Below are 72,089 nucleotides of genomic sequence, written 5' to 3'. Positions count from 1 at the left end.
GAACGGCCACACTCGGCCTAAAACACTACACGAAATCTTGAGATAAAGGCAAAGGGAAAAAAATCCCGACGACCTTCAGAGATCAAGGTCAAGATACCCGGAAATCAAGGCTCCAAATGGGTCCGCGGGCTGATCCACTTCTCCTCCCTCGTCCGCAGCATCGGCTCCCGCTTCCGTCGTGTCCTCCGAAACCTCGATGGGTTCCCAAAGCTCTCGGATCTTCCCCTCGATTGGAGGAACCATCGACTCGGTCTGGGCGCACCCATCCATGAGGCCCGACATCTCAGCAACCTCGGAGAGAAAAGAGAAATCAGCGTTCTACAACTTCCAAAGGGTACAAACCGAACCGCGGCATTCGCAGAGAATGAGAGCTCGGGAATGGGACTCAGCCTGTTTGCGCTCTCTTTCCGCAACCTCGTTCTGAAAACGGATGAACTTCCTCTCAATCTCTTCGGCCTTGAAGTGCGAAAGACGCGCCTCTATGAAACTACCGTCAAGCGTTGAGTTAAAGACCCGCATTCCCTACACGAATCAAGGGTCAAACATGGAAGCGACAAACGAAGATTCGCCAAAAAAATAATTTTTCAGAGACTAAACCTCATGATCAACCGAGAACCTTTCGCGACCACTTCTCTCCTCGACGCTTCATCCAGTGACGCTGGAGTAGTAAAACCAGGAGGAAGGTTGGCAAAGAAGTCGTTCGGAAGGGGAGCCTCGCTGGTTCCACTCCCATCACCCGGGGTGAAACTCGGGTTCCATCCGGGTAGCGGAAGATCTTCTGAGACAAAGTTTCTGTCTTCGAGAGCGATTCCCTTATCCTTTCAGGGCCTAACTCTCTCCCTCTGGTCGGGAACAGCGTCGGGGTGTGGCTCGTCCATATCTGATGCACGTAAAGGTCGGAAGATGCCTCACGATCGGTAGAGAGCCACTGCATTCCGGATCCTATCTAGGGTGAAGGAATCCCAAAAGAACGGACCGTTGCGGAGAAGATCGCGCTTAGAAAACAGGTCCCTGGGGGTCGCGGGGAGGATACTGTTCGCTGCAAAAAGAAATATAATAAATAAAATGCGTTAGATAACTCCGAGTATCTATACGAACCAAATTTCCAACCATCGTACCACGATGAAAGTTCCATTTGCCACGGAACAAGGGGAGACAGTTCTCCTCGACGGAGACGCCATCAATTCGAACATAGAAAAAACGCTCGAACCATCCCTTGGCATTTGAAGTATGCCCCTGGATTATCGACATATGTCTCTTAGGAGCCATACGGTATGAGTAGTCAATCGAGGTCTTTCGTGTCGACCATAGCCCTTCAAAGTCGTCGGGGCTGAGGTCCATTCCGAGCTCGTAGCTCAGGATCAACACACCAAGAATGTTCTGCAACGCTGCAACGTTTAGCTGACTGATCGACAGCTCAAAATGGTCGAGTGCACAGACGATGGCCTCATGAATCGGGAACCACATGCGGCAACGTGTCAGGAAAGCTTCCTGGCATGTGAAGAATCCCTCCGGGGGATCCTCCGCACTCTCCCCATGCACCAGGACTCGAAACACAACCCCACTCGAGACTCTGTAAAACTCCCGAAGGGTCTTAGGATAGGCGGGAGAGGTCCTGCTCGGAAGGGTAAGATCAAGCTGCGTCGGGGGTCTTGTGGGATAGAAGACTTCGGGTGGAGGAGTTATCGAACAGCACAAAGCGTCCTAGTATGCTTCCTTCTCTTCTTGCTCGACCTCGGATTCCTCTTTGGGAACAATCTCTTCATTGGTACAAGGATTGCCAGAAGATGATTGAGGGGAAGTCTTTTTCATAGAGGATCTCTTTCTTGAAGTCATTTTTTGAAAGACAAAAAACTTTGACACAAAGGTAAAGAGAGAGAGGATAAGAAAATTTCTACCTTGGAGAAATTTTATTGTGAAGAGAAGTAATTGAAGACTTTGAAAAAACTTACTCCACCTATATATAGAAAAAAAGGTTACTATTCATTCTCAGACTTTCGGCAAACGATTACGTCTAATTCCATCAAAACAAGTCATACCGCAAGCTAGGACCTCACACCCAGGTCCACGGATCTTAGCTAGCTGGGGGGCTAACTGTTGGGATCAAAACCGATCACGACGGAATCAATACCTGAAAGTTCCCGGAAAACCAACTCTCGGTCGATCCTTTGAAAATTAGACCATCCCGGAAAATGGTTAATCAAGTAAAAGACAGTTTTTCGCGGATGCGAACCGAGGAACGTCGAGAAGAGGATCACTCTGGATGGTTCTCAATCGTAAGCAAGGACCGACCACCTACCCCTAGGGCGAGGACCGTCTCAACACGGGTCACCTTGCCCATAGGCGAGGACGACCCGCACCGAGGTCACCTCCCCCATGGTCGAGGACGACCTGCGCCGAGGTCACCTCGCCCATGGGGAAGGATGACCCCCGCCGAGGTCACCTCGCCCATGGGAGAGGACGACATGCGCCGAGGTCACCTCGCCCAAGGGCGAGGACGACCCGCAACGAGGTCACCTCGCCCATGGGCGAGGCCGACCCGCACCGAGGTCACCTCGCCCATGGGCGAGGACCGACCTCCTGTCCCGAAATCGTGCATCCTCGTCTAAGTTCCCGTAACACAATCCTCGAGCCCTTGGACGTAATACCCATGTCTCGTCTCGCTTAGGATTATCAAAGAAAGACTTCGGGAAAAGTTATAAAAACTTAGTCGTCGAAACGGGTTCCTGCCTGCCGTATAAAACGGCTATGGTTAGCTTGAACACCAGTTGCCTTAACTATACGGGGAATTGGAATCTTTACGGAAAAACAAACAGCCGTTTCTTAGGAAAAATCGTAAAAAACGTCTAAGTCCCAAAACGGCCCAAAAGGGGGCTGAACCGTGGCTAAATTGCCCACTTACGATTTAAGAACAAGATTGAGTCCAAGGCTGATATGACGGTCTGTTTTTTATTCGCAGGAAAAGATAAATGTCAAGTTTCCGAAGATAATCATGAAGGGTGACGAAAAATGGAAAAGCCCATCTCGCGACGAATCTGGCCCAGGAAAAGGTGCAAACCGACCAAGAGAAAGTATATAAGGAGGGCTTAAGGCGAGGAGCAAGGAGGAGCTTTCTCAGAGCAAACTTAATACTTAGAGCAATTTAGGCATTTTTTCTGTTTTTACTACCGAGCTGCGACTCGACTAGGTTAGAACTTAGGTTGCTAGACTAGCGAACGTACCGACAGCTCTCGTTTCCTAGGATCTTACCTGTTGTTCACGCTCAAATGCGAATTCGGAAATAAGACCTCTTTGTTCTCTTTTCGCTCTTTTACGATTTATTACTTTCGACTCTTTCATATTGATTGTGTTGTGTGTGACCCAACAGATAACTGGGACCTTCAGGGAAGGCTATGTTAGCTTGGCTTTCCTCCAATTAATAAATCTCGACGGTGTGAATTCTGGTTCTCACACTTACTTTTACATGCAGGTCTAGATACTTTTTTGAACATCCTTGCATCATGTGATCGATACTCCCAAGGTAAAGCCTACACTTTTATTTATGCAAGAAATGAGGTTAATGGAGGAGATTATCAGACAGGATTTGAGAAGTTGTTGGCTAGGTGAATTTGGTTGCTAGACTAGGATTTCATGGATGTGGTTTGCAACATTATAGAAGTAATGATTCTAAGTTTAAAATTGTGTGAGTCTCTACTGTTTTCAAACATCTCTCAGAGAGACTACCTGTCTGGTTTGCCTGAGGACAAGCAAAAGGGTAAGTGTGGAGGAGTTGATATGTCATGGATTTTACCCACTTTCAACCATGATTTATATATGTTTTCAAAGTCTTTTATATGCATTCGGAGTCTTTTTAGAGTAATTACAGGTTCAAGTACTTGCTTGAGGAAAATGATGTTTTGGGACGTTTTGGAGACGTTATGAGAGCTTTGCTGGAAACAGAGATGGAGTCGACTATTAAAGTAGAATATCGACCGACGTTTACCAAGAATAATCGATCGATGGCCATTTCTTACCATCGATCGACGGTGAAGCCATCCGCGAGTTAATGACAAAATTAGAAGATTGCGAGTTTCACCAAAGTTCCAATAATTACATCATAAGTCTCTGGCCGCCTGTTAGGCTATATTTTTAGGGTTTTGTATCACTTTAGAGGCAGACTTGCCTAGAGACCCTTTTAGACCTATTTTTGGAGAGAAGCAAGCTTGCCACCTTGGAGAGAGAGCTTGGGATTGGAGAGAGAGAGCTTGGGATTTGAGAGAGTGATCTGAACTTCATAAACAGAGAAGATTTTGAACTCCCTTATTTTCTTATTATATTACTTGTTTCTCATGCTTATCATTTATTTAAGTATTATTCACACCATCATAACCATGTTTCTTAGGAATATGTATGAGTAGTCTTGATGTTAGATTTAAGTTTCTCATAAGGGTGATATATGAATTGCTAACATGAACTGTTGTTAGGGTGTTTTAAAATAAGTTATTCATCTAGTTTCTCTTAATGCTAAGTTTAGGATTGAACACCCTTAACTCAGATCTTAGGATTAATTGAGATAAGTGATAGCTAGACCCAATACCTGAAACTAAACTAGTATGATCTAACTGACTAGATATACACGAGAGTTGGTCTAGTAAGTTAGAGAACATTATCAAACCCATTCGTAAAGCTTGCTAGAAGAAGCATCGATCGACGCGACAACTATTTTGTTGATTGATATTTTGAAAGGTGTATCGATTAATATTCATATAAAATCATCGATCTCGTGATCAATAGACAAAAGTTGAGATCCGAGATCTAGACATATATAATCTAATTGATTATACCCAAGTTTGAGTTCGAGAACAATTAATATTTATAATCCCTAATACCACAAATAAGTTGCATACTTATCATATCTGAGATAATACATGAATCTAGCTATTTCCCCAATTGTTAACAACCTCAAATCAAACTAACCGAACAACTGCCTTGTTTACCTCTTCATTTAGTGCTTAAAACCTATTTTTCTAGCTTTATTTCGAAGACTATAAATCTAATGTGTAATCCTAGAGTCTCTGGGGATTTGATCCCTAAGTACTACATTTGAACCTCTTATTTGAGAGAGTAATTCACTCCTTAGGGTAATTTGAGTGATATCAATCAGAATCATGACCCATGACGAGTTCGCACCTAGATACCCTCATCCACCCAAACCTCTACATGTAGACATCGATCGGCAAAGTGAGCAAGTAACCAATCGACAGAGAGATTCAACCAGCGATCGACAATCGACCTCAGTCCTCGCTCGACGAGCACCTCTCTGCTACCGAGTACAACTACCCAAGATATATTTAGCACGACTGAATGCACTCAGAAATCCTTCTCAACCTTCAGAGACACCAATAGATAACATCAGTAAGCAATCTGAGGATGCAGCAGAGCCAATGCAAGTTGATCAGGCTACTTTGTAAAGAACCTTAAGGAAGAGGAAGGAAAAGGTTCCCAAACACCTGAAGAGAGGAGCTAATGATGAAGAGATGGAGAGTTTGAGAAAAAGGGTTCTAAGGATCCCATTGGATAAGCCATTTGAGGAGGCTTACTTTACCCACAAGTTGTGGATGTTCTTCAGAAAGACCAAGGAAACTGAAGAGGACATTAGGAGAATGCTCCAACAAATCAGATAGAAGATGAAACAGAGGATTACACTGAAGAAGAAGAGTGATACTGGAAAATTTGTAGTACGATGTTTGATAGGAGGCATTGATTACCCTAGTGCGCTCTGCGACACAGGAGCTTTAGTCAGCATTCTACCTAAGGTCATGGCAGACCATCTAGGTCTGAAGATAGAGCCTTCAGAGGATTCATTCACTTTTGTGGATTGTTCTCAGAGGAACTCATGAGGATTCATCAGAAACCTTGAGGTGCAGATTGGTAATGCCCTAGTTCCAGTAGACTTACACGTCCTTGACATCAAACTCAACTGGAATTCTTCTCTACTACTTAGAAGAGCCATCATGGCTACTGTAGGAGCAGTATGCGACATGCAGACCAACAAGCTGTGCCTGACACTCATAGACCCTACCGTCTATCCGGTGAGATTTGTCAAGAAACCGACAGGCTACATGGAGATTGGAGACAATCATGGATTCATTGCAGCTTTCCAGTGCGATCATGAAGCTGATGAGGAATCTGAGATATCGATCGACGATAAGCTTGTAGCAACGATCGACAATGAGTTGGAAACACTTATCGACAGTGACCATGGGAATGAGATAGACAATTTTCCAGAAGGATCTGTCAACAGTTGGGAGAATGATTACTACCAACCTAGCTTCGCTGTTCACACTTCTACACCTTCAAAGAAGAAGATGAGCGCAATGGAACATGATGAGTATGATGAGGACAACAAAGAAGAAGCAAGTATTGAGTACCGTGGTCTTGCCATGGAAGAAGCAGGAGTTCTCAGGCGTTCACATGAAACAGGAGGGGGAACATCGACCGACAGAGATATCAGAATATCGATTGATACTCATCACGGAATATAGCCAGACGCTAGAGCAAAAAATTTGGCATCGATCGACAGCAGAGGAAATCCATCGATCGACAAATGGTATGAGTTTGGACAGAGAGCCTACGACTCTGAATATGGTGTATACAGAGACGAGCTTGGATTTGCAAAAGCACCTGATGGAAGAATCATTCATGTGTCAAGGGAAGACATCCGAGATATTATGAAGAGAGCTACAATGTATGAGGAGGCTAGTATTTGTCTCCCAGAGCATGCAGAGAAATTCAACAGAATATTGCCTAGTCAGAGAAGCTACAGCAGAGCAGATATTGATGATATGGTACACGGTATCTGCAGATCCCAGGAGATGTCATTAGATGATACCTACAGGAGGCTCGATGATGTCTACTACACACTTAATGACAGCATTGACAGGCTTACTACACGCATGGATGAGCTGAAAGAGGAGATGGACATGATCTGGAGACAGAATGCAATCTAATCTGAAGTATCGATCGACAATCTTACTCGACCATCGATCGACTGTGGATACGAATATCTAAAGAAAAGGCTGGTCACAGTGAAGTTGTTAGAAGACAAGCTGTCTCAACCATTTTATCCCGAAGAGAGGGTTATTACATCACCTCTACAATGTTGCAAGCCACATCAAATCAAATCTAACTTCAGAGGTATCTTATATACCATATCCTAGCTTAGCAACCAAATCCATCTAACCAGCAACTTAGCTAATATTATCTGGCTCGCCCCTCTACTGATCTCATTTAGTACATATATAAAAGGTGTAGGCTTTACCTTGGGAGTGTTGAAATGAGTTGAGTATATGTGTGAAGCAAGTGAGGAGTTGAGGCTAAGGAGATGAGTTGAAGCATGGGAATGTTTGGGTGAGGTTCTACATCAGCCAGTCCGTACATGGCCGTACCATCCGTACACATATGGATGGGTAAAACCTTGACAAGGGTAAAGGAGTTACCCGGGTAACTCATGAGAAGGGAAGAAGCTTTACCTTGATGGATCAGACCGTTGGGAGATAAGGAAGAGCGCGGCTTGACAGGCTGGAACAGCTGGAAAGGCAAGAGCATCTTGGTCCAAGATGCTAGATGCTCCGCGCATGTGGAGAAGCTAATTGGCCGGTCCAAATGAGCTTATCCTTCCCATATTGATTTCACATGCTTTAGCTTCCCTTTGAATCCGAAAACCCTTATGTTCTCACACTATATATTGTAACTCATGTCCTTAATGAAAGATTACACAGTTCTGAGTTTATCTCTCTAAGTTCATACTCTCTTAATCATGATTCTAGTCTAATCTCTTCATAATCTCTCATTATGTTCCTTAATCTTCTCTAAATCATTTCATTCTCTTAATCTTATATGGTATCAGAGCCAGGTTGCTCATTTCCTGGTTTCTAATCTCAGTAATCTTCAGCTTCATTTCATTTACGGTTGTTCTTAAGCATTTGGAATGGAAGAAAGCAAGAGCAAGGCTCTCTCGGTGGCTGTTACGTTGAAGGGTGGTACTAACTACCTGTTGTGGTCTCGCTTGGTGAAAGCGGCAGTTGGGAGCAAGGGTTTATATGAGCCATATCTCTGATGGAGCTCCGAGACCAGTTGCTAAAGAAGGAGATGGCGGTCAAGAGCTGATGGTGGTAGATCAAGAGAAGTGGGATCAAGATGACTTGAAAGTGCTTACGGTACTACATGGGTCACTTGAAGCCTCAATCCTGGAAGCCTACAGCTACTGTGAGACGCCAAAGGACCAGTGGGATACACTCCAAAAGGTCTACGGTAACATCTCTAATCTGAGCCGTGTGTTTGAGTTGAAGAGATCGATCAACACACTTGTGCAAGAGGAGGTGGAGTTTACTAAACACTTGGGAAAGTTCAGAGCCTTATGGTCTGAGCTAGAGATGCTGAGGCCTAACACCACTGATCAAGATGTTCTCATGGAGAGAAGAGGGCAGGATCAAGTGTTTGGTTTGTTGCTCACCTTGAATCCGGTCATTAATGACCTCATCAAGCACATCTTGAGATCACCAAAGCTCCCCTCCCTTGAAGATGTGTGCGCTCAGATACAAAGAGAGGAGGGATCAGTTGGGCTGTTTGGAGGAAAGGGGGAGCTCACACTTGCGAATCAAGCTGATGCTATCCAAGCAAACAAAGCGGCTTACAGGACTGAGGAAGGAAATTTGGAGGAAAGTGTGATCATTGCAAGAAGCAGGGCCATAAGAGGAGCCAATGCTGGATTCTACACCCCCACCTCAAGTCTACCAAGTTCATGAGGGATAGAGAGGCAAGGGCGCATCTGTCTGAAGGAGCTAGTGAAGCTGGAACATCCGGAGCTGGACAGACAATGCGAGAAGGTGAAGGGAAGGCCTTAACAACTCAGCACACTCTGGGGAAGAGCACTGATGGTGAGATGATAAGGAGATCAGACATTGATGCCCTTATCAAAGCTCTCAAGGAGAATGGTAACTGTATAAACACTCCTCTAGGATACTCTCTTGCTGCATCTTACATAGATAGAACTCATGGTTATCTAAGTCATAACAGTGAGATTAATGATGCATCTAGATTTCTAAACAGCTTGAATGATTTGCCTAGAACATTTGCTGCTCAAAATGTGATAAAACCTTTGATTGTAGATTCAGGTGCATCTCATCACATGATTAGTGACACTAGTCTCATTAAAGATATGGAACCTGCTTGTGGAAATGTGATGATTGCTAATGGTGATATAATTGCAATTAAAGGAATAGGAAATCTAAATCTGTTTGATAAAGAGTCTAAAGCTTTTTATATGCCTGAATTCACATCAAATTTATTATCTGTTAAAAGATGTACTACTGATTTACATTGCAATGTTATCTTTAGTCCTAATGATGTGAAGTTTCAGGATATTGATACAAAAAAGATGATTGGCAAGGGAGTTACCAAAAGAGAGCTTTATATGCTAGAAGACATAGCTCCCATTTCCAATTCAAGTTGCTCATTTAGTTTTATCTCTAGTTTGAATAATGATGCATTATGGCATGCTAGATTAGGTCATCCACATGTTAGGGCTTTAAACTTAATGTTACCAGGTGTCATGTTTAAAAATAATGAATGTGAAGCATGTATCTTGGGCAAATATTGTAAGACAGTCTTTAAAAATTCAACTACTATATATGAGAAATGCTTTGATCTTGTGCATTCTGATGTTTGGACTGCTCCTTGCTTGTCTAGGGAAAATTATAAGTATTTTGTAACATTCATTGATGAAAAATCCAAATACACCTGGATAACTCTCATTAAAACTAAGGATAGAGTTCTTGAAGCATTTAAAAACTTTCAAGCTTATGTGTCTAACCATTATAATGTCAAGCTTAAGATTTTCAGATCAGATAATGGTGGAGAATACACAAGCAATGCCTTCAAGCAACATCTAGACTTACACGGAATCCTTCATCAGACTAGCTGCCCTTACACTCCACAACAAAATGGTGTGGCTGAGAGAAAGAACAGACATCTAATGGAGGTCGCAAGATCAATGATGTTTCAAACCAATGTCCCAAAGACATTTTGGAGTGATGCTGTGATCTCAGCCTGCTACTTGATCAACCGAATCCCAACAAGAGTCTTGGAAGATCAATCACCGTTTGAAGTGCTGAATAAGATCAAGCCATCTCTAAGCCATTTGAGAGTGTTCGGAAGCCTATGTTATGTGCTGATTCCGGGAGACATGAGGAACAAGTTGGAACCTAAGAGTACTAAAGCCATGTTTGTGGGGTACTCAACGACACAAAGAGGATACAAATGCTTTGATCCGCAAACAAGAAGGCTCCTAGTTTCAAGGGACGTAAAGTTCATAGAAACTAATGGTTACTATGAAGAAAGGAGCTGGGAAGATCTGAAAGATCTAGCTCAACCATCTGATAAGGCCGCGAGTCTTAGGATGATCTTGGATGGTCTTGGGATCAATACAACCCAGGATCCAAAAGGGCGAGAAGCACCAGTTCAAAATGAAGCTGAAGACACATCCCATGCTGATCATGAAGGGGGAAACAAGTCTGATACAGCTCATGAGAATGAAGGGAGCTCAAGTCCTGATCAACAAGCGATGCACAATGGAGATGCAACTGAAGAAAGAAGAGATCAGATGGAGGTACAACCTGAAAAAGGGGAAGAGGTACTGAATGAAGCGGCTATAGAACCTGAGGTGGTCAGTGAGCCACTTATGGAGACAGTGCCATTAAGAAGAAGTACGAGAGTGAGGAAGGATCCATCTAACTGGGCCAATACCAGAGTCTACTACAATGCTCAAGCCGTTGCACATCCCAGTCAAGCTGTCTGTTCATTTGCCGAGTTCCCAAACAAGCATTGTGCTTTTATGATGAGTTTGGATACAAGCTACATACCAAGGACCTATGAGGAGGAAATGAAAGATAAAGAGTGGAGAGACTCAGTTGCAGATGAGGCTGATGCTATGATTAAGAATGGAACCTGGTATGAGAGTGAGCTGCCTAAAGGGAAGAAGACAGTATCATGTAAATGGATATTTACAATCAAGTATCTACCTGATGGGATAATTGATAGGAAGAAGACAAGACTTGTGGCTAGAGGGTTTACTCAAACCTATGGGGAAGATTACATTGATACTTTTGCACTAGTGGCTAAGCTTCACACCATCAGAATCATTTTGTCCATTGCCACCAACCTTGGATGGGACTTATGGCAGATGGATGTGAAGAATGCATTTCTTCAAGGAGAACTTTAAGATGAAGTATATATGCATCCTCCTCCGGGTCTTGAGAGTATGGTGAAGCCAGGAAACGTTTTAAGACTCAAGAAAGCCATCTATGGACTGAAGCAGTCTCCTAGAGCCCGGTATCATAAGCTAAGTACAACCTTGAATGGTAGAGGCTTCCGGAAGTCTGAATTGGATCATACTCTCTTCACCTTAACTGCACCATCAGGTATCATCTGTCTTTTGGTCTATGTTGATGACATTATCATTACTGGAAGTGATAAAGTTGGAATACGAGAGACCAAAGACTATCTTAAATCTGTGTTTGAAATCAAAGACTTGGGAGAGATGAAATACTTTCTTGGAATTGAGATTTGTAGATCCAAGGAAGGATTATTCATGTCTCAAAGGAAATATACACTTGATCTTTTGAAAGATGCAGGAAAACTTGGAGGACAAATGGCCAAGAAGCCAATGGAGGATGGGTACAAAGTACCAAGAGAGGGGGAGCTTGAAGACAGCAAGCTGTTCCATGATCCTAAGCTTTATAGAAAGCTAGTGGGTAAGCTAATCTATCTAACAATCACACGGCCTGATATCTGCTTTGCTGTGAATCAGGTGAGTCAACACATGCAAGCTTCAAAAGATCATCATTGGAGGATGGTTGATAGAGTACTAAGCTACCTCAACGGATCACCAGGCCAGGGAGTATGGATGGGATGCAATGGGAGCACAGAAGTGGTTGGCTACTGTGATGCAGATTGGGCTGGAGATAGAGCTGACAGAAGATCTACAACCGGCTACTGCACCTTCATTGGAGGGAACCTCGTGACTTGGAAGAGCAAGAAGCAAAAGGTGGTCTCTTGCTCTAGTGCAGAATCTGAGTATAGAGCCATGTTGAAGCTCACCAACGAGTTAGTATGGATCAAGGGGATCTTGAAGCACATTGAGATTGAGCAAGCTACACCAATGACAATGCATTGTGATAACCAAGCAGCAATTCACATTGCCTCCAACTTAGTCTTCCATGAGAGAACCAAGCACATTGAGGTGGATTGTCACAAGGTGAGGCAGATGATAGTCTTGGGAGTGATCTTGCCATGCTACACAAGGAGTGAAGATCAGTTGGCTGATGTGTTTACTAAAGCCGCAAGGTTGAAGACAATGGAGTCCATTTACATCAGAATGGGACTTATTGATCTCTCAGCCAAGAGCTGATCCCCTTTGCCATGAGATCTTTACTCTTTTTCCCTCATCAAGGTTTTGTCCCAATGGGTTTTCCTTGGTGAGGTTTTTAATGAGGAAGGTCTCATGGTTTCCAAGCTTAGGCTTTCACAAAGTTAAGCTTGAGGGGGAGTGTTGAAATGAGTTGAGTATATGTGTGAAGCAAGTGAGGAGTTGAGGCTAAGGAGATGAGTTGAAGCATGGGAATGTTTGGGTGAGGTTCTACATCAGCCAGTCTGTACTGTCCGTACTGTCCGTACATGGCCGTACCATCCGTACACATATGGATGGGTAAAACCTTGACAAGGGTAAAGGAGTTACCCGGGTAACTCATGAGAAGGGAAGAAGCTTTACCTTGATGGATCAGACCGTTGGGAGATAAGGAAGAGCGCGGCTTGACAAGCTGGAACAGCTGGAAAGGCAAGAGCATCTTGGTCCAAGATGCTAGATGCTCCGCGCATGTGGAGAAGCTAATTGGCCGGTCCAAATGAGCTTATCCTTCCCATATTGACTTCACATGCTTTAGCTTACCTTCGAATCTGAAAACCCTTATGTTCTCACACTATATATTGTAACTCATGTCCTTAATGAAAGATTACACAGTTCTGAGTTTATCTCTCTAAGTTCATACTCTCTTAATCATGATTCTAGTCTAATCTCTTCATAATCTCTCATTCTGTTCCTTAATCTTCTGTAAATCATTTCATTCTCTTAATCTTATAGGGAGTATCGATCAAAAGACAAATGGACTCTTACTCAAGCAAGTTTCTGAACACACTGGTAGTCTTATCTGATCCCTTTCTTCCCTCTTTCTCTTTTCTCTCTTCTCTCAATCTCAATTCCAATGAACAATGATGATGATACAGTCCATCTTTATTCACCTTCTTTTTGATTTTTTTTTTTATCTTTCTTCTTTTTTTTTATTTGACAAAGTGTAGGCGAATAATGGGGTCACAGGAGACACTCCTACTCTTATAATTCCATTAGAGTAGAATAATGGGGTCGTAGGAGACACTCCTACTCCTCTAAACCGCAGGAAATCATTTCATCTTTTAATCTAGAGATGCCGAAGAGAGAGAGAGAAGGGAATCAGAAACACACAGACTTTTACCTTCCAGACTTGTAGGAAGAATCCGATCTAATGTATACCAAGCCGCAAGACAAGCATATTAAGCTCAATTAGGTTGGAGATCAGCTTTGGTTCCTTCAAACATTCTCAGCAAGTGTGGATAATAGGCAGGTGATCTACTTTGGTATCTCTAATACACTCTGTAATCAATAAATCTAAGAGTGGTGCTAGAGAGTGGTTAGATAATAATTGAAAATGTAAAGTTCATTATCCCCTTCTTGACTCAATACAACTATTTGAATTTTTTTTTTGTAAAACTCTTATAATAAACTAAATATCAGTAAACCTCCTCCCAGATTTAGATTACACTGTCCCTACTGTGTATCCAGTCGGAGTTTGATAGAAAATAAACCATAAGTGCATAATGTAACAAAGTAGAACGATATACCTGCTCGCTGATGTTAATTATCGATGGACGTGTGTAAGTGCTCGTCGGTCGATTCCGGTGTGGTAATGTCGAACGATGTCGACCTGATCTCATCGGTCGATAGACTGGGAAATCATCTCCTCGGGTTTCTTTTTGGGTTTTTTTTTTTTTTTACCTCCAATAAATTAAATGCGAAAATAAGTAACAATTTCGAAATAAAACTAAGTAAAATTACCTATTAGTGGACTACCTCCCACTCAACACTTTATTATAGTCATTTAGCTTGACTTTGGCAGTAGGTTTGCTAGTAAGGAGGTGGATGACTACTTGTTGGGAAACAAGTGTCTACATCTTCCTTGCTCATCTGAAACCATGTACCAATGAAGCTTCTTATGGCTTCATCTCCTATGGTCCATTGATTTTTCACTATCTCCTTATCAACCTCACTGACATGCATCTTATTATGAAGGTTATTGATGTTGTGCTAGTGCATTCCAAGTCTTGCCATAGTTGTTTCATCAAGGTCCTCCAATCTCTGGGAAAAGTCTTCTCGCATCAAGTTTTGACAAAAATGATTGGTCGAGCATCAACGTAGTGGTCGACTCGCGGGCGATAAAGATCGATCGAGAAGCTTTGAAGTACGAGGTAGTCGAAGAATTGATCGTGGGTGAACCATGAGTCAAATATGCCACTCGACCATGGTTAGCCAATGTGATAGATTGATCAGAAAGACGTTTTGGGAGCACAACATTTTTGGAAGCACGACGTTTCAGAAGCTAGGCGTTTTAGAAGCACCACGTTTCTTCAGCACGAAGTTTTCTGCAAAACTTCGTATCAGTAATAAATTATGTTGGAAACATAATAAGTTGGAAATAGGACGGGAATTATGCACAATGGGATAGAAGCATGACAGGAAAACCCGAAATTTGACGAAAACCCTAATTTCGGTATTATGGAATTTCTCAGGGAAGCCGGAGGCTTGGGAAATATTTACCACCAAGATCAGAATTCAGTCTGGAGTTTATTAAAATTATTCAGCGCATCAGAACGGAAGCGGAAAAATAATCAGGATTGATCGCGGGTCGAAAATATGCCTGAAAGACCAAAATCAGACGAATGGACCGAGAAGTTCGAGGTGGCTCAATGCACGTTATCAGAACACGGTGTCAAACATCAAAAAATCTGAGTGTCTACGAAGCACGAGATTTCGCCGTGCATGCAATCGACGCATGCGAGCTGACATGTAGGGAACGTTGTGTTGCGACGCATGCACTCCAGTCATGCAGCCTGACATATGGTCGTCCTGGGTGGCAGGAGGTGTCGCAAAGCGTGCGACCAGGTCATGCATCAAGCCATGTAGAGCACGAGGTGCTGCCGCACATGCAACCGGAGCCATGCAGACAAACACACGGGCTGCCACCAACCTGAAGCCGATTGGCTGTTGTTTTCTATAAATACCCCCACGACCCCCCAGATTATTTCTCCACATCCATACCTGTTCAAAGTCACTTAAAAAGGTGAGAGAAAAGTAGAAAAAGAAAGCAAGAGTTTCCGATCTTTTTCGAGAGTCTTAGAGAGTTTTCAAAGTCAGTTTCTCTACTGATTTCGAGTCAGCGTCTAGGGAAGGTTCAGTCCAACTGAAGGTCAATAAAGTGAAGATCAGTTCAGATGGGAAACAAGTCAAGGTGGCTAGAGAGAGAGAGAGAGAGAGAAATAAAGTGGTCGATTCTGAAGATCGATACTCCACCGAGAAGCCAAGTTATGTTGAATCGACGATTCTATACGATTGTGACGTGGAAGCTCTATCCATATCAATCCATACAAGCCAGTCATATTCTTCTATGATGAAGTGTAGGTGCTGTCCAGAGTTAGTTCAGTTCTACGGGGTCAGATCAGTCGAAGTTCTGAAGTTCGATACTCCGCCGGAAAGTCCAAAGATTTGTCCAGAATCTAGAGAAGGTTCTACTGGAGTTGATTTCAGTCCAGACCAGTATCAGGGGAGGTTGTGTCCAAGTCAAGATCAGTCCAGTCCATTCCAGTCAAGTCGTCCATTGGGTTTTGGCCAAGTCCTCTCCGATCAACCTTCTGCTTTTTGCCTAGAACACTGTGAGTTGGCTTGTTTGAATTCCACTTGGAATTTAGGGTAGTTTTGTGAGTTGTTTTGTTTGAGTTCCACTTGGAACTTAGGTTAGATCGAGTCTGCATATAGATTAGAATGATCACGTTATTGGGTGATAGATTCCTTAGGGTTATTTTATTTATGGAACCGGACTCAGTTTAGCAAGGGCTAAGTTGAGATGAATGGAATTAGGACTGAGTTAATAACCTGACTAGGACTAGGGCTATGATGCATCATCTTTTCTATTCTTGTGTGTTGATATGGTTGAGTGCAGGTTCCTGATATCTTTAAAGATAGTATCGTAGCAGGAGGTCGAACTATCTGGGTAACGGTTTGATTGAGTAGATTACTTGTTAGATTAATTAAATGCTTGCTTGATTAATTAATCTTGTTGCTTGAGGTTAGCAAGCTCTTGTTAAGGGAGTGGCTAACTGGTTGAGTATTATATTATTGTTGTTTAGTTTATTAGATGTTAGTACCAAGAGTCTTATGCCATATAGGCCGGATTACTGGTACTAGTGGTTAGTGTAGTTGAGTCTAGTCTCTTAGGTCTTTCATAGGGTTTGTGTGTCGAGTGAGAGATGCCGACATCATGTGCGTAACCGCCCATGCTAGGCATGTTTAGGGGTTGATTAGTGTTTTCTCGCCCTTGTATTCAGTGGGTTCAAGGAAACCCCTTATTCGCTTGATCGGGAAGACTCAGAGAGACGGGATCATCACCTATGGCTGAGTATTACATGACGGTGTAATGTGGCAGTGAACCAAAGGACTGTGAGCTGTCGCGTGGTGACCCGATTGACTGTGGGCCGCGGTTGGTTGAAACTTCCTTCTTCTGGCCTTTGTGGTAGGAAGATAGGATATTGCCGATAGAGAGGATGAACACGAAGTGACCAGGGCCGAGTTAGAGTGTTGTGTTGTGTTGTGCTACAGTGTCGTAGAGGGTTATGGAATCCTTGAGTAAGTGTTGCACCGATATGTGGTGTTACGAGTTAGATCGAGTCGTAGTTAGTTATAGTTATTATTGTGGTTGTGTTTGGTTGTTAATTGTTTGTCTTGTAGGTTTCTGACATTGATTCCCAATTCCGGCTCGGGTACCGGATTAGGCTCGGTGTGTATCTTGTTAATGTAGGCCTAACGTTGGCATGTTTGTGTTTGAAGGATTGCTTGTCAAGGGTGGTGGATTTTGAAAGCCATGCGGTACTATTGATTGGCCGATCATGTTCTTGTCTGATTGTTGGTCGACCGGCTAATGATACTTGCATAGTTTAAGTGTCTAACACTATATGAGTATTGAATTCAGGTGTGTATATGGTTAACTATGGATTGATTGTTTAGCTTTAGCTTTGATTGCCTGCTAGGGCTAGATTGATTGTTATTTTGGGTTGTCCGGGTTAATCTAGGTTGCGGGTAGAGGCCACCAGCTCACTGAGTGACGTTAGATTACTCATCCAACTCCGTTGTCCTTTTTGCAGGTATCCTTAGGTAAGGATGATCGGATAGCTTGGTGTTGGACGTTAAGACCGCCGGAATAGATTTCATGCCTTTTTGTAAATGGTATTGTGTTATGTGTTTAGTTGGCTCGATTTGGCATTAGGCTAGGCCCAGTCTCGAATTATTCAATGTATGAATATTTATTAAATCAATAAAGTAATTGTTTTATATGTGCATCATGAGTACTCTAATATTTGACTAGACCGGTCTAACACAACGTTAGGTCTTGGTACGGGTTGAAAAGCCTTAGGCCTCAATCTAACGGAAAATGCTAACTTTTGGTACGGGTTGCAAAGCCTTATGCCTTGAATTAGCGGGATGAGTTAGTGGATGAACTGGTCTAAGTCGTGGAGTAATTTTTGTGACTCTGACCGGATCATCCCTAGCCCGTCACGTAGCGCTTCCGGACCATGGTGTTGGGTTGGACGGTCATTCATGTTCTTATTTGATTGTTGGCTGGCCGGTTGGCCTTTCATCTCCAACCCTTGGTGTGGTTCATCCATCAGTCATGTTCTTGTTTGATTGTTCGCCGGGGGATTGCCATATTTCTAGGACGGTTCGGGGTTGTTACAGGTGATGATATGAGTTCTTAAATTGTGTGAGTCCCTGCTGTTTTTAAAACCTCTTTGCAAATACTACCCTTTGTTTTGCTTGAGGACAAATAAAAAGGTAAGTATGGGGTGTGATATACCATGAATTTTACCCACTTACAGCCATGGTATATAGGTGTTTTAGGAAATATTTATGTTGTTTTGGAGTCATTTTAGCACTTTTACAGATTCAGGGATGATTTGGAGAAAAATGGTGATTTGGCTGCATTTTGGAGATAAATGAGAGGAAGCTCGAAGCTGACCATCGAACCTGTTCGAGGTTGACATTCAGAGTCCACCATCGATCGATGCACACTCTGGGCCATCGATCTACAGCTAAGCGCGCAAAGTCCAGCCGGTTTAAAAACCAAGTCATGACATAATTACGGAAATATCTCTGGCCGATTTTTAACCTAATATTTATGTTCTCTGCCATTGTTCTAGGAAACATATGCTTTCTACACTATTCCTATTTTCTAGTTTCACAGTGCAAAGGTTTTTAGTAGATTTGGAGAGAAGATCTAAGACTCCTTCAGAGATTTGTATTGAAACTCCAGTATTTCTAACCTAAATCTATTTATGAATTCCTTTATGTTATTTGATATGAATTAATTTGTTATGTCTGAGTAGTTCATCTTGTTAGGTTTAGGGTTCAGATAGCATGAGGGATTAGCCCAAAATATAGAACCGCTAAGTTGTCTGGATACCCATCAATTGAATTGCCTTTAATGCTTATGTTCTAGAGTAGCTAACTAGGACCATGTTCTTAGATAATTGGGCGCAAGCGGAAGCATGGTCCTTTGTCTGATTTAATTCACATTGTGCTAGGATTTCTAGAAACAAGTGACAGCTGATTTAATTAAACCTAGTGAACACGTTCAAACTCGCTCGCTAAAGCTTGCTAGAAGGGATGTCGGTCGACAACTCCATAATTGCATCGATCGACAGACTGAAAGGTGTATCGATCGACTATCCATTGATAGCCTCGATCGACACTTTCTCAAGACCAACAAACGCAGTTGAGGTCTTATATCTAGACAATAGATAATCTAAGCAAACGGAAGTTGATAGATTATTTCTTAGTTTGAGTTCTAGAATATCCAATATACAACCTTAGTCTCCATACTACTATAATCCTGATTGTATGAATAGAAACCCTAAGTCTAACGCTTCTCATAATTGTTTACAAAACCTCAATCCAATCAACCGAACAACTTATTTGTTTACCACTGCAATTTATTATTTCCATAATTGAACTAGCTTAATTATAAACTATTTAAGATCTTTTGTATGCCTCAGCTCCTTGTGCATTTGATCCCAAAGTACTACAACTCGACTTCTTATTTGAGAGTGTACAAATCACTTAGGGTAATTTGAGTTGTTAGGGTATTTTTGTGTACAAGCGATCCGTGCTCAGCTCTACGGAATGATAGGAAGAAGGAGACATGTTGTTGAGTGTATTCTCCTGCTTTGATAGTTGATAAACCAGGAGATCCTGCTCTTAGGATACTGCCATATGGGTATGGGCCAGTATATGTTGTCGGTGCCTTCGTAGCAGCAGGGGAGATTGGTTGTTAGGCGGGGGCCGCCTATCATTAATGAAGATCGCGGGGTCTTCTTGGTCTATGATCGATGCTTCCGACTACCAGGGTCGGTCCTTGGGTGTCTACGCACGGGACCATGGAAGGTGTTTGGATTTATAGTTGCATCCTTCAGTGGGGATTTCCTACGTACCCTTTAGTGAGGGATCAAGCCGTTCGTAGTTCATGTATATGGAGGTGCGTAGCCTAGATGGGCAAGAAGTCTTGGGAGCACATAGCTCTAGTGGGCACATGGTCTAATGGGCACGTAGCCTTGGGAGCACGTGGCTCTGTAGTGGGTAGGAGTCATCTGTTCTAGAGGGCACATGGCCGGAACAGATTTGTAGACTTGTCGATATGCTGCAGTGAGCATGATGTGTCGATGTGCTTCAGTGAGCATGGAGGGACCCTGCTAATGAGCTGGAGACCGTGGCCTGAGCCAGTAAGTAGAATTGTAGACGTGCTGCAGTGAGCATATATCTCCCTCTGGTTGATAGTAATCGCGTGGATTCGTCGGTTGTAAGCCTGTTGATGAAGATAGTCTTCTAGGTGCGAAACCTTGCCTTGGCTGCTGTAGAATTGGCGAGCTCTAGAGCTGGATGTCCTCCTCCTCCTTTAGGTTTAAAAATCTATATTTATAGTGAATGTTGTGCCTCTCTCTTAGGATTTATATTAGATAATAGAATATTTCCCTTTTTCTTAAGGGAGGTCATATGTATTGCAATACTTCCTTTTTCTCTCGGATCTAAAGAGACTCCTTCTTGCCCAAGCTGGTTACCTGTAAATGAAGATTTCCATTTATCCTAAGGCAAAATAAATCACTCGGCCTGGAAGCCGAAAGCTGGAGGCAGGACCCAGACCCGGGGGCAGGGACCCAGACCCGGGGGCAGGGACCCAGACCCGGGGGCAGGAACCTGGAATTTTGAGGCAGGAACCCGAAACCTGGAGGCAGGAACCTTGAAGCGGGAAGCTGGAGTAATCTCTTCATGGAATATTTTTCCCCAACAGGTTGCCCCTTATTATCTAGTTTCTTGTTGGAAGGCAAGAAATAACATGATTTTCTTCATAGGACTTTGTGAGTTTCACCATGGTATCAAGCTCCTTGTTGAATTTGGAGTAGATGTCGGCTCGTAGCCAGGGTTCTCTAAACTTCCTTATCTAGTATGCTTGGATGTACTTGTGCTCGGTCTGAAAGGTTTCACGGCCTGATTGAAGATGTATGGCCTGGAGAATGGGCAATAATCCTTGATTCGATATAGACATGTGATCTAGATCAGGTAGTGTATTCGTCGGTGAACCCAGTGGGCGTGATGTCACGGCCTCGACGAATGTAGATATACTTACAAACATGCTTCAATGAGCATGTGTTTGGTCTGAGTGAGGATGGTCACGTGGATGTAGTTGTACCCTTGATTCTGATGGCCTGGAAGTGGATTATCAGGAAAACCATCATGTAGGACCTAGTAAATGCTCTAAGGGCGGACATCACTGTCACGCAGGATCAAGTTGAGTATGTAAGACTTTCTTCTTCTCCTTTATAAAGATGAGACGTTGCCCCATGGTTGTGATTGGTCGGAGTTGGCCGTAAGTTAGATGGAGAAGTCGGGTCTACATAAAGGGTGATGCTTCTTCTCATATCCCAGATGCTTGTGCTACTCCTATAGCTATACTCGGCCTTAGTTCAGGCAAGACTTCAGTTTGCATTTCTTTAGGCTCTCTGGTTCCATGAATCGTGTGGAGGAGTGTATGGGTCAGGACCCAGGAATTCTGAGAGGGTTAATCTTGGGTAGGCCAAGGATTAGGGGGATGAGGAGGTTTAATAAGCCCCGAGGCCAAAACTAAGGATCCTCATGCTTGATTCTTTTGGCCTTTCTTGCGCCTCTTGAGCTTGTAAAAGCTGTAATGGACTTTCATTCAGGTCTTCATACCGGTCTCCTTATTTCGTTTAGCATACTTGATGCTCCTTAAGGTTTTGATGTTATAGTTGTAGCTTCTTACGTTGTCTCAGGATTGTACCCTGACCTTCGGCAGAGGGATGTTCAGTATGTTCGTCTTGGAGATAACCTAGTTGATTCTTGGTACCGGAGTAGAACTCTTGAACATGTTTTTTTGCGGTGAGCAATAGTGCCCATGCCGAATAAAGAAGGTGGAACCATTAGTTGAACTCTGCCATTGATTCTTGGCCACTCTCAACTATGTAATATTCCAATCTGCCCCCAGAGGTAGGCTACAATCAATGCTAGGATGACCTTTTGTCGTGCTTTCTTGGAACCCAGAGGATCCTGGGCATGTTTTCCCAGAATCTGAAGATTTAGAGATACATCATTCTGAAACTCATGGCTCGTGGATGCGATTCTTCATAAATCGGAGGTTGTATGGACTTTCGTCCAGGAAACCAGAGACTGGATGGACTATCGCCCAGAAACCCGGAGGCTGGATGGACTTTCGTCCAGGAACCCGGAGGCTGGATGGACTATCGTCCTGGAACCCGGAGGCTGGTTGAACTTTTGTCCAGGAACCTGATGGTTGTGTGGACCTTCAAGGGGACCTTCTCGTATATCTTTTCGACTCGAAGTCGCCTCCGTCGGGTAGACTCTCGTTGATTGCTAGGTAGGCTTTTTGGAGCAGTGTCTTCCTTTATCACAACCTGGGAGCGTCTTCCAATGCGTCATCCAGCTACCCTTGGGAAGACTTAAAGACGGAACCAGATGTGTTAGGTTCGTGAACTTGGAGTATAAGGATGCATCACATTCCACCTTCCGTAGATGGGTTACTTGTGAATTTTCCCAAGAGATAGCATGTCTCTCTTATGGACCCGGAGATTCAATAGTTGGATCCTAGGATCGAACGGAACCGTCGTATTGCTTCAGAACCCGGAGATGTTGTTGGGATCCGAAGGTCGTTTCTAGAGCCAGGAGGCTGCCCTAGACCCGGAGGTCACATTTACAACCCGAAGTTTGAGTAAGGACCCAGGTGGCTGGGGTTGAGAGATTTTTGAGAGGATACACGTAATGTTCCTCCTATCTATCACATCGTCACGTAGTACATGACTTCCCCTCCTTCTAACGCCAAATTTTTAGGGTATTTTTGTGTACGAGCGATCCGTGCTCAGCTCTACAGAATGATAGGAAGAAGGCGACATGTCGTTGAGTGTATTCTTCTGCTTCGATAGTTGATAAACCAGGAGATCCTGCTCTTAGGATACTGCCATATGGGTATGGGCCAGTATATGTCGTCGGTGCCTTAGTAGCAGCAGGGGAGATTGGTCGTTAGGAGGGGGCCACCTATCATTAATGAAGATCGCGGGGTCTTCTTGATCTATGATCGATGCTTCCGACTACCAGGGTCGGTCCTTGGGTGTCTACGCACGGGACCATGGAAGGTGTTTGGATTTATCGCTGCATCCTTCAGTGGGGATTGCCTACGTACCCTTCAGTGAGGGATCAAGCCATTCGTAGTTCATGTATATGGAGACGCGTAGCCTTGGGAGCACGTGGCTCTAGTGGGCACATGGCCTATTGGCCACGTAGCCTTGGGATCACGTAGCTTTATAGTGGGTAGGAGTCATCTGTTCTAGAGGGCACATAGCCGGAACAGATGGTAGACATGTCGATATGCTGCAGTGAGCATGATGTGTCGATGTGCTTCAGTGAGCATGGAGGGACCTTGCTAATGAGTTGGACCCCGTGGCCTGAGCCAGTAAGTAGAGTTTTAGACGTGCTGCAGTGAGCATATATCTCCCTCTGGTTGATAGTAATCGCATGGATTCGTCGGTTGTAAGTCTGTTGATGAAGATGGTCTTCTAGGTGCGAAACCTTGCCTTGGCGGCTGTAGAATTGGCGAGCTCTGGAGCTGGATGTCCTCCTCCTTCTTTAGGTTTAGAAACTTATATTTATAGTGAAGGTTGTGCCTCTCTCTTAGGATTTGAAAATATTCATTATATTAGATAATAGAATATTTCCCTTTTTCTTAAGGGAGGTCATATGTATTGCAATACTTCCTTTTTCTCTCGGATCTAGGGAGACTCCTTCTTGCCCAAGATGGTTACCTTAAATGAAGATTTTCATTTATCCTAAAGCAGGATAAATCACTCGGCCTGGAAGCCGGAAGCTGGAGGCAGGACCCAGACCCGGGGGCAGGAACCCGGAACCTTGAGGCAGGAACCCGAAACCTGGAGGTAGGAACCTGGAGGCAGGAACCTGGAAGCCGGAAACTGGAGTAATCTCTTCATGGAATATTTTTCCCCAACATGAGTGATATCAACTAGTCTCAGACATCTTTAGGCATAGTATCAAAGAACCCGATACGAGATTTCAAAACATGTATCTTCACTGATATTTGCGCATTTATGAGACTTTTTGAACAAAATTCTTCTGATATTCTCATCTTACACAACGACAAGTATCGCGATCCGCTGAGCATAAGAAATGAGATGACAACTCACACTGCTTCTCTCCCTCTCCGCGTATACATGATCTTGCGTTGTTGAAAGGAGATAAACTGTGATTTTATAAGTCCAAAACAAACAGCCTATAAGGCTAGTCTCGAGGCCAACAAAGGTCCAATATAAATTCTATCGGCAGCAACATGCTTGAAAATCTCCACATGATACATAACTAGGCCGTAAAGGTCCCACTAGAAAACATGTCAGAAGAATCTTAACTCTATAACGAACTACGAAAGGCTTGATCCCTTCAAAAGGGTACATAGGTAGCCTTCACAAGGTGCAGCCCCAGTCTTACCATATTTCATTCTTATGAAGAAAGAAGAGTGAGCCAACCACTTCAACATTCATAAGAAAAAAAAATTATTTTCACCAACGGACCTTTTTGCCATTGATTCTACCTAACACGCCTATCACTACCTCGCAAGAATTACATGTAATATCTAGCAAGTTGGGAGGGCTAACTGTTGGGATCAAAATCGGTCGTGGCAAAATGAACGGCTAAAATCCTCCAAACAAATTATGACAAATCAAATATGAGCCGGAAATGTCGAAAAACTTCACCACATAAGCTGAGCCTATTTAATAAGGATATGAGGGGGGGAAATTGTGTGTTTGATCCCGGACAAAAAAATGATCGAGTTACTATCGAAACATGAAAAAATCGGAAAAAAGTAAAAAACGTTCTTGCGGAAGATTTGTGCGATAAATAACGAGTCTTTACGAAACAACCTTCCGTAAAACAAAAATCGGAAATTTGCCTCAGAAGAACCTCATAGGAAAGTCTAAGAGATAATCTTACATAAAAAAAAAAAAAAACTTTCAGGAAAATCTTTGCGGAGAAACTTGCGTAAAAAAAAAGTAAATATTTCCCAAAGTTGACGAAGCGGTCAACGGAAGGAATGAGAACGAAAGAAAAACAACACTCCTCTCACTCCTTCACACGCCTCACAACTCTCTCCTTCACCTCGCCACACTCACCTTGCCACACTTGCCTTGCCTTGCAACACTCTCTGTCCTCACGTCGCCACACAGCTCTCCCCTTGGCTCCACGTTGCCACACAGCTGTCTCCTTGGTTCCACGTCGCCACAAATCTCCTTCGTTGCTCAATAACGCTCACATTATGTTCTCTTTCGAATATCGATCGAAATGTCTTTCGTTTCGTCTCAATCGGAGTTTCCGTCAAGATTTTACAGAGAAAACAAGCAAGACGTTGTTTTCTCGTAAAGTTCAAGTTAAACGTCAAGAAAATGTCGGTTAGCTTAACACCATCCTCAACTAATGAATTGATTTTCATCAGTTCATATGACCAAGGACATAGAGAACGTGCATCGGACAAAATGTCGAATTCTCCGAGAATAATCGTAAAAACACATACGTCGCAAAGGCGTTACAAAATGGCCTAAAACCCGACGAAGCCCACTTATGGTTTAAAATGAGAACAGGCCTGAATGCAATGACGGTTTACTCGAATTGGATAAAGAAAAATGGAAGAAGAGGATAAATGTGAAGTTTCTAAGATAAACATGAATTTTGAGAAGTTAAGAAAAGATCTCCGCAAAAAGATAAACTCGAATTTCAAAGAGATAAGGAGAGAGAGCTGACTTTGGAAGCATATATTATTAGCACATCTGAGGCAGAGAAGGAAGATGACGGTTTTTAACGCTCTTATAACTCACTGAATTTAAAAACTCTAGGCATTATTCTTGACAAGGTTAGTTTTCTATGGCTTGCACTAACTAGACGAACTCGCAAAAAAGCAGTTCGATCTCTTATTCAAACTCTGTAAATTGAACTACGTTCAACTTGATCCTCAAAAAGGGTACGTAGACAGCCTTTCATAAGGTTCAGTCCGAAATCAATCAAAACCTTTTTACGCATATTTTTACGTCTTTTGCTAAATGAGCTGCGGCTTGCATAGGTCTTCTTGACATGGGTGATTTCGCTAGTGAACTTAGTTAGGTTTACTGTCTATGTTATTTGATTTCCGTTGTAATCTCATTTCCAGACGAACTTCCAATAAATTTGTCTATGGAACGTGCATACGCAAATTCGAAATAAAACTCTACTTTTCTATAAATTTGTTTTGTTGTTTTACTATATTTTCTGCATTTATTTGATCACTTCTTGTTGATTTCTTCAGCTAACAAGAACTGTTCTTGATTTCACCAGACCTTCTGAGCTTTCTTCAGCTAACAAGAACTGTTCTTGATTTCACCGGGCCTTCTGAGCTGGCTGATTGTTTGAAAGATGTGAATGTTGTGGTTATACCTGCTGGCGTACCGAGGAAGTACGGTATGACCCGGTGATGATTTTTTCAACGTCAATGCTAACATAGTGAAGACACTTGTTGAAGCTGTCGCTGATAACTGTCCTAATGCTTTCATTCACATTATCAACAACCCAGTTAACTCTGCCGTACCTATTGCTGCTCAAGTGTTGAAGAAGAAAGGTGTTTATGATCCCAAGTAGCTGTTTGGTGTCACTACTTTGGATGTTGCGAGGGCAAATACTTTTGTTTCTCAGAAAAAGAAGTTGAAACTCATAATTGTTGATGTTCCCGTCATTGGTGGCCATGCTGGAATCACAATTCTACCTATTTTCCCGAAGACAAAACCTTCTTCCAGCCTCACTGATTAAGAGTTCCAAGAACTCACTGTTAGAGATTCAGAATGCTGGAACTGGGGTCGTGATGCTAAGGCAGGTGCAGGTTCAGCTACTTTGTCAATTGCATATGCTGCAGCGAGATTTGTTGAGTCATCTCTTCGTGCTCTTGATGGGGATGGGGATGTTTACGAGTGTTCATTTGTGGAGTCGGGTCTGGCGCATCTTCCTTTCTTTGCTTAACTGATTAAGCTCGGGAGGAACGGAGTTGAAGCTGTGATTGAGTCAGACCTCCAAGGACTGACTGAGTATGAACACAATGCATTAGAAGCTCTTAAACCAGAGCTCAAAGCTAGCATCGACAAGGGCATTGCATTTGCAAACAAACCTGCTAATTAGATCCATTGAACCGGATAACAATTTTCTTCTGATCAGTTTGAGTTTTGTTGTCTTTTATCTTTTCTTGCATCGGCTAGACATTTCTGATTGTAAAATAAAGAGTTTATTAGCTTCTTCAGTTTGAAGATTTGATACATGACACTGAAGCAAATCTTCCGAATCATCACCAGAAGTCGTTACAGGAGCAAAACCCACCTTTAAATTGATGGAAACGTGAGCGATCTCTAACGATCACGACACGATCATAAACACGAGAAACAAACTTTGCGAAATTATGACAATCATCACAAGTTCTAAGATTCTTGGTCACTCTAATGGTTGTTCCTGGTGGAGTCATAAGAATACCAAAGGCAATGGCTAGCTTCTCGCTATGGTATGTCAACGCATGTCCCTTCTCTTCCTCTGAATCAAGATTGTGCAGTTCTGATGCTACTTCCGCCACATAACCCGCAATCTTCAGCTGCTGGTTGATCTCCGCTAGCATCTTATAGATCTCTTCCTTCCGCGGATGCGAAACATCGTCTACTATAAACTCATGAACCTGTCCTTGTACCTCCATGGCACTCCATCCAGGTTTGGTATGGATTCTTTTCTCCTTCATCAACGAACGCAGTTCAGCCACTTTCTCCCAATTCCCAACCGAGGAATATGTGTTGAGTAACAGAACGTAGTCTCCGGCTTCCTCGGCTTTGAGCTCGATAAGATGGGAGATCACGCGTTCCCCAAGTTCCACATTCCCTTGGACTCTACAAGCACCGAGCAGCGTACGCCATATAGTGGAGTCTGGCTTCACCTCCATTGACTGTACAAGACTATAGGCTTTATCGAGTAGACGAGCACGTCCCAAGAGGTCAACGATGCAGCCATAGTGATGCAAATTCGGCTTCATCATAAACTCGCCGCTCTTTAGTCTATCGAAAAACATCATTCCTTCACGGACCAAACCTGAATGGCTACACGCAGATAGTAAGCCAGTAAGTGTATGTCCCTCTGGAGAGATTCCACACTTCAACATCTCCTCGAAAGCTTCAATAGCTTCTTTCCCGAACCCGTTTATGGCTAAACCCGAGATCATAGCCGTCCATGAGACCACGTTTCTTTCACGCATTCGGTTAAAGACCTCGTGAGCCTTATCCATAGACCCGCAACGTGAGTACATGGAAACAAGAGTGTTGTTCAAGTTCAAAGCACCACCGAGTCCATTTCCATCGATAAAGTCATGAACTTGTTTACCGAAATCCAGCGCGCCTAAGCTTGCGCAAGCTTGTAGAGCTAGTAAGCATGTTACACCGTCTGGTTTGACACACCCATCGACCTCTTTCATCATCTTATCGAACAAAAACAGAACGTCACGTGTACGTTTGTTCCGCAGAAAACACGAGATAAGCACGTTATAAGAAACGGTATCTCTCTTGGGAATTTCGTCGAACACTTTACAAGCAGCAGCGCTGTTTTCACAGGTGGAGTAGAAATCCATCAGAGTCGTTAACAGGAGACTGTCCGAGAGAAACCCATCGCTGAAAATCTTGCCGTGAATCTGCAAACCACCGAGTAAGTCCCCGGATTTGATGCAACACTTGAGGGCGAAAGAGGACGAGAGAGGGTTAGCGGGAGGAAAGGTTTTTCGTCTCAGAGATCGGAACAAGCGAAGCCCTTCGCCGGGAGTTTCGCTGACGGAGAAAGCTCTGATCATGGTGTTGCAGTGAGAGACGCTTGGGTTACTCCTTTCGGAGAAAACGCGACGCGAGTAATCGAGATCTCGGGGAACAAGGGAGAGAGCCAGACGGGAGAGGAAATGGTGGAAAACGTCAGAGCTTCTGATCAAGGAAGTTCGGAGTAAGACGGCATGAATCTGCCGGAGATGGGATTTTCCGGTGGAAGATACGATCATAGAGACCAGGTGGTCGTCGCTGCTGCTCATGGACTTCAACATTTCTTGAAAAGGAAACGAACCTGAAGAAGAGCCGACAACTTGAAACACTTTTGGAGCCAACAAACAAGTAAGAACTAAAAGTACTAGCTAAAATTACAAATATAATTCTGGGATGACCTTCCATACACAAATAAAATTCTAGGATGACCTTGTTACGTTTGTCATTTTTTAAAATAATTGTTCTTTAATAAGAAAATGTTAATGAAAATTCTCATCTAAACAAATTCTATTAAAAGAGAGAATCAACTGATTGTTCGATGGGTTTCTAGAGTAAACTTTGGTTTCTAGAGTAAACTTTTTAGAAGAATCTCTTCCAAAACATCTTTCAATCAAAGAAAATAATCTATTTTTATATGAATAACTTTAACGTGAAAGCAATGAAGGTGACTGCCGCCCGTTGTGATGTGGAAAACAGTTCGATTGTTAAAAAGTGGGGGACAATATCATCTAGTATCAATGTATTGGCAACATCTAAACACATTTTGGTATGGACTTGATCGTTGATTCTTGTAATCGTATTTGTCAGATCATACTTTTTAACGGGATAGATTGTTTCAGAAGAGATTTTTGTGGCTTGTTTGATGTGATGTATCATATTAATTTTTATGTTATTGTCTCTGATAGACAATATTGAATAAAAGAAATTTTTAGATGAAAAAGCCAAATTCTATTATTTACCACTTAACTAGGTTAAATTCGGGTCAGATACACCTACCTAATAAAATCGGGTCAAATCCATTACTAAAAATTTAACATACCAATTCTCTTAATCTCCAACATATCTCACCTCTTTTAATCTCCTTTTTTACCTTGTTTCTCCCTCGCTCTTTGCAAACCCATCATTTATTTTTCTTCTTTCAATCAAACGAAAAATCAACTCTCTTGTTGTAAATAAAGTGTTGGGGAAATACTTTTGTTATCATTACTGTCGACCAGAAGGTCCATATATATACAAGGTATTAGACCGTCATAAGGTCATGTTTATCCTAACAAGATAAGGATAAGGATAAACACTATGTTACAGATATACATGGAATATATACTAGACAAACACATAGTCTCTGGTTGTCTTTATCATGTCCCGGATTGGGCCTGCAGTACGGGCTGGTCCATGGTCGATCATCATTTGGTTTATAACACTCCCCCTTGATCGACACATCCGGTACAGGTTCGTTGCATGCTTAATGTTGCCTCATTAAAACCTCTCCTGAAAAACCCCAAAACCAATGTGGCAAAATGGGAAACCAAGGACAGGAAAAAGAGTACAACACATGAACTCCCCCAGATGAATGCATCACTGTAGTAGACGCATTCCCATCTGGTATCCGAGTCTTCTTGAACGTTGAAGTTGCCTATGACTTGGTGAAGATGATCAGCTGGATTCTCCTTGAATGAACTTGTAAGTCTTGGACGTTGGTATGTCTTTTGGAACTCCATTAAGATGTGGTCAGGATGTACATCTTTGCTGCTGATCACTCCATGTCTTGGTTGAACTGATGGTGCTTCAAACGGTGCTCGGATGGACTTTATAATCTGCAATAAAACTTTACTTGCAGGTCCTTTTTCATGTCCCACGGATTCTCTTTGGTTATATGGCTTTCCCAAAACGTGGACATTCAATATATATTGAGTCATAGACCCAGAACACATACGAACAACTTTACTTCATATCTTTCGTTCATTCGGACTTATATCTCTTCGTATGTGCCAATGGCTTTATCCATTGTAACCAATCATTCTTTATTTTCTTTTGTCGATCCATGTTGAGCTATAGACCTTGTCTATATTCGTTCATAATCATGAGTGTCTAAGGTCATACCATCAATAATTATTTGCTGCAATGAAACTCATCACACAATGAATTCGCAGTCATACACTCATGTCCTTTGTACATGGTTATCGATCTTTTCTTGCTTTAGCAATGCTTATAATCATTAAGCCACGACCAGACATCCTTCTGGTCACTATCCTGGTTTATGGTTCTCACTTAGACGTGCTGACTTAATCATACACACACACACACGGCTATGATTTTTCTACAGACTTTCCATATGTAAAACATAGCCTGTTTAATCAATCGATAACTTGTATTATTGAACCTTTGAACCATTAAACCTTTTTCTCTCAGTTGGTCTTTATTATGATCACAAGGAATTATAATATTTTCTGTATGGACTGACTGCACTAAGTAAATACTTAGTCTTTCATATTACTTACAGCTGCTGTATATTACAATCCATAAACAACTTAGGAACAAAGCTTGTTCTATGAGAATTTCTTTCTCATATTTCTATGGTACGTTGATACCTTTATCCAGTGATCCATTTGCTGCTTACTACACCATTATTTCTTTAGTAAATATCCAGACAAAATCAAACTTGATTTTCTGTAGTAGCATCCACCATATAGGAGCATATCTCTTTATAAATTGTTCCTTGGTCCTTGTGAGTATCCTTGTGTAATCAAGCTATACTTGAACGTTATTTAGAAGGAACATGGACACACTATACCATGTGGTCATGTCCTTTAATCTCACGGAATTTCTTATCTCACAAGATCCATTCACTGGTTTCTTTCTTAGATGGCTTTTCTGTATGTACATGGTTACTACGCCCATCTGTCTTATAATTACTTTGAATTCTTTGAACACCCCACGTCCCTATATAGGTTTTATGAGTACTCTACGTGGGTTCATGATCCTCAGGTTATATCCTTCAAATCCCAAGTACTACAATCTTTTATGAGCTCTTATGTATGTAAATACATCTTTGGTGTTAACACTCTTTATCTTTAGTTTCATACTGTTCCAGACATGATCTAATTAGATTTTGAGATCTTATTATCCAAGACCTTTATACCTTGCAGTTTGGCGTCCCAAACTACATGGTCTGGTACCTTAGATGTGTGGTTGCGCAACCTTATTTCTCTGTCTGAACTGGTTTCTCTTATGAACTCGGATTTGTACGATTCTGAGCACCTTTCATTACTTTCCGAGGTTCCTTATTATTTGGAACTTATTTGTCTATCTCTAATAGACATTGTAGCAACTTGATTGTGTCTCTTAGACATCTAATTCGTGGTGCTTAAGCTGGTATGACATAGTCATTTTTTCTTTTCGGGTCAGTGTGTCTTGCATATATTTCTGCTAGCTTTTATATGATCATATTCTTTTAGAACGTCTAGATCATAATCTTTGGTCTGAGGATCTTGCCAAGACAACTATGGTTGATACCATTATATTTCTCTTTTACTCTTTACTCTTTATCAGCCTGATAACTTTCTCCTTTCAAAGTTGGATAATCAGATTAGTATCTTTTGTAATATGTGTTCTTGGCCACTTGATTAAATCATCCATGTTTGGCACAAGATACATTATAGTTTCGTGGAGGAAGTCTTATTTATCTAATATATATTCCCAATCCTCATTTGAGGTTCCATCTTAAATGGCACACATATATGTGGTGGAATATTCGTATTTTCTTAAGATGGTTTGTGTATATGTCTGGTTTATGACCCTTAATCATTCAGAGGTGGGAATGTCTATGCTTACATGTATGGCCTGATGTAAATCAATATTTATATACATAATGTCCTTAAGCTTTAGGCTGGACGTGGGTGATGTACCATTAGTGAGGGCTTTAAAGCTTTCCAGCCGTGTATATTATGGTTGTAAACCATGGAATCCGAATTTATGATATGATCATGGACTGTGGGTTTTAGTCCTCTCTCCCCCTCATGAACATACTCATAATTTCGTAGTGCTTAGGACAGTGGAGCCTTAATTATTTTAGTGATTTTCCCTTTTGTGTACTTATAACACATTGTGAGATTTTATGGGATCACTTTTGTGCCTTAATTAATTTTTCATCATGTTTTGGATCAAGATGGCTAATCTGGTCATGCCATAAGTGTTTATTTCGTGGTGAACCATACTGGTTACCATGGCTTTATGCCTCTTTCATACTGATCCTTAGCATAGAATAAATCAGTAGAAAATATGGGTATAGGCATTCATAATGCTTTTAGGCGATTTTTCAAAAATCTGAAAGGAATCGTATTTTCTTTGCTCACTGGTTCAATGTAGAATGTTATAAATCTTTATAACTCAATGGGTCTGAATAATGTCGTGTCTTTTGCCATTGTCAGTACCAATTAATTGATTTCAAGTGATTGTAGGAAGGTAAAGTTGAACCTATACAATCAAGATGAAGTTAAATCTATGCGAGAAATCAATCTATCAGTGAACTGACTCATTAGTCTACACCCAACAATTGATTTTATGTGATTGCAGGAAGGTAAAGTTAAACCTATACAATCAAGGTAAAGTTAAACCATGCATGAAATCAACTATCAGTGGACTGATTATCCTTTTATTAAGGTTTTATTTGTTATTTAATCAAGAATCATCAAGCAAGACCAAGCAAGATAATATATAAAAACAAAATCGTTTTTATTATTTCAATAACATAAATGAATAACAAATAAATCAAATCAGATATGAAAACATAAAATCAGAATGTCGGAAAATTATTCAATGTATAATCCGACCTCATGGTCCATGAGTGTCCACTCGGAATCCTCCTCAGATCTCTTCTTATCAAATGTGGCTTTATTAGCTTCAGGGATTTTCATCTCACTGTCTAGTACTTCATAATATATCTCCATGATGTCATTAAACCGTCTGATGTTATCCATCCTTTTCTGCTTCTTTTGCTCAATGTCTAATAAATATGAGAACAGGTCATAATAGGTGGTGAAACCTTTGGCCTGATGTGATAACAACACTTCCTCTGAATGGAATGTGTCACGAGTTTTGTTTAACAAATCCTCGTTTGTTACCAATTCACCACATAGTCTAAGACTATAGGTGATTCTCATAAGATCAGAGTGATAATTGTCCACGGATTCATAATCCTGGAACCTTAGAGCTTCCCATTTTTTCTTGGATTCGTGCAACAATGGCTCACAGAATCTAGAATTCAAAAATGACCAGAGATTATGAGGATCATTAACATATCCAAACTCGTCTCTTAGGTCCTCACAGAGATGGTGTCGCATAATCATTATGGCTCTGTGTCTTTCACACGCAAGGGTGTCATTGCCATACTTGATGCACTTCCCAAGTCCTCTAGACTTCAAGACGGCTGAAGTGTTTATAGCCCAATCAAGATAATTATCTCCAGAGAGATCAAGGGCTTTGTAATCTGAGGGTATGAAACTCGACATCTGAAATCATTATTCAAAACAGGTCTTAATCAAGTAATCTTTTTGAAATTTTTCATGCTTCATATCAATGCCACACACGGACCAAAAGAAAAAAAAATTCTAAATGATGCATTTTCTTAAAACCATACGGTTTAAGGTGTGGATCAATGTATTTTTCAGATTTAAGGTCCTCTTATTTCAAACACAAGGTTTCAAGGCCTTTAGGGATTCTATCTTAGATGATCAGGAAAATGTTCCATATTTTCTTCATCCCATTGGATCGGATCATTTAGTATAATGATTTTTTTTTCAGTTCAGATCAGATTGCTTGAAAACTATGAATGATCTATATCCCTAACAGTCGAGATTTCATGTTCAGTATGCAATATTAGTATGCAAACAATATGCAATCAAGCAAACCAATTCAATCATGAAATCAGGTTAGGGTTTTCGAAAAATATACCATATATTTATTATTATTTTTTTTCGAAAAATAATCAAATCAGAAATTATTGTGACTTAAAAAAAAATCAGGAAGATTTGATTTATTCAAGCAATTTATTATATACTTTTCGATTTAAAAATAAATATATTTTCTTAGATATATCTCTGATATTTCGATTTTAAATATTAAAAAAATATTTTTTTCAATCCTAATCAAGTTCTAGTCGTTATCAATCATCAGAAAATCAAATTTCTCAGACAAGAACAGGAGGTAAAACCTCGGATTAATTTATGAAACCATGATCAGATTTTCAAAAACATTATGTAACATGCAGTCCTTAACAGTTCTAGTTGATTCAGATCAGATAAGAACATTAAACAGGACAATAATGATAAGTTTAAGCAAGTAACAGTCGGTTTCTTTCAACATATAGCAGTCAGATTTTAAAAAAAAATTGTTTAACTTTCATTCCTAAACAGTTCTAATGTGAAACTATCATCAGGAAAATTTTTAAACAATTTTAAAATCAGTTTCAGATTAAGAACAGGTTCAAAACAAGTTCAGGTTCGAGATTTTAAAGAGTTTATGGTTTCTGGTTTTATTTTATTTGCAGAGACATGTTGCTAAATATAGCTACATGGCTGCGGATGGGGGTATTTAATACTTTATGGGTTTTAGATGAGTTTTCGATGATAGCTGAAAACTTTTGATGGGTTGATCGGTCTATCAGTTAGAGATCTTCCTGGTTAGCTGATGGATTGCTCGGAATTATTGTTTTTTTTGTTGCTGCTTGTTGGAATAGGAGACTGGTATATGGTTGAGAGAGATTTTGGTTTCTGGAACAAATTTTCCGCATGTATTGTAGCTGAGCGTGGGGGCGCGTCCGAACTCCGATTGATGCAGGGTTAGCGGCGTTGGCTTCATCTCGTCAAGAGATTTAATTTGGTATCTGGCTCGTCGTCTGGATCCACCGGAGTTGAGGGATAGAGTTGTTTGAAGTTTGTCGGGAATTAGGGTTTTTACTGCTCGGATTTATTTCTGGTTTTTAGGGTTAGGGTTTATGAGAGCAACGTCGTGCTGATAACGTGTTGTAAATGAAGTGTTGGGGAAATACTTCTGTTATCATTACTGTCGACCAGAAGGTCCATATATATACAAGGTATTAGACCGTCATAAAGTCATGTTTATCCTAACAAGATAAGGATAAGGATAAACACTATGTTACAGATATACATGGAATATATACTAGATAAACACATAGTTTCTGGTTGTCTTTATCATGTCCCGAATTGGGCCTGCAGTACGGGCTGGTTCATGGTCGATCATCATTTGGTTTATAACATCTCTTATTTTCTACTATTTTCTAGTCAAGGTAAAAGACCTCAGTATGATTTAGGAATTAGGAATTTTGATTTGGCAATTAGGGTTTTCGATTTGGGAATTCAAGAAAATGATTTTCAGGTTGGATTTGCTTTATCAGACATAGAAACGACAATGCCCTCGCGTCATAACAAAATTAAGCCTAATCCTCGACCGTTGGAAGAGGAAAAGCAAATTGGAGGTAATGGTTCTCATTTGTCGTCTTCTCTGCCTCCGCCTCCAAGCCCAAAAGATGAAGGGGACATCAATGATAGCAGTTCACATATCTCATCGCCAAGTAGTCTGTCACCAACGGTGTGTGACTATATGGAGTTGATTTTGATATCTAGTTGATTATTGGTGTTTATTCCTAAATGACACATTCATTTTGTGAATTATGAGTGTATTTTTGAGTTTATCGACATGTATGGATTTTAGGCACAAACGGTTTTGATGACATGTGGTTTGCGACTGAATTTTGATATGTGGTTGTTGAAAGTGAACTCGTAGATGACAAGAGTATTGAACTCGAAGTACTCTTAATAGTTGTAAAACTTGTATGCATGTAGTTGAGTTTAACACGACAAGAGTAGGGACAAGATTTCTTCCTCTTTACTTTTTTTGTTTGTTCTTTTTAATATGCCTTGTTTTTGTGGCAGTGTGAATCAAAATATAAAAATAGAAACCTTTAGATTTTGTGTGTACACAAAAGAAAGGAAGATGAAGCTTGTGCTGCTTTTTTTGCTATACGATATACCATGGAATTTACCAGTTTGTAGCCATGGTATATAAGTGTTTTAGAATCTATTTATTATGTTTTGAAGTCTTATTAAAATATTTACAAGTTCAAGAGTGTTTTGGAGATATGTGGTGATTTTTGAGCATTTTGGAGATGAATCTAGAAGAAACTCGTAGCTATCCCAGTCCAGAGTCGACTTATAGCCCAAGTTCCACATCAAATACAGAAATAGCCATGGGCGACTTTAACCTAATATTTAACGGCATGGTCTATTACCTGAATTTATTCTCTTGAGCTAGGATTTCTAGAAACAAGCGACAACAGATTTAGTTAAAACTAGTGAACCTATCGATCAACTCGTTAATGTTTGCCTAAGGAAACATTGATTGACGTTAATCTCATAAAATCGATCGACATTCAATATGTATCAACAAGCGACAGCTGAGATATTGGACTTAGTCAATAGGATTTATTCGCACGCGGAAGCTGAAATACTTTTCATTAGAATTCGAGTTCTAGGATTGACATAATTATCCTGATTACCTGAAACCCTAGATCTAGCTACTTTCTCATAATTGTTTACAACCTCAACCAATCAATCAATCAACTGAACAACCATCTTGTTCACTTCTACTATTTATTAATTTACTCTGTTTGCCTAGCTTAATCATAAACTGATTAGGATCTATTGTGTGCCATAGCTCTTTGCGGATTTGATCCCTAAGTATTATGACTGAACCTCTTATTTGATAGAGTAAAAGTCACTCCTTGAGTAATTTGAGTGATATCACTATGATAGTCTTAAATGAGAGCACAAAAGTGTTGTTTGTTCTGAGAACTTGATAATATATTCTTAGATTTGTTTAAATTTGACTCACAATACTCATATAATCTGGAGAACTCATATAATTCGTAGAATATGTAGAACTTGTAGAAGTACTAGTATAACTCGTACACTTAGGAGTACTAGTATAATTCGTAGATTATTAAGAAGCTAAGAGGGCGATAGCTGAGTTGGTTTGAGAATCATCCTCAATTGAAACATATCATCCACATAAAAATGAAGAAAAAAAACAGAAGAGGAGATGGGCATGTGGATGTTGCTTCTTCGTACAGTATGCACTGACAATGGAAATAAAGAAGTTTGGTTTGTTATAAATTATGTTCCCATTTAAAAATTTGAGAAGTTACAGCTTTGTGGATAAGCACCTTGGCAAACATAAAATGGTAAAAGTCAAAGATGGCAAAGAAAAGTTGATGCAAATGGAAGATGCAACTCTTGATAGACTAGAAATGGTGGTGTTTCTCTTCATAGCCACTGTGATTAGAGGGACACAAGGAAAGTTTAGGGAATTACTAAAACTCTAAAACTGTATGGTGTGAATAATAGAAAATAAGAAAGCATGTGTTTTCCAATATAATGGTAAACACACATAAATATTAGATTAAAGTTGGCCAGGGGTAGTTTTGTAATTATGTGGAACTTGGGCTTCAAGTCGGCTTTGACCAAGTGGACCCGCTCTCGCGCGTCGCTGTCGATCGACGAAAAAAAGTGTTTGTCGATCGACGGGTGACTCTGAATGTCGGCTCTGGATGGTTTTATGAACATCTAAGAGTTTCTTCATCTTTATCTCCAAAATGTCTCATACTCATCACATTTCTCCAAAACATATATAAACCTACAAAAACTCTAAAACATTTATATAACTGAAAACTGGTAAAATCCATGGTATATCATTTTTAAAGTGTTACAAATCTTCATGTACAGCTACAAAACAAACAAATATTTTGTATGTTAACATAAACTAATATTTAATATACTTTCAGAAAGTAAAATCATATTTATTTTAAACATTCATGCAAACTTCACTACCATATATCATAGTTAATTAGATCAAACAGAAGATAAATCTAATATTTCAGATTCTTTATGTTATATCTCAATATATAAAATATCACTTAATATTAGTTAAATTAGTTATATATGTTTTCATATTTCTATTATCTAACAAAAAATAGTAAATATTATTTATATTCATCAAAATATTTATTCAGATTAAATTTTATATCTAAATTTTATAGGACAATTCTCTCAAATAACACATTTTTAAGTTTTTTTACGGAAGAGCACTCAAGGAGGAAAACAATTAAAAGAGTTTCATTAAATAGGAAAAATACTATTCTATCATTTATTGGTAGTTATACAAATATACATAAATAATAAATAAAATATAAATAAAATATTTTTTCATAGTTTCGAAGGATATGTTTTCAAATTCAAACTTTTTTATTTTTTTTTCTTTCGAAATTTTATTTTTTTCAAAATTTACTTTTTTCAAATTTTCTTTTTGAAATTCAAAAATGATTTTTTAATTTTTTTTAAATTTATTATTTTCAAATTTTTAATATTTATATTTTATTTTTTTAAACCTTTTAGACCTCATTCCTTAAACTCTAAACTCTAAGTATAAATTAGTTAATCCTAAAGGTATAAGTGTATATTTACTCTTTTATAAAACCTATTTTGATCATTTTCTTCTTTGCAGACTATTTTTGTAAAAATAACTTAAAAAAGTCTATCTTTGGGACTTTCTCAATATTATACTATCATATATATATATATATATATATATTTTCATGAAAATAACTAAAACTATTTCAAATACATATCTACACATAATAAATATTTAATAAAAGAACAGTGGCGGAGGTAGCTTGTACCAGGGGGTCACATGACCCATATGAAATTTCTAAAAAAATAATAATTTTACTTGTATTTTCCTTTTAAAATCTGATGAAATACTGAAACTTTATTACATTGACCCCAATAAAATATAGCAATTAACAAATTGACCTCAGTAAAACAAAATCCTGCCCCCGTCACTGAAAATTACACATTCATCGTAAAACTTTGCTAAATATAAAAAACAAGTTAATTACTATGCATATAGCTAAAATGCAAAATAAACATATTAAAAATATTATAGTAGCAGTTTACATGTATTATGAAGTTTCATATAATAATTAAAAGTAAAATTTTAAATTTTAATTTATATAATTATGCTTAAACAAAATTATCAGTATATGTATATAAATAGATAGATAATAAATAGTAAACAAACTAAATGCTACAATTTTATATACAAAGAAACAAAAAAAAATGTTTTAAATACATTTCCAATCCATAAAAATAATGTTTATACAAATCAGAATATAAAATTTAGTATTATTAATAAAAATTCAGCCTGCGCAGGCCGCCGATGATCAACTAGTTTAGTTTAAAATCTAACCAGAATCCTTGAATATATATGATTACCAACATAAATGCTTACCACCAAAAAGAAGGTTTCAATTTGACCCAAAAAAAAGTTTCAACCAGTGTTTTGAAACCCGACCCGGATCCGCGGTTGAACCGGTAAACCCGGTGACCCAAAAAAAATTCGGTTTGGGTTTTGTGAAAAACTCAATATTTAGAAACCCGCAAAAACCCATAAAAACCCAGTAAAACCCGGGACCTGATACCGGTTGAACCACCGGTTGAACCAATAAATAACTTTAACTTCTTTTTTTAGTTTTTAATTATGTTTTTAGATTATGTTTTATATTATAAATTTCCAATTAAGAAATTTGGTGATGATTAAAAAAAAGTTAGGTTTTCCCTTTTCAATTTTATATTTGTAATTTTTAGATTTTGATGAAGATTTCACTATGCCACTTGAAGAAAATGAAATGAACGATGGTAGAAAGAACCAAAATTAATTGATGTGATTTGGTGTTAGTTTATTTTCGTTATTGACAATTTATTACAATGATCTTTTACTTTTGGTTTATTTTGTATTTGAAGTTTAATTTATTATTCACATTACACATTTAAATATTTATAAATTTTATGTCTTGATTTTTTTAGATGTCATACATCTTACCTTGTTAGAGAAAAATTTAAATAGTTTAAACTATTTTTTGATATTTTGTATGTCAAATGAAAATAAAAATATAAAAACTAAAGTTAAGTATTTTCTAAATTTTTTTAAACATAAAATATATACATATCCAAACTATTATTTTACTTTCTTAAAAAACATTTACAAAATATTAAACTTTAGTTTCTATATTTTTATTTACATAGCTGATATATTATTATATAATAAAATTAATTAATTTATTAACCTGCGGTTCACCCGCGGTCGATCCAGTGACCCAAGCAATCTAGTAAGTCGTCCGGTTCAGTGTTCGGGTCGGACTTAAAAACATTGGTTTCAACAGAAGGACTTCCGTTACCGTTTGGTTAACTAAGATTTTAGAGCGCCGTTCTTAACTAGCCTAGCCATTTAACAAAAGGACGTTATCTTAGCAAGTTCGGAAGCTCCGGTTACCGAACCTCTTTCAATGACTATACACGTATGAGATATTTATTATACACACGCGCTCCCATAACAAATAGAGAGATTCATTTGAGCTGAAGGTGGAGATATCGAAAGAGCTGTCTCTCCTTTTATTCCAGAATCATTTCTAGGTAATGTTCAATTCCTTCGATCATTCTACATCTCTACTCTTTCTACATGGTTTATTGCTCAATTCGGTCTTCTGCGATTGGATTTCTGTTTGTAGATCGAATCATTTCTATAGAATTTGGGGATTTTCCGATTAAGATTTGTTGATTTCTGGGAAGCTTCGAAGTATTTCAATATTTTGGGAACTTTTACCTGTAATTGGGATTTCTAGTGATGTTCTTAGGTTATCAAATGCTCTGCTTTTGAATATTTTTTTTTGTTTCTTGATTTAAAAGTAGTGGAGGTTTTTTATTACAGATCAATAACGTTCTATCATTGGTGCTGAGTTTAAGTATGTCCGATCATCTGAGTTTATGTACGGATCGTCTCATAAAAATTGGAATCAGAAAAAGATTCTGATTCTCCAGGAGAAACTTCTCGTCCTCAAGGCGCAGACTTGGCTTCTTCATCTGAGGGAGTAGATGCTGTTGAGGAAGAGGAACCACATCTCCAATCTGTTGAGTGCCGTATTTGCCAGGAGGAAGATACCATTCAGAACCTGGAGGCTCCTTGTGCTTGTAATGGCAGTTTGAAGGTTAAAAATGAAAAAGAAAACAATTTGATTCTTTTTGTGTTTTATTTCTCTTTTCTTTTTTTTCTTTTTTTTTTAAAAAACTTTCTTGGGTACGCAGTATGCCCACCGCAAGTGTGTTCAGCGTTGGTGTAATGAGAAAGGCGACATAACTTGCGAAATATGCCACCAGGTAACCAATAATCTGCTAAAATCTGTATTTTTGTGTGACAATAAAACCAACCTAGGCTTCGTAGATAGCTGCTATGCTTTCACAAATGGTGAAACGAATCAGTTTGTGATTACGCTGCTCTATCCGTGTCTTGCTAATTGTTGCATTTTTTTTTCTTTATGTCATTCTAACTCTTTTATTAGGGTACCACAACTGCAAAACTAAGCACCCTCTGATGACGCAATGAGTTTCACTTTTTCATTTCTGTAACACTGTTGTAATTACTATCTTACTCACCACTCCAAGAGTACTTATCTACAAGAGATTTTGCCAATTACCACTTGTAAAAATATCCCCTTTTTGTCTTTTCTTAAACAGGCTTATCAACCTGGATATACAGCGCCTCCACCTCCCCCTCCCCCTCCTGATGAAACAATAATTCACATCGGGTATGTATAGTTTCTGAATCTATGGTGATTTTGTACTAGGATTGTTGTGATTGATACCAATAACTAACATTATCTATGCATGTAACATTCTGAATGCTTGTTTTCTTTTAATTGGTAACTACAACATGAGAAAGATAAAGTCTTCTTGTTATTTAAAAACGCATCATGCAGTGACAACTGGGAGAATGGAGTTCCCTTGGACTTGAGTGACCCACGCATTCTGGCAATGGCCGCAGCAGAACGCCATTTCCTGGAAGCTGACTATGACGAGTACTCTGAGTCTAACTCTAGCGGAGCTGCCTTTTGCCGCTCTGCTGCTCTCATCGTAAGCTTCTCCATTATCTTGAGAGGGAGAGCCTAATCTCTTACATTCTTCAACTGTAATACCCAATACTAATAATGCCTGCAACTCTACGTCTGTTATGGCAGCTAATGGCACTTTTACTGTTACGAGACGCGCTGAACCTCACAACTAACCCAGATGACGAGGACGACCCAACAGCCTTCTTCTCGGTATGACCATCTTTTACTTGCTTACTCTCTGAATACACTTCTTTGAGTTTCTTGTCCATGTTTTGTGTTGATTCTTCTCGTTTTGGTTTTTCTCTCTCTCTCTGGTTTTGAACAGCTTTTCCTTCTTCGTGCTGCTGGTTTTCTCCTCCCATGTTACATCATGGCATGGGCCATCGGTATACTCCAACGTCGGAGGCAAAGACAGGTTTGATGAACATTGAAAAATAATCCGTATAAAAATTTGTAAAAATGCTTCATCTAACAGACAAGACAATGCACTGCTTTTGTTTCTATGACATCAGGAAGCAGCTTTAGCTGCGGCGGAAGTTGCTTTCATGATACACGGTGGTGTGCCTCAACGCAGGGGACTGCACTTTGTTGTAGTGCCAGAACAGCCGCCGATACCCAACCAAACACCTGTCTGATCTTTCAAGGCAATTGATTCTCCGGTAAGACTATTAAGACAAACGAACTCTCAACTTGGTTGTATGAACGTCCCGTATGTTTGTGTTACTTCTCTACTCCTAAATGTTGTCACAGAGCTCTCATGTACAGTCTTATGATTATCTTTCTTCTAATAATTTCTTCAGATCGGTGAGAAAAAGTAAACAAATTTTGATTAAATGGCACACTCAAGATTTAGATGTAGTATGCTAAAACTTCATATGACTTCTCAAAGTATACAAATAATAATTGCTCGTCACAACGAGTACAAAACTAAAAATCAACTTGATTGACCTAAACATACACAAGCAAAATCATATTAAACCGAACATAAACCAATCCGAATGAAAACTAAACTAAACACAAACCAAATCGAATATAAACCAACCGAACTAATTTGAGTTTACTTTGGTTTCAGTTTTCTTACACTAAAATAAACTGAACCCAAACCAAACCCGTAACTAAATAGAAATGCCCGCCCCTATTTGATCGTGATGACCAAACCGTATATGACTCCATGGAAGAACGTGCCAAAAAATACCATAGATGTGCACGTTTCTTGACTTCTTTCTTACTGCTTTCAGAAGGTAAGCATGTTTATTTCATCCTCATTCCTCACTTAACCGTTGATCATCATGCCAATGATATTTGTTTAATCTAGTTGTTTTATAGTTTAAATCACTGCTTTAGGCATCGTTCTTAGTACATGTATTATGACCGTATGTAGAATAGTAATTTCCAATCAAATGCAAAACTTATAAGAAGAATTGATTAAATGTTTTTTTTTCAAAACTATGCATAATATTAAGTAATTACTTGTATCAAAAGATCTAAACATAAAAATAAGGGAAAATTACGTGTTTACCACTTTCATGCTACCACTTTTTATTTTTTCCTTCAATAAAAGAATATTTTTAAAAATACATTTTTCATTAAGTGGCAAAATACTCTTATGCCCATGTTCTTTATATATATAATAAATAAATATTTAAATAAATAAAAATCTAAAAATATAAAAAATAATTTTTAAAATTTTTTTCTGAACTATACTATTTCAAAATTGAAACCCTAAACCATAAAATTCACCTCTAAACCCTAAACCATCAATCTTAAACCCTATTTTTTTGAAATACAAACCCTAAACCATAAACCATCAATCCTAAACCCTTTTTTTTTTTGAAATAAACCCTAAACCCCGAAAAATCAACTCTAAACCCTAAACCCCGAAACATCAACTCTAAACCCTAAACCCTAAACCTTCAACTCTAAACCTTAAAACATCAACTTTAAAACTTAAACCCTAAACTTCAACTCTAAACCCTAAACCATCAACACTAAACCCTAAACTGTCAACACTAAACCCTAAACCCTAAAAAGTAAACTCTAAACCCTAAACCCTAAAAAATTAACCCTAAACCCTAAAACATCAACTCTAAACCCTAAACCCTAAACCTTCAACTCTAAACCTTAAATCCTAAACCCTAAACCCTAAAACTCTAGAGTTGATGTTTTAGGGTTTAGATTTGAAGATTTAGGGTTTAGGGTTTACGTTTTAGGGTTTAGAGTTGATGTTTTAGGGTTTAGATTTGAAGGTTTAGGGTTTTAGGGTTTAGGGTTCGAATTTCAGAGAAATATAAAGTTTAGGGTTTAGAGTTTACATTTACGGTTTAGAGTTGATGTTTTAGGGTTTTGATTTGAAGGTTTAGGGTTTAGGGTTTAGGGTTTAGAGTTGATGTTTCAGGGTTTAGGGTTTAGAGTTGATGTTTCATGGTTTAGGGTTTAGAGTTGATGATTTAGGGTTTGAAGTTGATGTTTTAAGTTTAGATTTAGGGTTTAGGGTTTACGTTTAGGGTTTAGAGTTGAAGTTTTAGGGTTTAGATTTGAAGTTTTAGGGTTTAGGGTTTAGAGTTGATGTTTCGGGGTTTAGGGTGTAGAATTGATGTTTCATGGTTTAGGGTTTAGAATTGATGATTTATGGTTTAAAGTTGATGTTTTAAGTTTAGATTATTTAACCATATATTTTTTTTGTCAAAGGTAATCAAAATGTTATAAATGTCTTTTACCTTTCATTAAAGATGAAGGTAAAAATGGTTAGTATAAATATGAAAAGTGGTACTTTGAAAATAATATTTTTGGCAATTTCCCTAAAAATAACGCAAAAAATTTCCAATACAAAGCTATTATGCCCACCCATAGCAAAGGGCCTAATTGGATATGATCTTGTAAAGAAAACATGCTCGGATAGGAGTTGGTACCACATATGAACTTGCAGCCGTTGTTTCAAATTGGTTGGGCATTACTTGCGATTTTATAAGCAATAAAAACACCACACAGCTCATCATTGTGGTCCATGAATTCAAAACTTTGTCGTCAACTGTGGAAGCTAGATAGTAAGTTATGGAGATATTCGAAATGCAACAAATGGCTTCTCTCCGAGTAACTTGATTGGGTCAGGCAGTTTTGTACTGTGTTTAAAGCAGTGCTCCCTGCAGAGAACAATATTGTTGCAGTGAAAGTTCTAAATCTGCAGAAACGTTGAGCCATGGAGAGCTTTATGGCAGAATGGTCATTGAAGGACATAAGGCACCGTAATCTTGTGAAACTGTTGACGGCTTGTTCGAGTCTTGATTTTCAAGGAAACGAATTCAGAGCTCTCGTTTATGAGTTTATGCCTAATGGAAGCTTAGATATATGGCTGCACCCGGAGAAAGCGGAAGCGATTCACAGGCCCTCAAGAACATTGACACTTCTTGAAAGACTTAACATTGCCATAGATGTTGTTTCTGTTTTGGACTATCTCCATGTTCATTGTCATGAACCTATAGCTCACTGTGATCTTAAGCCGGGCAACATCCTTCTTGACATTGATCTAGTCGCCCATGTTAGTGATTTTGGTCTAGCTCACCTCCTCCAAAAATTCGACCAAGAGTCAATCCTCATTGAACTCAGCTCGGCCGGTGTCAGAGGAACCATTGGTTATGCCGCACCAAGTAAAGGCATTGCACAACTATAATGTTTACATAATTAATACTAGTATAATTTTGTTTATGTGAATTATGGTGCAGAATATGGATTGGGAAGACAACCATCAATACATGGTGATGTGTATAGCTTTGTTTTGGAAATGTTCACTAGAAAACGACCAACCAATGAGTTATTTGGGGGAAACATTAGCCTCCACAGCTACACTAAGTCGGCATTGCCGGAACTGAAAGAGTATTGGACGTTGCAGACAAATCGATGACTAAAGAAGGGTTTAGATGACTTACATGATTGGGGAAGAGATTTGGAGGATTTGGAGGATTTGGGGTCGGAGTCACAGATTTGTGAGAGAGAGAGAGAGAGGAGTAAGACCGCAAAGATTGCAGAGGAGAAGAGAAAAAATGAGGAAGAAGAAGAAGGGTCGGCTTATGTATTAAAAATAAACCGACAGACAGTTTCCGTCAGAATTCGGTCGGTTCTATTTTAAGCGGTTAATCAAATAAATTTCGCAAATTTTCTTCCGGGTAAAGTGAAAAAGTCCGACGAAATTCTGAAGAAACCTGTTCATCACATTTATTTCGTCGGAATTCCGTCAGAATGTTTCGAGAATATCACCAAAGGAAGCCTCGAGAAACTATGAGTTTCTGCATGTCTTTTGATTGGTCGGGGTTAGAGTCCGTCGGAATTTCATCGGTATTTTCCGTCGGAATTTGGTCGGAATTTTCGACGGATTTCCGACGGAATTTAGAGAAATAAGAATTTGCGGTTTCAAAACAACAGTCTAATGATCACATAGAAATCTTTGATAGTATGTAAATGATTTATAAGAGTTTAAACTAAAATAATTACTTGTTTCACTCGATATTATACAAAATCAAAATCTACTCTTATATTACCGTAATATGTTTGTATAAGTATATAAGTGTTATTGGAGGATGTTACGAATACGTTGATATGTATACGTAAATAATTTTTTTATATGAAAAACTTTAACGGTGTGAACTAATTTCATATTATAAATTTATATATGTGTTATTTGGATATTTTAAGTATCAAATTATACATTTATAATAGCTTTGCAAATCTAAAATCTGTTTCGTCGTGGAAAATTCTGATGAAAGTCAAAAACCCGTCGGATTTCCGTCGGAATATTTCGATGGAATTCCGAAGAACTTCAAATCCCTATCGAAACCCCAAAATTATAATATTCTGTCAGAATTTTGTCGGATATTTCTGACAACCTGACTTTCGTCGGTATTTCGTCAGAATTTTCCGACGTAATGCCGACGAACATGAAATTATATGTTTCGTCGGTATTTCGTCGGAATGTCGTCAAACAAAACCGACGAAAATATTATCCGTCGGAATGTCCGTCAGAATGCTGCGTGTTTTCTTGTAGTGCATAAGCCCATGTTCTAGATGTTGTAAACCCTAATATTGTATTCCTATATATATGTATTGTTGTCTATGGAATAATAATAAGAACAACTAATTCTCTTTTTCTCTTAATTCACAACACGTTACCAACACGAAATCCTAGCCGTTAGCAAAACTTTTAAAAAAAAAAAACCCTAATGATCTTAACCGGTCTTAACCGGCGTGGCTATCCGTACTCGTCGTACCTCCAATCTCCTCGTACCTCCGATCTCCTCATCTTCATTATAATCGAGATAAGTGCTAATTTTTATATTCTTTTACCATACGATCATATAAGAGCAAAGTGTTGATTATGCATGTCCGCTTGATATCGATAGTATTGGTTTATCATGTGAGTTATAGACCATAGATTCTATCAAATATGATATTATAAATTCTGATAAAGTCTTGACCGTGAATCCATTGTTTAATATTGTTAGCAAGTAAGACACGTTTCTTCAGAGATCATATCTTATCGTAATCAATATTTTAAGAGTTTGCCAATTGTTGGTTTAGTAGTGATCGTGTTATCATTCCTCTTGCTCTATAAAACGTATTTGTATATTTCATTGATTTTGTTATTATAGTTGCTTGATCTATATATTATTTTTATTGGTTCATTTGTTTAAATTGGATTGACAATTGTTTGAGGATGTGAATAGATCAACAACAACGTAGGTCTATCTAATCAAGATCGAGATGTAGAATATAGATATTTCACGACAAGTCCGACGATGTCTCCTTCGCAAACGCAAAACAGATAAGTTTAAATAACCATATTGTATTGTTTTCTACTATTTGTCAATATATTTATCTGATAGACTGATGTTAGTACGCTAGAAGGATTTATAGACTACGTTTGCTTGTTAGTTAAGAATTAAAAAAAAAAAGACTTAGGCTCCAAACTATATACTCACAAACTTATTTTTATTGTTTGGTTTGGTTACGGTTTGTGATAAATCGTTTGTTTAGTGGAACCTCATCTTTAAGTAGTTAATTAATAAAGCTCTGATTATAATTTATTTACTTGATTCATGGCTGGTTTGTTTTATAGATGTTGGTTCTGTTATTTGACATTAATGCTTCTCGTTAGACATGAAATTATACGGGGTTACACTATTTGATGTCTAATATTGAATAAATAGCCATGTTTCATGAGAAAATCTGAATATTTCAGGATTATTTTCATTATAAGAGATGAGATTTTGTATGAGATTCTAACCAAACCATGTCAGATCTCCGACCGTAGTTCTTCCAGTCTCATCTCCTACCATAGTTCTTCTTACTGAGATAAGTACCATTTATATGTTATGTTTCATATCGATACATAATTAGTTACCGATAAAAAAAAATAAGGTGCATGAAAAAAAAAATTGGTATACGTCATCTAGTTATTGTTTGGAGAATTGAATATTGGCTCGTAAAATAAAAGCATGATAGTTATAAACTAGTATATATGATCATAACTGTGAAAATATTATTTATTTTAACACATAGTAAGGTACTCATGATAATGTCATTATCATAGAATCTTGCTTATATACATATTATATTTCATTACCATTGTACAAGACTTGACCATAAAAAAAAAGTCCACAAATTCTTTAAAATAATTAAAAGAAAAATATCATCACCTCAATGTGATTACCTAAAGCTCATTATTTATTTTGCATCTAAAGATTACAAGACATAGAGTATGTAAATATATCTAAGTTTATAACTATATTTGTCTCTTTGAGACTGAGAAAAAATATTGAGCTGGTGATGTAAGATGATAAATCACGTCTAGTTGATTATAATCATTTTCTTGAGGAGAATATGATATTTTATATTGAGGGAGAAAATCAACAGTAGTTAAGAAAGTGGATATAAAAATGGTTTTAGACGTGAATGTGGATATAAATAAGGTCAAGATCCAAAGAGTTTTCTTTTCCAATCATGATTCAATCATCTAAAGACGAAAAAAATTATTGTGAGTACAATACAAGGTATTAAAACCTTATAGAATCATATATATGAATGCTTCAGAAGAGTACATAATATTATTGTACATAAGAACGCAATTTAAAGTCCTTATTGCATTATATTCTAAGTCTCAAAATTTAAAAGGATATGAGAATGAATGCATAACCCAAGTAGGGTATGTTGTTGATTCAAAAATTAGATTCATTCGAGATTGATAAACTTTTAGTAGTATCATCTCGAGGGGAAAATTTAAAGAATCTCACATTTTATATAATAATAGAAATTTCTAGAAGATTATGTTTCCACTCAAATTGAGACTAATGAATCTTCTTAAGGTAAACCGATAGTATTATCAATTCGAGGTGGAGATTTAGAGAATCCCACATCCTTAGTAAGTGAAACATCCAAAAGTATGTCCACACTGGAAATAGACTTGAGGAGTCATTTATAAATAACCAAGAGATTTAGAATCTAACAATGTTGAGAAAATAAGTAAAGAGAAATGTTGAATACCTTCAATCAGAAGTATCACCAAAGCACTATTGTATTGTACTACACAATGATTAGAAAATGGAGATAAATGTAATAGTAAACAAGAAGTTTACTGAAAGTGTAATGTTTGGCAAACCGGTTATGCCATTCTGGTTTAGTAATGATGCGAAAGATAATCATATAGACATTTGTTGAAGAACTATAAGATTCTTACGAATGATTTGCTATATGCTGCTTGCTTACAAGGCAATATAAGAATACGGTTTTCACTAGTCAAATAGATTTGGAATCTATTTATACAAGGAGATGTTTGTGGGCTTGATCACCCACTGGTGGACTGATCATCCACCATATGTTTATAATTAATGCATCGACATGAAGTTCGTATGTATCCTTGTCATAGATCTGCAGCCTGATGTTTGCGAGACTAAGTAGTAATACTGGTGAATTCACAAGCCTTTGATGATTATTTTATGCATGTGGATATACATTATGAACATCTTATAGCTAATGTTCTTACGTAGATGCAGCAGCATTAATTCACACAATGCCAAAGAGTAATTCACACAATATGATGATGCGTGTGGTTGTACTCTTTTTCCTTATCATTGGTTTTGTCCCACAAGGTTTTCCATGTCAAGGTTTTAACGAGGCAACAAATAACACGCTAATGATAGACACCTAAAGAGGAATGTCATCAATCTTCCAAAGTATTTTTCGAGATTTAAGAAGCAGGAGAAAATGAGATAGATCAATCATACTTGAAGAAGAATCAATGTATGAACACATTCCATTCTTGAGACAGAATCGAAGGTCAAAAGTTTTCCAATAAAAGGAGACCTTTTAGATGGAATTAAACTATTAAATTGGTGTCCAGAGAAATATCTTTGAATCTATTTTCATCTCCAATTTGAATCAAGTCATTCTCCATGATAGAACTCGAGATATGTCTGTTTTCGTGGGACATGTACAAGCTGTCTCAGAATACCTAATATCGTATGATATTCAAAATACTGCTCGATATTTCCATCTTAACAGAGCCACATCGGTGCCTAAAGTTAGACATGGATGTTAGCTTAGATTTCCAAGTGGTTTAAAGTCATTTTGTCCTACGGTCACCAAGATATTCAAGATAAGTGAGGAGTGTCAAATCTGCCAAGAGAAGTAAACCGGTCCAACCCCAAGAAGAAGGAGTTAATTCATCACATTGGATTGTGTCCTATCAGATATCTCAAGTTATGTTCTCATCAGGAGGAGATGCGCGCTGCACTCTTTTTTCTTTCCCCACGGTTTTTCCCACTGGATTTTCGTGGTAAGGTTTTTAATGAGACATCATCTTATATGCATTAGGATTTATTTTGTATAATGGACATCCAAGGGGGAGTGTTATGAACTATTTTATGGATGTCCATATAGGCCCATAAGCCCATGTTATAGAGGTTATAAACCTTAATATTGTATTCCTATATATATATATGTATTGTTGTCTATGGAATCAAACAAGTAATAAAAGGGGAATAAGAGCCTCAGATAGACTGTCCACGTCAGCATAAAAAATCGTCCAATGAGGAGCTGTTTTTTTGCAACGTCACCATGGCTGAAATAGAGATGGCTTTCTTATTGGATCTGTTAAAAATTTTATTGGCCCACCTAGCCCATCTAGACAAACCTGCTTCTTTGTCTTCAAGCTTGGCCAGCCTCTCCCGACTCTTCCACTTCGTCTTCTCCGATCTCTGTCTTTTGTTTTTGTGTTACCTTCTCAATCAATGATCATATTCAATACTGGTGTGGAAATACCTTTGGATCCAAAGGGATTTGCTTTCATCCAATCAACGATTCGTTTCCAGGTTTTGCTTTCATCCTATTCTGATTATTCTTATAAAATCTGATGCAGAGATTCATTTGTCGTCTTCTTCTTCGTCTCCCCATTCACTGCAAAGATAACGAAATATGTATTCAGACCTACCAAATCTGCTCCCTGTTCTCCCGCAAAGCCACTAGATCTCTCCCGCACACGATCTGAATAATTCCATGTCATCCACAAGGTTCCCATCAGAGACAGTCCTTACATCAGAGCCAAAAACGTTCAGGTGATTAAAAGTCTCATCCTTTCTTTCAGATCTTGGAATCATAACTTTTCATCTGATTGGTTGTTTTTGCGATTGATTATTGGATTCAGTTGGTAGAGAAGGATCCCGAGAGAACAATTCCACTGTTCTGGTCCGCCATTAACGCCGGAGACAGAGTTGACAGTGTTCTGAAAGATATGGCTATGGTGATGAAGCAACAAGATCGGCAGAAGAAGCTATCGAAGCTATTAAGTCTCTTAGAGTCTGGTGTTCAGATCAAGCACATGAATCGCTTGACAACATCCTCTTAGATCTCTACAAGGTACTCACTTTACAAAAAAAACAGAACATTCTCTATTTTTTCTTTGTTTCCTTATGCAATTCTTGAGTTTTTACTGAACCGTTGTGTATTATTTTTGTTTACAGAGATGTGGGAGAAAGATGACGAGATTGCACTGTTGAAACACAAACTCTTCTTGATACATAAAGGACTCGCCTTTAACAGGCAAACAAACCAAAACCGTTGGATCTCAGGGGAAGAAGTTTCAAGTCTCGTTTGAGAAAGAAGCATCTCGGCTACTGGGGAACTTAGGATGGGCTTTGATGCAAAAAGACAACTTCGTGGAAGCTGAAGACGCCTACAGGAGAGCTCTATCTATCGCACCTGACAACAACAAGATGTGTAACCTCAGAATCTGTCTTATGAAGCAAGGCAGGATCAATGAAGCCAAAGAGACGTTACGGCTTGTGAAGCCAGCGGTCGTGGATGGTCCTAGAAAAGTGGATTCGCATTTAAAAGCTTACGAGAGAGCGCATCAGATGCTTATAACGATCTTGGCTCCGAGATGATGAGAAGAGGAGGGGATGATAAGGTTGAGCAGAGAAGGCTTTTCGACACCATGTTTGGTTCTTCCTCTATATGGCTGCCTCAGCCTTGTAGAGAACAGAGCGTGAAGCCTAAAGCAAAGCCGGATTTGAGCAATGGTGGGTACGGTGACGAGAACGTGAAAACCAATGTGAATGCGAATGTAGTACTAAACAACCCATTAAGGGTTGATGCAAAACCGTTCTTCTGTTCGAAGTTGATCAACAATAAAGAAAAGCTGAAGATGACAAGATCGTCGAGTCAAACCATGGGAATGTTGAGTTTTGGTGGTTGTAATGAGGGAGAGACAAACACGAAAGAGAAGAAAGCGATAGACTCTGGATTACCAGACAGCAAGGAGTTTGAAGAAGCGGTAATCATGGCTGTTTTGGGGACAGAGACGAAAGTGTTGGACAAGAAGAGGCTCAAGGTTTTTCAGGACATCACATTGTCCTCCATAAGCCCAAGAGCCTGAGTGTGTTATCTCAAATAAGATCCTCTGGTAACAATGGCCGTTATAAACGGGAAATCGATAAAGAATCTTGAAAAATGTTTTTGATTATCTACAGAGAATTTACAAAGCTATATTATTTGAAACATTCTCCAAGTTTCTTTCTTTAAAATTAAAAACTCATCAAATTATAAAATTAGATATGTTTTCTAATTTATGAATGCTTTGATATATCATGTGTCCGACATAGAAGATTATATATTTTAATAATAAAGTAAAATTGTTGATGTTGAGTTACAATCATTATGTCTAACTATGATCTATCCAATACAATTTTGTTTTACACAAAAATACTTTTTTTCGCTACATTTTTAGCCAGTTAAACTTCAACAAACGCTATTCACTTTATAAATATGATATCACCAATTAAAAATTACAACAAAAAACAAAAAAATCTTAAGTTAGGAATATAATCATTATTTTTCTTTTAGAAAAATCTCCAACAATGTTAAATACACTCTACGCACACAACATATACATCACCAACCGCTAAAAATTAGAACAGTTCATCACTACATCTCAACCATATTACAATACAAATCTTAGAAAATTTGTAACCACGGCAAAACGCTAACTACACAAATACGGCATCACATCTATACATAGAGGTAAAGCAACAACAACGTGTATGAAATTTATTTTGTGCTTTTGTTTGTATAGTGTGGCTTATATACAAACTATAAATTAAATATGATCAACGCAAACACACGTAAAAATGAGACATCATATTTGGATATATTTAAATAAATAATTTTAAATATATTATATTTCTTGATAATTTTAAAATTACTTAAAAAGAAACTAAATTATTAAAAAAATAATATACAAATAAAACTAAAGCAATATTTTGTAACGTCAAAATAATAAATGAATAAAAAATATATTATGTTAATAAAATAGATTTTAGATTTTAAAGACTTCTAATTCATGTAATATTACAAAATTCAAAATTTGTTTATTAGAATTAATATTTTACCATTGGATATATTAAAATTATATTTTAGATCGATATTCAATTGTCAGTTTTCAACTATTACACGTAAAAATATATTATTAAGTACGTTTTTTTTTTAAAAGTGGGTTTTATATTTTAAGTAGGTTATTGGAGTACTTTTTCTTTTCGTGAATTTATTCGAGATGAGATTCCGATCTTTTAAACTAAGATAATTTATGTTCTATACATAATTATAATTTTTTTACATAACTCTAAAATCTCGGACTTGATTCTTCATATTTTATTAGTTAATTGTGTTACATATAATATAAATACTTATTTCAAACTAAAAATATATAAAAAAATCAAATTTAAAAATTAGTTATATATAATTTAATATACAAAAATTCACATACAAATAAAAATGATAAATGTAACAAATTTAAATATATTATCCGCGCGTAGCGCGGAAAAAGGATCTAGTAATAATAAGAACAACCAATTATCTCTTTCTATTAATTCACAACAAAAATAAAATTATACACTAAATTTTTTTTTTCCCAAAATTTAGTGGGTTCATGTGACCCCACATACTCTTCTTTGCCTCCGCCTCTGCTTGCGGGTATTGTTAAAGTATGCTATGTTATTACTTATTTGCAAACCATAGATGAATGTTATGACACTCTCAAATCATGTAATCCAATGTTTCTCTTTCAGTGTGTATGTATTTCTTTTCTTGGGTGAACATTTTGGATCTTTTTGTTTAACTTTGCAGTTAAGAGACTAGTAGTGAGCATTCTCTGTTAGTTTTGCAGTGAAACTTGTAAAGAGTTTCTCTTGCTGATCTGTCTAGTCATGTTATCTGACGCTTGAAATGATAAATTTGATGGGTTTTAAACTCACACCTTACCGGTTCAATGTGGGATTCTAATAACAACTTAACAGAGTTTGATATAGAAAGCAACGGTTACTACTTGGCTTATGCTATTGTTTCAATAAAATTCACTTTCGAAATGTTATAAGATGACTTTTAGTTTTACCGTATCAGTGAAGAAATGTATTTTGATTACTATTATTTCTTAAACCCAAACCAAACAGCCGACCAAGTGTAGAAAATGGAGTATGTAACCTGAACATTTTCTCAAAGAAACAAAAAATAAAGGACTAGTTGTTCTTCAGAATGACTGTCTTAATGAACTCAGTAACTGTTGCAACCAACTGGCTTTGATGTTTGGTATAACAATGATCAGCTCCCTCCACAATCTCCAGCTTGTGGTTCGGAATGATCTTTGCAAACTCGTTGGCATCTTCCACGGGTATTACCACATCATCCGATCCATGAACCGTCAAAACCCTGCCATTGCAACCTAATCAATCATGGTTTGTAGTTATACCCCAACATCATCCCAATACGAGTAAGAGAAATGAACCTGCATTCTTTGTCAATGTTGAGGCAAGCTTCATGCATATCAGTGCTCAACCGCTCCATTAAGCTCTCCTCAGTAACACGGTACCCTGATTTTCCTGTAAAGCACGCACCAACACATTGATAGAGACACTAGAGTGTTTTGATCAGAAACAGTGCAGTAAAACCAAAAGATGAATAACAATACCATCTTTAACATCGATGAACCCTTGTTGCTTAATTGTTTCCAAAAAATCTTCCCCAAGACGCTCTGTAATGCCTTTCTTCAGATCATAACGTCCAGAGAGATTGATTACATTGCGGATATCGTGATACTTGGAGGCATAAAGGAGCACCACATCACCTCCTATGCATTCCAAAATAAGTTTAAAGAGTATCCATGTTGGTCAAGGCAAAAGATGGAAAAGGGATCTAGTTACCTTTACTGTGGCCGAGAACAACAGGAACCACACGGTCCATGTCAGAGAAGTGTTGGAAAACAGAACGTAGATCATCAGCTTCATGGTTATAGTTACCATAATAGAAACTGCCTTCACTCTCTCTGCAGCAACAACAACCGTGAAGGCGCAGCAACAGCTCCCAAAACATCAAATCAAAGCAAGAAAGAGAGAAACATATACCCATTCCCAGAGAAATCAAAACGGAAAGCAGTGATGCCTTCTTTCTCTAAAGTAGCAGCCACATTGTTCATAGTTTGGTTGTCCTGCATATCAAGATTTGATGAGTCTATCAAGATTCGCTCATTGACCAAGTTTCAGAGAAGACTGACCTTGTTGGATTGAAACCCATGGCACAAGATCACAACTTCTCTTGACCCCGTTTCGTGAAGCAGACCCACGAGCTTCTCGTTGTGTCTGTTCGGAATCACGATACTCTGAGCTGAAACCAGACACAAGAACAGAGTATCTAGCAGTCAGAATCTTACAATAAGCTGAGAAAAATCGCGATAGGCACCATTCTTGTGATACCCGAACTTTTCTCAGACGAGTCCATTCTCAAATTCTTGCAGGAGTTTTGACTCTTCTTGACGGGAAGGCGAGCGTTGGAGAAAGATAATCTTCTGGGAAAAGGGGCGACTTTATAATTTGTAATTCAGAGAATGGGTGGGTGGGGGGTGGGTGTGCAAAATAAAAGTTAGAGAAATTTGGCTCTAGTAAAAATAACTAAATGTTAGTATAAACCATTTAGTGATCGACCCATTTATAAGTCCGTGTAGCAAGACGGGCCAAGCCCATCGCAGGATCATACTGGCGCCTATCTACTCTTGTGTTTATCTACATTATAGTTGGTGTTTATCTTACGTATTGCTAGTCATTATCTAATTAAGGATAAGTACGATCTCATGTCGATCCAGTACTTAGACCGTCATTACCATATGTATATAAAGACCAGTTGGTCGACCTAATAATACACACAAGTTTCCCTCTTCATTCACAACACGTTATCAGCACGATAGACTTCAAAACCCTGAGACAAAACCTAACATAAAATCCGTCACACATAAACCCTAATCCAGGCGTAACTTAAAATCAATCTATCTCTCAAACCCCGAGGAACCAGACGACGAGCCACATATCAAATTGAAGCTCTGGACAAGACGAATCTATCAGCGAAAACCGTTTGTCAATCCGATCTCAGACGCGCCCACACTCGCAGAAACAATAGACGGCGCCGCCTTGGTTTTTTGGAACCCTAATCCCGAAGAACCCTAATTCGTTCTTGATTCCGTTCCAGCAAGCATTACCGTCTCAGCTTCATCCCGATCTCAGCTCAGACGAACCCTTGAACTCAATCCCGTCTCGCGTTCCCGTCACTGCCTCAGCTCGATCCGACGATCAGTCTCAACCCGTTCACGAGAGACAACCAAGGCGATCGCGATCTAACAAACCTAACCCGATCGCATCCTCTCAGCTCGCGATCCCGAAGCAGCCAGCTCGCGTCCGTTCGAGGTTCATCTTGGTGGTCGGGTTTCAACAATCTGCAAAACAAAGGTAATCCTAATTCTGAGAACATGAATTGAACATGGTTGTTTTGTAAAGATTGAAACGCTAAAATCAGAACTCTAAAGATGAAAGCCATAGGGAAAATAGATCAAACCCTAAAGAGTAAATCGGAGCTCGAATAAGTCCGATCCCCTAAACCATAATTCGAGATTGATCCATTGATCAATTAAAATCAAAGTCTTAATGATTTTGAATCTCAAATCAAATCCCCTTGACCAAAGATCAAAGTTTTTCGAAATCTCCTAAAAACCCTAATTTTGGAAAATCGGTTTTAAATTGTTTGATTTAAACTTTGATTGTTTGATCACCTAGAGCTATTGATAAGATTGTTTAAATTCGAATCTAAATCACTCAAACTGAAACCCTAAAAGTTTAAATCGGTTTCAAAATGTCTTTGTTTGATGATTGATGATCTGAGATGTTAGGATTGATAAATTGATTAATAGATCTAATCTCAAGATTCGAAATCCTTAAGGCCTTGAAACCCTTAATCTTGATTGATATTCCTAAAGGGCTTGAAACCTTAAATCTCTCATTACTTAAAACCTGAAAGATTGATTTAAAGAATTTACATATTGAATGAGAGTTAGGTTGCTAGATTATTTGATTGATATGGATCGTGTGGCATTGTGTTTTTGTTATCAATCATACTGAATGGCCGTGAGGCATAATGCATTGGTTCATACATGCGGCCTTGTGCCCTTGATTGAGATTAAAGCCGTAAGGCCTAAGCATCACAAAACATGAGCCGTGTAACCTAAAGTATTATAGATAGACTTATGAAATCATATGCACTAATTATTTGAATTGGTTGCAAGAATTCTAAATCATGAATTTATTTATGATTTCAGATGTCGAGATTTGAGCCTTCGAATTATGCTGCCCTAGATATCTCTGGAGATAATTATCCAGAATGGAAAATGAACACTTCAATTGCCCTAAAGTCTAGAGGACTCGGGAAATGTATCATTGAAAGAAATGATGAAGTTGAAAGTGAAAAGCATAGAGCCATAACAATTATGCGCTATCATCTCACTGAGGAACTGAGAAATAAGTACGAAAGTATTGAGGATCCTTATGATCTTTGAATAAAACTAAAATCCATATACTCAATGGAATTATGGCGAAAGGCCATGAATGATTGGAAGATACTCAGGTTCCAGGATTTTAAATCCGTGGAAGAATACGATTCTGCTCTAATGAAAATCGCCCATAGTCTTGAACTATGTGATGAATTGGTTACAGATAATGATCTACTGCATAAAACATATTCCACATTCAATCCAAAGGATCGGTTGCTATCATATACATCTAAAGGTTTCACAACCTATAATGACCTATTGTCATACCTATTGGCAACTGAACAAAGAAAGCAGAAAATTAAAGATACCATTGACAGATTTGAGAAACTTCAGAAAAGATGCATTGAGGAACAAAACAGTGAGATGAGATATCCTGAGGCATTGGATCAGGATGAATCCAAGAAAGCCGTGTGGAGTAATATAGATTGTGAGGCCGGCTTATACATTGACTAAAAGAAAGATCTCGACATGATAATTTTATTTTAAGTCTATGATTTTGTGATTTGCTTTTGACCTACTTGATGATTCACGATTTTGTTTTTATATATTATCTTGCTTGGTCTTGCTTGATGATTCTTGATTAAATAACAAATAAAACCTCAATAAAAGGATAATCAGTCCACTGATAGTTGATTTCATGCATGGTTTAACTTTACCTTGATTGTATAGGTTTAACTTTACCTTCCTGCAATCACATAAAATCAATTGTTGGGTGTAGACTAATGAGTCAGTTCACTGATAGATTGATTTCTCGCATAGATTTAACTTCATCTTGATTGTATAGGTTCAACTTTACCTTCCTACAATCACTTGAAATCAATTAATTGGTACTGACAATGGCAAAAGAAACGACATTATTCAGACCCATTGAGTTATAAAAAAATTCAATGTTTTCTACATTGAACCAGTGAGCAAAGAAAATACGATTCCTTTCAGATTTTTGAAAAATCGCCTAAAAGCATTATGAATGCCTATACCCATATTTTCTACTGATTTATTCTATGCTAAGGATCAGTATGAAAGAGGCATAAAGCCATGGTAGACAAATAAGTTCCAAATAATAAGGAACCTCGGAAAGTAATGAAATGTGCTCAGAATCGTACAAATCCGAGTTCATAAGAGAAACCAATTCAGACAGAGAAATAAGGTTGCGCAACCACACATCTAAGGTACCAGACCATGTAGTTTGGGACGCCAAACTGCAAGGTATAAAGGTCTTGGATAATAAGATCTCAAAATCTAATTAGATCATGTCTGGAACAGTATGAAACTGAAGATAAAGAGTGTTAACACCAAAGATGTATTTACATACATAAGAGCTCATAAAAGATTGTTGTACTTGGGATTTGAAGGATATAACCTGAGGATCATGAACCCACGTAGAGTACTCATAAAACCTATATAGGGACGTGGGGTGTTCAAAGAATTCAAAGTAATTATAAGACAGATGGGCGTAGTAACCATGTACATACAGAAAAGCCATCTAAGAAAGAAACCAGTGAATGGATCTTGTGAGATAAGAAATTCCGTGAGATTAAAGGACATGACCACATGGTATAGTGTGTCCATGTTCCTTCTAAATAACGTTCAAGTATAGCTTGATTACACAAGGATACTCACAAGGACCAAGGAACAATTTATAAAGAGATATGCTCCTATATGGTGGATGCTACTACAGAAAATCAAATTTGATTTTGTCTGGATATTTACTAAAGAAATAATGGTGTAGTAAGCAGCAAATGGATCACTGGATAAAGGTATCAACGTACCATAGAAATATGAGAAAGAAATTCTCATAGAACAAGCTTTGTTCCTAAGTTGTTTATGGATTGTAATATACAGCAGCTGTAAGTAATATGAAAGACTAAGTATTTACTTAGTGCAGTCAGTCCATACAGAAAATATTATAATTCCTTGTGATCATAATAAAGACCTACTGAGAGAAAAAGGTTTAATGGTTCAAAGTTTCAATGATACAAGTTATCGATTGATTAAACAGGCTATGTTTTACATATGGAAAGTCTGTAGAAAAATCATAGCCGTGTGTGTGTGTGTATGATTAAGTCAGCACGCCTAAGTGAGAACCATAAACCAGGATAGTGACCAGAAGGATGTCTGGTCGTGGCTTAATGATTATAAGCATTGCTAAAGCAAGAAAAGATCGATAACCATGTACAAAGGACATGAGTGTATGACTGCGAATTCATTGTGTGATGAGTTTCATTGCAGCAAATAATTATTGATGGTATGACCTTAGACACTCATGATTATGAACGAATATAGACAAGGTCTATAGCTCAACATGGATCGACAAAAGAAAATAAAGAATGATTGGTTGCAATGGATAAAGCCATTGGCACATACGAAGAGATATAAGTCCGAATGAACGAAAGATATGAAGTAAAGTTGTTCGTATGTGTTCTGGGTCTATGACTCAATATATATTGAATGTCCATGTTTTGGGAAAGCCATATAACCAAAGAGAATCCGTGGGACATGAAAAAGGACCTGCAAGTAAAGTTTTATTGCAGATTATAAAGTTCATCCGAGCACCGTTTGAAGCACCATCAGTTCAACCAAGACACGGAGTGATCAGCAGCAAAGATGTACATCCTGACCACATCTTAATGGAGTTCCAAAAGACATACCAACGTCCAAGACTTACAAGTTCATTCAAGGAGAATCCAGCTGATCATCTTCACCAAGTCATAGGCAACTTCAACGTTCAAGAAGACTCAGATACCAGATGGGAATGCGTCTACTACAGTGATGCATTCATCAGGGGGAGTTCATGTGTTGTACTCTTTTTCCTGTCTTGTTTTCCCTTTTACCACATTGGGTTTTGGGTTTGTCAAGAGAGGTTTTAATAAGGCAACATCCAAAGCATGAATGAACCTTGACCGGATGTGTCGATCAAGGGGGAGTGTTATAAACCATTTAGTGATCGACCCATTTATCAGCCCGTGTAGCAAGACAGGCCAAGCCCATTCGCAGGATCATACTGGCGCCTATCTACTCTTGTGTTTATCTACATTATAGTTGGTGTTTATCTTACGTATTGCTAGTCATTATCTAGTTAAGGATAAGTACGATCTCATGTCGATCCAGTACTTAGACCGTCATTACCATATGTATATAAAGACCAGTTGGTCGACCTAATAATACACACAAGTTTCCTTCTTCATTCACAACACTAAAATTAAAACCTAACCATCTTTCCCCTTCTCTCTTTTTTTTTTTTTTTCAACCTATATCTTTCTGACTCATCTTAATGGCAGTTTTGTTTTTGGTTATTTCACCGATTCTCCCAAAATTATGCCCAAGTGAAGTGAGGATGTATACCATATAAGATAAAAATTATTTTGAAGAAACATGCTAATACATAAATATTTTGAACTTCCCCTGTATATTAATCCTGGAGCATTACAACATATTTTCGTAGTCACATGTCATCACTAGAATGATTGTTAGAATCTTTAGAAAAAAAGTTGTTCCATATAAATATATATTATACTTTTTATTAAACTAACTATCAAAATGATTAGTACTGTACAAAGAAATATTCTCAATTCTTTCTTTAAATAAAAGCTACAGAATTACCTAATATGATTAACATATATACGACAATGAATGATTATTAATAATACATATTTGATAACAATTTTTGTATCATCTTTTTTTTTTAATTTTATATTATTAAAAGAAATTAAACAATCACATTAAGCATATAATAAAAAAAAATTTGATTTTTTCTTATATGTCATATTTTGAATTTTTTAAAACGGCTATAAATTACTAAAAATAGTAAAGTCCCACATTGAAATTTTTTTTTATCAATGGTTTAACTTTTTTTTGTTCAGACAAGATACAAATGATGATAAATTGTATGAATATGAAGTTTCATTAATAAATATTCATATTATATATATTAATATAATTTAAATTAAATCATATACTATATAAAAATATATAAATATGTTTATTTCAAAATTTGCATTGAAAAGTTATTGAGATTTCAATATTTTAATTTTGAAACTTGTATAGAAAATCTCACCTTAAAAGTTTTGTGATTAACAATTTAAATTTTTGTTATAGCAAATATACAAATTGATAAAATCATATGAGTAGGAAGTGTCAATAATAAAATATTTATATTAAAATATACCATATATATCTATGTCAATATCACTAAAGTTTAATTATATACCATATAAAATAAATAAAATGATTGTTTTGATTTATTTACCAAAAACACGATTATAAATAAACAAAGAGTATTGGTTTTGATTTATGTGCTTACTCTAATGAATAAACTTTTATGAATACAAATTATTTTTTAAATATGTGGTTTCTGATATGTTATTTGATCGTGACAATCCCAGAAATACACTTCTTCAAATCCAAGTGATTTTTAATATTGGAAGCACTATATATATTATTTCTTTCAGATTAAATAATTTAGTCTTGATTGTTATTCCTAAAACGCTTTTAATGAAATATCATGAGAAGATTCCAATTACCTTCTTTTGAGTTTGTTCGAAGAATGAGATATTTGATCATTCGTCTAATATTTGTTTCTCCCTAATACTCTATATAGCTATTATAATTGTAAGAATGAGATATTTGAATTATTTATTATAAGTTTTATGGTTTATTATTTAATAAATCAAACAATTCTTAGTTTATACATTGTTTACATATACTATAATGGTAAAGTACTATATATATTTTTATCGGTACTCTTAATTAATTAAACCTCAAAAGCGTAGGTTTATAAAATAAGTAATTGTTTTGTTGTTCTAGAATTAAATGATTTTTAGACTAAAATGGTGAATATATTTTATAACAACTTGATATAATTGATTTCCACACTAACCTGTGAACAGAGTTTGCTGGTGATTTTTTTCAAAAATTTTATTCTTTGATATGTATCTCTTGTAGAACTAATTCTTACAGATGTCCATCTTTTTAAATTGACACTTATGAAATTCATCGAGTTCACAGAAAAGGTTAAAAAGGAAACAAAACTCGTATCAATAAAACATAAACGAGAACGAAAGCACAGTTTCATAGAGGTAAAAAATGAAATCATTATGGAGAGTCAATAGTAAACATATCGAGAGCAGAAAACCTAATATCCTTTTGTCATTTTACAATCGATGTTGCCTATGTGTTCTCGGTGATTTGTGTCAGCCGCAAAACTTAATTTCTTTGTGTGTATGAAGTCTTAAAAATAATTAAAATGAGTTGTATACGTTAACTCTTCAACAACAATAATACATTTAAGAAACCAACATTTGTATTCATTATTTTACAATTGATATAGATTGTGGTGCTACAAAATGTTAAAACCATTTAATAAACAAACGTTAATATAAGCTAAACAATGAACTCGGCCCAATTGGCTTCTCTATCGAATGTTTGTGATAGTTCTGATTTTCTTCTCTGCTAGGAATAATGATTTAGACATTGTGAATTAGACTATACCTATGCTACTTGTGAATTGGGTTTGCTGAAGACTATATATAAGCAAGTTGGTGCATGTTTGAATGGTAAATGTCATCATAGCCACTGGCTAATACGTTGATTAACTTTTGTATCTGTAGAGCTATAGCAGCAGTTTTGTTGTTACTTCTCTATGTCGGTACAAACAAACAATGAATAATGTCAAGGCTATCGATGAGATTTACAAGACAACTGGTGGCTTCTCTTCCAGCAATTTAGATCGGTTCATGTTAACTTTCGTGGTATATATATATATTTTTTTGGTTCAGGCAATGAACAACTATGAGCTTCTTGTGATGATATCCTTGCTCGTATTTTCACACTGTGCTAGATGGAAGAGTAATTCTAACAATAAAACTAAATTTGACGTTGAAATTACATTAAATTTGATGTTTTACTGTTAAACTTTAATTTTCATCTCTAACCATAACCTCAATTTTTACATGAAAAATAATATAATATATTATTAATATTTTATTTTTAGTAATTTATTACATCAATTACTTTAACTGATTAATTATATTTTATGACCTTTAAAGTTTATGTCATTTTGTCAAAATTTGTTAATTTTATGTTTTCATTGTTTATTTAAAATTTATCTAATTTTACTTTATTAATAGATTAATTTATTTATTTTATGTAAAATGTTAGCTAAAATTATATAATATATATATATATATATATTAAAATGAAAAGTGGAAGAATAGGTGACCTATAGAAAATTGATTTGGGATATCGTGCGAATGAGGCTAAAGCACGGGAAATGTCATGTGGTGATTGCAAGGTCAGTAAACAAAGAGCTTTCAAAAAATTAACGTACTGCCTGTCTCACATAATGGGGCCCACTGGCCGAAAGAACAGGCGTGGGAGGTTCATTAGCCGTGGACGGTCAGGACGCTACAAATATCATACTTAACAATAAGTTGGACATATGGTGACAGACATATAGCTGTATTAGAGCATTTGATTCATCATAAAAAAATTGGTAGAAAAGCTAAAGTTTTGTGGTCACTAGTTTGAGAGGAATATTTTTTAAGTAAATAAGAAATCCAAATCTCACATCAAAATAGTAGATAAAGAAAGACTATTATATAAATACCGTCCAACTCCACCTAGTATGAGATTTTTGCGGGGGGAGGGGGGAAGCTTTCCAAGAATAAATTCATGAGAGCTTGGGCCAAAAAAGAGGAGTTAGGCATCTAGTGATGGACAACTGGTTTTAGGCATCTGGCCAGAAAGAACATATGATATATCACAAAAAAAATTGGTAACATAACCAAAGTTATGTGATCTTTGGTTTGAGAGAGAATAGATAAAACAGTAAAAGACACTAGTATCAACAAAAAAAATAACAAACATATTGAAACAGCGAAGAAAACTACTTTGGAAGTGGCAATGAGGTATTTGTGAACTTTGATCACAAATTACATAGCCAAAGTATATCCAATGTAGTTCTTCTCTCCACGTAATACTTTATATATGTTTTTCTTTTCTGGAGCCAGACAAGTTAGAGCTAAGACTGAATTGTATGCAGGTTCGTCTTTAGGTAAGTGCACAAGGTGTATTCGCACTTCCCTCCTTTCTTGCTCTGCAAACTACACTTGTTTCTAATACAATTTTTTCTTATCAATAATCTTTACCGTTTTATGCTACAAATGATATCAAAACACTTTTAATCTTGGGAAAACTAATGGGCTCATGATATGTGGCTAAAGGTACTAAGTTGTAGCTATAGATGAATTTCACTGCTATTGTTTGAATCATAAATAAGAAAATTAAAATGATAAAAATGAAAAAGAGAATGATTAACTATTGATGGCAAGAACTATTGTCTTCAACTTGTTCACCCAAACACTTTGGTGTTGGGGTGGGGTGGGGTGGGGGGGGGGGATTTTTCGACAAACTCATGACCGAGAGTGTAATGACCCATTTTCCGGCCCAGTAATTTCGGTCCAGTAAGATTGCACGAAACGCTAAGTGAGTTCCTATTTAAACAGACCTAGCCTATTAGTTTATTCAGAATAAGTTTAAGGCGTCAAACCTCTGCAGATTTTGAGCCGTCAGAGAGAGATATTGGTGAACCTTTACAACCACCGTCGACTGAGATCAGATCCGACACGTTACCACCGTCTCACACCCAAGGAAACCGCCGGAACCGTCGCGTTCATTAGTTTTAGTTTTGGCCGTTTAGAAAATCGTCGATATCTCTCTAACCGTTTGGTTTCTCGCGATTTCAACGACACCAGTGTGTTCGTGACATTGAAAGGAGTCCGGAGCAGAAATTTCAGCCGGATATCCGCCGCGACGTGCCCTCACACGCCTCCCGAAGTCCCGCGCATGAGATTCACGCGCCACCATATCCGCCGGACGTTCGCTGTAGCCGGCCACTGTCCGTCCGCTGCTGGGAAGCCGCCGCCGCATCGTCGCCGCGTCTCCGCAGCCACCGGTGATTTTCTGGTAAGACACCACAGTCGTTGGCCGCCGCCGGCGACCGGTCTCCGGCAACTTGCCGGTCGACTCGCCGGTAACTCGGTGACTCGGCTGAGTTGACTCAGTGAGTCAAGCCTTTGACCAGTCAAGCCGGTTCGGTTGGTCAATTTATTTTGGTTATTGATTAAACCGATTGGTTATTGGGACTGATTTTGCTTAGGATTAAACCGGGTGTTAATTGATTTGTTTTTGGTCCAATTGAAATCAAACCCGGTTAAAGAAAACCGAAGGTTCAATTCGATTTTAATTTGGTCAAGGGTTGACCGGCTTGGGTCAGAGTTGACCGAATTGACCTTTTGACCAGATCTCCGGTTATCCGTTTTTAACCGTTCGAAGGGTGTTCTGCCTTGATTTTTCGCCCTGATTACAGATCGGAGTCTGTTTGAGCAGCATGAGTTCATAGCTATCACTTTTCCACATATCTAAGGTGAGGGTCTAATCCGTAAATCCTTATAGCAGTGTAGAATTCTCTTTATAGGAGTTTAGATTTTGAATCATGATCCGTCTGTTTGAATTGAGTTTGTTTGAATCCTGATTGGTAATTAGTTCATTCACTGCAAACCGAAATTAGGGGTCTAGAGGATTCAACCGTTGATTGGATTGTGTGATGTTAAGCATATATATATATATAAGTATACATAGTTATGAGTAGGGACTATGTGCGGGGGCGGGGGCTCAGAGATGTCTGGGCTAGCGACGCTACTTTGATTATGCGGGCTCAGAGACGTCTGGGCTAGCAACGCCACTGGTGAAGGGCGTGTGGTACATAGACGTTTGTACCATCGACGCTACTAAAGCGGGCGGGGGTACAGAGACAGACTGTAATAGCGATGCTGCGTATTTTGTATCTGTATGAGGAGAATGCGGGGTGTGTGATTTAGTTATGCACTATCAGCGCATTGGGTGCTGTGTGTGATGCGCTGGGCATCTTGGTTGTTCATGTTAGAGTTAAACTTGCATAGTGGGAGTTCTATTTACTCAAGCCAGCGGTTTGCGTGATTAGCATCCCATACCTCACGGAGTAACTCCTCTGTTACTCATCCCTCCTTTCTTTCCCCTGTCAAGTGAGACTGACAAGTAGAAGTGATTGCTATCGGACTAAGTGTTTTGGGAGTTCTATTATTATGTTATTTGAATTTATGACTATTTATTGGATTTATGGAGTTTGCATACGATTCATGAGGATTAATAAATGAGATTTCAGGATTTTTATTTTTATTATTTATTCTGGAAAATACGAGTATTACAGAGAGTTACAAGCTTTGCACATTTTCTGGGAAAGATAGACAGTTGCATTAACAGCTCCAGCTGCCAAGAAACCAGACACATCTTGCATTTGAAACCATTACCCTTCGCTTCATTACCTTCTCCATACATTTTTCTGCCTTTTCTCTTGAACCTATACAAACTTCTCGCAAACCTCTACCTATATATATATATATATACCAGTTCAACCATCGCTCAATTGGACTACATATAGCTAGAGAGTGAGAGAGAGCAGAGTTGATACTGGTCTCAATAATGATTTTTTTTTTTCCCCAAGTAACTTTCACATTTGGCTTCTAACTGATGCAGGAAGAGAAGATACCAGTGAGCATGATGATGAAAGGCTTGAGTCCTGTCCACAAGTTGGTAAGGATTAATATATGAACACGCCAGGAAGCCGCCGACGGTGATTTTCCGGTAAGACGCCACCGTTGTTGGCCGCCGCCGGCGACCGGTCTCCAGCGACTCGCCGGTAACTCGGTGACTCGGCTGAGTCGACTCAGCGAGTCAAGCCATTAACCAGTCATGCCGGTTTGGTTGGTCAATTGATTTTGGTTATTTATTAAACCGATCGGTTATTGGGATTTATTTGGTTAAGATTAAACCGGGTGTTAATTGATTTGATTTTGGTCCAATTAAAATCGAATCCGGTTAAAGAAAACTGGCGGTTCAATTGAATTTCAATTTGGTCAAGGGTTGACCGGATTGGGTCAGAGTTGACCGGGCTGACTTTTTGACCAGCGGGTTGACCTTTTGACCAGATCGCCGGTTATCCGTTTTTAATGGTTCTAAGGGCGGTCTGACTTGATTTTTCGTCCTGATTACAGATTTGGTGTCTGTCTGAGCAGCATGAGTTCGTAGCTATCACTTTTCCACATTTCTAAGGTGAGGGTCTAATCCGTAAATCCCGTACTAGTGTAGAATTCTCTCTATCGTAGTTTAGATTTCGAATCATGATCCGTCTATTTGAATTGAGTTTGTTTGAGTCCTGATTGGTAATTAGTTCATTCATTACAAACCATAATTAGGGGTCTAGAGGATTCAACCGTTGATTGGATTGTGTGCTGTTAAGCAATGATATATATATATATATATATATATATATAGTTATGAGTAGGGACTATGTGCGCAGGCGGGGGCTCAGAGATGTCTGGGCTAGTGACACTACTTTGATTGTGCGGGCGGGGGTTTAGAGACGTCTGGGCTAGCGACTCTACTGGTGCTGGGCGTGTGGTGCAGAGACGTTTGTACCATCAACCCTACTAAAGTGGCGGGGGTACAGAGACAGACTGTACTAGCGATTCTGCGTATTATGTATCCATATGAGGAGAATGCGGGGTGTGTGATTTAGTTATGCACTATCAGCGTATTGGGTGTTGTGTGTGATACGCTAGGCACCTTAGTTGTTCATGTTAGAGCTAAACTTTCATAGTGGGAGTTCTATTTACTCCAGTCAGCAATTTGCATGATTAGCATCCTATACCTCACGGAGTAACTCCCCTGTTACTCACCCCTCCTTTCCTTCCCCTTTTAGGTGAGACTGATGAGCAGGAGTGATTGCTATCGGACTATTGCTTTGGGGGTTTTATTTCTTTCTTATTCACACTTGCGATTTTTTATGCTTTTATCGATATTTTCGAGATTTATTATGTTATTTGGATTTATGGCTATCTATTGGATTTATGTAGTTTGGAGACGTTTCATGAGGATTAATAAATGAGGATTTCAGGATTTTTTATTTTTATTATTTATTCTGGAAAATACCGGTATTACAATTTGGTATCAGAGCGGGGTTCCGTCCCGGCTCTGACCCGGGATGGCGATTTGTGGGACTCGATTCTTAATCGGCTTTAGACGATTTTTGAAATATTTATGGGAATATGGGGATTTTAAAAATAAAAGTAAATAGCACCTTTCTGTATGGTATTATGTCTGGAATCGTTGGTGTTTGGTTTCAGCATAAGTTAATTGAGTTGCTTTTTCTTTCAGATGCCGCCGCGTAGGAGAGTTGTTCACACTCATGCCGCTAGTGCTTCTCGAGAGGGTGGAGATGAGAATGTGCCGCAACCAGTTCCCCCGGTTGATCAGGATGCCCTTAGGCAGATGGTGCAGGATGCTGCCAGACAAGCCGCACAAGAGGCAGTCCAGCAAGCTGTCCGGGAGGCTGCTAGAGTAGCTGCACAAGAAGTGGTTAGGCAGATGGCTGCAGCTCAGAAGGGTCAGCAGGTTCCGCCAGTTCAGTTTCAGGGTCATCAGCAGCCCCTATTCAGCCGGTTCCGCCAGTTCAGGTTCAGAGGCATCAACAGCCCCGTATGCAGCCGGTTCCACCAGTTCAGGTTCAGGGGCAGAAGTAGCTTCATATTCCGCAGGCTCCAGGGGTTTTCCAGTTCCACCACCACCACCACCTGTCCTCTCAGAGCAGGTTCCTGAAGTTGATGAGACGCTTATCCGGGTGATGAGACAGATGAAATCCGTGAATTTGGAGATTTTTGGGGGAACAGTGGACCCTGTAGAGGCTTATAATTGAAAGCATAGGCTGGTTACGTGTCTGGAGACTATCAATTGTCCATTACGCCTTTGCCTTAATATCGCAGAGTTGTATCTGCGTGGGGATGCATTAGTATGGTGGGATGGAGTGAAATCGATGCGTCATGTTGACCTGACTTATCAGGATTTCCTCGTTGCATTCGACAAGAAGTACTTTCCCAGAGAAACGTTGCACCAGAAGAAGAATGCTTTTGAGCATCTGAGGCAGGGTACTAGGAGTGTCAGGGAGTATGAGCGGGAGTTTTGCCAACTCTGCTTGTTTGCTGGTAATAATTTTGATGCGGAGGACTTGATCAGGAGGTTCTTAGATAGGGTGCAAGTTGATCTCCGCGGCAGGTGCAGTATGGTTACTTACATCAGCTTGGAGGATCTGGTAGAGAAGGCTGCTATGCAAGAGGCATGTATTGCTGAGGAGCAGAAATTCTCCAAAGCAGCTCAACCTAAGTCGGGAAAAAGTTTAGAGCCACAAAAGAGAACATGGGAACATTTAGGAGCACCTAGTTGCAACAAGTGCCATCACCACCATTTTGGAGAGTGCATCCAGTGCTTCAACTGTGGAAAGATGGGACATAAAAGTAGGGCTTGTCAGAGTAGGCCATTTGGTGCGCGGGGTGTACCACCAGCAGCACATGCAGCACCGTAGCACAGATAGCACATGCAGCTGCAGCGTACGCACCAGGAGCTTGCTTCACTTGTGGCCAGTTTGGCCATATCTCTAGGTACTGCCTGACTAAGGGGCCTGCGGCCAAGCGTGAAGCCATTACTCCGCGTGTTTATGCTTTAGGAGAGGCCAATGAAGCTGAGTCGATAGTCGGTATGTATCTTTCTCATGCTCGTTTTTTTTTGAGTATTTGTGTTTTTGTGGTTATTATGTGTAGTTAGAAAATAAAATTGTGTGTAGAATCGGTTTCTGTTGGAGGTGAGGTAGCTCACACTCTATTTGACACGGGAGCTTCCCACGGCTTCGTGAGTTCGCGTTTGGTTAAGTCTTGGCCTTTTCGAGGTGTCTTTGAGCCGAAGGTTAAGCTGATTCTGACA

At 38.4% G+C, this 72,089-nt stretch overlaps 4 protein-coding genes and 2 pseudogenes across 7 annotated transcripts; 3 read left to right on the top strand and 3 right to left on the bottom strand.

Moving 5' to 3' along the window:
• Positions 1-27,258: 27,258 nt before the first annotated feature.
• Positions 27,259-30,153, bottom strand: LOC106377203 (pentatricopeptide repeat-containing protein At3g47530). The gene has a single exon (XM_013817385.3). The coding sequence runs from the start codon at positions 29,109-29,111 to the stop codon at positions 27,342-27,344; it is 1,770 nt and encodes a 589-aa protein (XP_013672839.1). The 5' UTR covers positions 29,112-30,153; the 3' UTR covers positions 27,259-27,341.
• Positions 30,154-33,638: 3,485 nt separating this feature from the next.
• On the bottom strand, positions 33,639-34,337 carry LOC125583103. Its single transcript, XM_048749667.1, has one exon. It carries the CDS (start codon positions 34,335-34,337, stop codon positions 33,639-33,641), a length of 699 nt encoding a protein of 232 aa, XP_048605624.1.
• Positions 34,338-41,671: 7,334 nt separating this feature from the next.
• On the top strand, positions 41,672-43,643 carry LOC106377204 (annotated as a pseudogene).
• Positions 43,644-45,534: 1,891 nt separating this feature from the next.
• Positions 45,535-46,993, top strand: LOC125583945 (probable LRR receptor-like serine/threonine-protein kinase At3g47570). Its single transcript, XM_048751566.1, has one exon. The coding sequence runs from the start codon at positions 46,041-46,043 to the stop codon at positions 46,509-46,511; it is 471 nt and encodes a 156-aa protein (XP_048607523.1). The 5' UTR covers positions 45,535-46,040; the 3' UTR covers positions 46,512-46,993.
• A 4,953-nt stretch (positions 46,994-51,946) lies between these two features.
• Positions 51,947-54,583, top strand: LOC106374004 (annotated as a pseudogene).
• A 1,193-nt stretch (positions 54,584-55,776) lies between these two features.
• On the bottom strand, positions 55,777-57,286 carry BNAC03G53510D. 4 transcript variants are annotated; one of them, XM_013817389.3, is made up of 7 exons: positions 57,127-57,286; positions 56,928-57,037; positions 56,779-56,861; positions 56,578-56,699; positions 56,346-56,504; positions 56,163-56,256; positions 55,777-56,086 (listed from the first exon to the last, which is right to left on the bottom strand). In XM_013817389.3, the coding sequence occupies exons 1-7, from the start codon at positions 57,149-57,151 to the stop codon at positions 55,897-55,899; spliced, it is 783 nt and encodes a 260-aa protein (XP_013672843.1). In that variant the 5' UTR covers positions 57,152-57,286; the 3' UTR covers positions 55,777-55,896. The 4 variants fall into 4 exon arrangements, with proteins under 4 accessions (XP_013672843.1, XP_013672841.1, XP_013672840.1 ...); XM_013817387.3 differs by having other exon boundaries at positions 55,777-56,099; positions 56,928-57,012; positions 57,084-57,245; XM_013817386.3 differs by having other exon boundaries at positions 56,928-57,012; positions 57,084-57,232.
• Between the last annotated feature and the right edge of the window lie 14,803 nt (positions 57,287-72,089).

Source organism: Brassica napus, chromosome C3 (genome assembly GCF_020379485.1).
Source record: "Brassica napus cultivar Da-Ae chromosome C3, Da-Ae, whole genome shotgun sequence".
Classification (NCBI taxonomy): Eukaryota; Viridiplantae; Streptophyta; class Magnoliopsida; order Brassicales; family Brassicaceae; genus Brassica; species Brassica napus.
This window is presented reverse-complemented; position numbering and strand designations above follow the sequence as displayed.

Coding starts and splice junctions, on each gene's coding strand:
- LOC106377203 (XM_013817385.3), bottom strand. CDS start 29,111: ATGTTGAAGTCCATGAGCAGCAGCGACGACCACCTGGTCTCTATGATC.
- LOC125583945 (XM_048751566.1), top strand. CDS start 46,041: ATGGAGAGCTTTATGGCAGAATGGTCATTGAAGGACATAAGGCACCGT.
- BNAC03G53510D (XM_013817386.3), bottom strand. CDS start 57,151: ATGGACTCGTCTGAGAAAAGTTCGGGTATCACAAGAATGGTGCCTATC. Junction 56,862..56,927: donor ATGGGTTTCAATCCAACAAG/GTCAGTCTTCTC, acceptor CTTGATATGCAG/GACAACCAAACTATGAACAA. Junction 56,505..56,577: donor TGTTCTCGGCCACAGTAAAG/GTAACTAGATCC, acceptor TGGAATGCATAG/GAGGTGATGTGGTGCTCCTT.
- LOC125583103 (XM_048749667.1), bottom strand. CDS start 34,337: ATGTCGAGTTTCATACCCTCAGATTACAAAGCCCTTGATCTCTCTGGA.